General features: G+C 42.0%; 4 protein-coding genes, 1 long non-coding RNA gene and 1 other non-coding gene across 8 annotated transcripts; 3 read left to right on the forward strand and 3 right to left on the reverse strand.

Annotated features, from left to right (window-relative positions):
- Positions 1 to 10977: 10977 nt before the first annotated feature.
- Positions 10978 to 13604, reverse strand: LOC133736511 (G-type lectin S-receptor-like serine/threonine-protein kinase At2g19130). The gene has a single exon (XM_062164027.1). It carries the CDS (start codon positions 13582 to 13584, stop codon positions 11167 to 11169), a length of 2418 nt encoding a protein of 805 aa, XP_062020011.1. The 5' UTR covers positions 13585 to 13604; the 3' UTR covers positions 10978 to 11166.
- A 3301-nt stretch (positions 13605 to 16905) lies between these two features.
- On the reverse strand, positions 16906 to 18990 carry LOC133736519 (trafficking protein particle complex II-specific subunit 130 homolog). Its single transcript, XM_062164040.1, has 3 exons — positions 18529 to 18990; positions 17470 to 17651; positions 16906 to 17322 (listed from the first exon to the last, which is right to left on the reverse strand). Exons 1-3 carry the CDS (start codon positions 18619 to 18621, stop codon positions 17208 to 17210), a joined length of 390 nt encoding a protein of 129 aa, XP_062020024.1. The 5' UTR covers positions 18622 to 18990; the 3' UTR covers positions 16906 to 17207.
- Positions 18991 to 21409: 2419 nt separating this feature from the next.
- On the reverse strand, positions 21410 to 21501 carry LOC133727584 (small nucleolar RNA R32/R81/Z41). Its single transcript, XR_009855265.1, has one exon. It is a non-coding gene; the product is annotated as a small nucleolar RNA R32/R81/Z41 (small nucleolar RNA).
- Positions 21502 to 21716: 215 nt separating this feature from the next.
- On the forward strand, positions 21717 to 27639 carry LOC133724808 (switch 2). The gene is made up of 8 exons (XM_062151655.1): positions 21717 to 22074; positions 22387 to 22493; positions 22866 to 23793; positions 24551 to 24798; positions 25309 to 25435; positions 25506 to 25781; positions 25882 to 26134; positions 27079 to 27639. The coding sequence occupies exons 1-8, from the start codon at positions 21739 to 21741 to the stop codon at positions 27414 to 27416; spliced, it is 2613 nt and encodes an 870-aa protein (XP_062007639.1). The 5' UTR covers positions 21717 to 21738; the 3' UTR covers positions 27417 to 27639.
- Positions 27640 to 35564: 7925 nt separating this feature from the next.
- Positions 35565 to 36212, forward strand: LOC133727268 (E3 ubiquitin-protein ligase RDUF1-like). Its single transcript, XM_062154874.1, has one exon. The coding sequence runs from the start codon at positions 35565 to 35567 to the stop codon at positions 36210 to 36212; it is 648 nt and encodes a 215-aa protein (XP_062010858.1).
- A 14-nt stretch (positions 36213 to 36226) lies between these two features.
- LOC133736527 (uncharacterized) lies at positions 36227 to 38769 on the forward strand. Of its 3 annotated transcripts, none has more exons than XR_009859607.1 (3): positions 36227 to 36687; positions 36786 to 37924; positions 38343 to 38769. It is a non-coding gene; the product is annotated as an uncharacterized LOC133736527 (long non-coding RNA). The 3 variants fall into 3 exon arrangements; XR_009859605.1 differs by having other exon boundaries at positions 36236 to 36985; positions 37285 to 37924; positions 38343 to 38762; XR_009859604.1 differs by having other exon boundaries at positions 36238 to 36985; positions 37353 to 37924; positions 38343 to 38761.
- The last annotated feature ends 32303 nt before the right edge of the window (positions 38770 to 71072 follow it).

Raw genomic sequence — 71072 nt, forward strand, 5'->3', positions numbered from 1 at the left:
ACCTTTGCTTTGATTTCTTTGGTTTTGCTCTAGTTGACATATATGGTTGAATGAATATTAATTTCTGGAATTTTATGGTTGAATGAGAATTTTCAGATTATATTATTGTTCTTCGAGAGTTGCTTATGTGGGTTTGTTTAATTAAATTTGCATTATAGATAACTTTTGTGTTTTAATCTTATGTGGTTGCAAACACTTAGGGTTTTGATATGAATGGTGCTACAATTTAAGAACATGAATCAACTTTTTGGTTTTGTGTTCTTGAATCGAAAAGTAGTAAAGGTTTTGTACAAAAACCGAATTTAATTAAAGAGAATTGCAATTAGGTGGACTTTTCCATACTAAGTTGCACACTTGAGTTGATAGCCTTTCTAGGTGCTTATTGCGTTGAACATGTCATGATTGACTAGCTTTCTAGGGCTTGAATGCATGTTTGATAGGATTAGTCTTTGTGCTTTCACTTAGATTAATTAGCATTGAAAAGTAAAATATGGGAAATTGTTTGCTTTTAACGTTTCACATGATCAACTCCTTTCTCATGACTTAGATGAACAATGTTAGGGTTTGAATCAATTTTAATCATAATTTCGGTTTTGATCTTTGTTCTCTCATTCCATTTGTATTTTTATGTTTTTGCATTTTAATTGTTTTGTTAATTTAGTTTTATTTTCGAAAAAACCAAAAACAAAATCCCCCCTTTTCGTAAATAATGTTTATACTTGTGAATATCTTTGTGAATATTATACTTTGTTTTAATTTTAATTGTTTTAATTGTTTGACAATGACAGGTGTACCCTCAATCCCCGGAATAGAACGATCCCTATTTGCTTATACTACTAACGATATTTTCAGGGTTAAATTATGCGCTTGCTCAGAGCGTATCAGCTTGCTGTAAGTTTTATTTTCCCCATTTGTACGATAAAATATATCAACAGGTCAAGTCAAATTTTCTCTGAACTTGACAGCCATCACTAGCTTGCCAGGTTCTACTAGTTTATTTGTGTTTGATTTTTCATGGAAAGCAAATGGCCTGTGAGCACTGAATAAGATAATCATCCTTATTCTAGAAAACCAAAAGATATCAACTTCATTCTAGAAAACCAAATGGTCAGTATGTTCTCATCATATTGCCATATCAGTTGAAGGGACTGATATAAGAGCTAGCATGAAGCGACTATTATTACCAGAACTGTCAGAATCTCCAGAACCAACAACACTATCTAATGGCTGGAAAGTAAGATGCGCGATGGAGAGCTCGATCGACACTGGCTATAGAGAACCTGGTGATGTAGATACAGGCCGCTTGAATATATAAACAACAGAAAATTAAATGTACAAAATTAGTTTCTTGAGAACAAAATTAACCAAGTATATAGTATCAATGCAGATGAGGTTTGCTAGCTTGAAATGCCATTGTCTAAGTCTTAGTACGTGTTTCTCCATCCTTCCAGATACAACCTCTAATCAGCAGCAGCCCGTAGGACAAGACACCAGATTTTGGTGTGATTGCTAGCTTTGCCTGAATGTTAACCACTCTGGTGCAACTGTGCAAGGAAGAATGGGGATGCATTTAACTCAAGCATCCCCAAGAATATTTAATCCTAAATGTACAAATTAGTTTGGACAAAATACTGTTTACTTTCTATACTTATAGTGTCTTGACGTTTCAATTTCACCTAAAAACTTCTTAAACTCTCCAATTTCACCAAATTGGACATTGCCGTCAACTTTCCGTTATCTTGCTGATGTGACAGTTTTTCACAGTAAAATGACAATTTTACCCTCACCGACCAAAAAAAATTTCTCTATTTTTTATTTATTTATTTATTTTAACTCTTTTTTTTTTACTTTACTATTTTTTTTGTTTTTTTTTTAACTCTTTTTTCTCTTTTTTTTTTTTTTCCCCTACTCTCTTTTCTTTTAACCTCTTCTTCTTCCCCTCTCTCGTCTCCGCCCTCATCTTCACTGCAAACCCAAGCCAAGAGTGCAGACTATTGTGATCTTCGCGCCACCATCTCGCAAGCCAAAACCTTGCCTGCCCACCACCGTTGGCGTGCCCGCCGCTCCGAGCAAGTGCTGGCCATTCCACCATCCATCCATCATCCCCGTCTTCGATTCTCTCTTAGCTCATCATCTCAGCAAACCAACACCATAGAAATGTTATTGATGTCGAGAGAAAGCTTCTGATATAGCTCCAACACCACGAAGCGGCCGGAATCTGAAGGGAAGAGAACCCGACCATTCCGGCTTCCAAGCGTGGCAGGAAACTGGAGTTGCGATCAGAGAGGGGGAAGAGAAGGCCGAAAAGCAGAGAGGAGGAAGAGGAAGAAGAGGTAATAAAAAGAAAAGAGAAAGAAATATAAAGAGAGAGAGAGAGAGAACAAATATAAAAAAAAAGAGAAAAAAGAGTTTAAAAAAAAAAAGAGTAGGAAAAAAAAACAGAACAAATTAAAAAAAAAAAAAAAAAGAGAGAACAAATAATAAAAAAAAGAGAAAGAGAGTAAAAAAAAATAGAGAATTTTTTTTTTTGGTCATTGAGGGTAAAATAGTCATTTTACTGTGAAATTTTCAGCAAGATGAGGGAAGTTTTGACTGAAAGTTGACGGCAATGACCAATTGGGTGAAATTGGAGAGTTCAAGGAGTTTGTAGGTGAAATTAAAACGTCAGGAATTGAAACGTTGAGACCCTATAAGTATAGGGAGTAAACAGTATTTTGTCCAATTAGTTTCCTGAGAGGAAAATCAACCAAGAATAGAGAGGATCAATACAGATGAGGGGTGCAACTTTGAAATGCCATTGTCTAAGCCTTCTGTATGTGTTTCCCCTTCCTTCCAGATATAACCTCTAGCCAGCCGCAGCCATAGCATAAGACATCAGATTTTGGTGTGATTGCTAGCTTCACCTGAAAGTTAAACCACTCTGGTGCGTAACCGTGCAAGGTAACTTAGTATGTTCCTCCTTATTGTCGGAGAACTACTTCTGCCGTGCTCTTCAAGTTACCAACTGTGAGGATTATTAATTAGTGTTATATATTCATGTCAGAGCATGCCAAGTTGCTTCCCCTATGTCCTGTTTCTTTATTCTCTAAAACATTTATTTGTTTGAGGAAAAACGTAAATTAACAGGAATGTAGAGAGAGTAATATTGCAGAGAGAATGGAGATTCATGTGTGTTTATTCATCTCATACAAGAGGGTATTTATAGGAATACATTACAAGTGTGAAAGCTCAAAGATAATCTCAAGCTTGGTATCAACTTGATTTACAGCTGCAGCTCAATCATGGTAGCTGTGATGATGATAATTGCCATGCTTGTTGCCCTTTGGCATAAAGCTTGTCACACAAGTCTCTATACCTATATTATACACTCAAGTACCTTATCTATACACTCAAGTGCCTATTTATACATGATATAGACATTTATACTATGACTCATATATACTACAATATGATTCATGTATACTACAACACTCCCCCTTGGATATTTCATGTTTAATAGCATTGTCTAGGCCGTGCGCTTCGAAATTGCCTCGTTAAAAACCTTGCGAAGTAATAAAACCCTGTGGGAAAAAACAACCTTGGTCGAAGGAGAAAAAGAGCACAACGCGCGTTGAGTGTGGAGTATGTTTCTGGATACTCCCCCTGATTTAGATACTCCTCCTTGTGTCTCCCAAACGTGGTGCTTCTCTCGTTGCCTCATTAAAAACCTTGCCGAGTAATAAAAACCCTATGGGACAAAAATAACCTCGGTCGAAAGGGAAAAAAGAGCACAACACACTCTTCACGTTTCGAGACCATATATGTAGACATCTCCCCCTCTGTTTGATTTTTTAGGAGAGTCTGTTGTTGCTGATTTTATGCTTGATGTTGTCACTTTTGATGCAGCCTTGCTTCATTTGTTTCAAAACAAGCAGCATTATCTTAAATGCTTGTAGGCTCATCTGTGGTAGACTTCAAACCACAACTGTTCGAACATGCGTAACTATGGATCCAGTCCATATACATTCAAGAATTACTTCGTGAAGAGCAATAATCTCTGCATTGTTCGAAGATATAGCGACTAAGGTCTATTCTGTAGACCTTCAAGGTATCGCGGTCTTACCCATGGTGAACACTTTACCAGTCTGGGAAGGCTTTTGTATGGGTCAACAGATACCAAATATCAGCAAAACCTTCCAAAACACTTCTGTCGTTTTGGGGTAGGAATAGAAAACGCAGGCCAGCGTTTGGCGGCGTTTTTGGTGTGTGATGGGTTTGATTTCATCATCTCTTTGTAGGGATAGAATAAGCCCATATCGATCGTACATCTCAAGTTATCGAAAGATATCTTTTTATACCAATCTAATGGCATTGCGTTGGCGCAGAGCTATACCTTTAGCTAACAAGTTTATGGCAAAGTGAGATGTCCAGTCTTGTGCATTGAGCTAAGTACAATAATGCGCTTTATTGTACTTGAGTAAGGCACTTCAGCCTCTCTAGCACATCTTCGTCCGATCATCCATTCAGACGAAGAGGATCCTTTTCAGGATCAAGACTACGAATGATCATGGGGTGCTTGAAGGCTTGACCTTGTCAAAATGCCTAAGCATCTATCAACACGGTGCTCAAGTTCAAAAACCGAGGCTTAATCGTGTTTCCCCAAAAATCCTTCATCTCAAACTCGGATTTCAAGTGTTCAACGGTTTCCCTTAACTCTTTAAGGGCTTCTAATGAAGATCATGTCTAACATGAAAACCGTGATAGAATCCGAAACTTGTTATGGAAACGCACGGGCATATCCCTTCCCAATCAAGTAGTCACTTTAGTGAGCGTTTCAATTCTATTGCAAACGCGCTCCGTGGTCTAGAGCCACTTGATTTTGGTAAATAAAGTTTCACTATGAACTTTCATGTATATTCCGTATCTAGATCCCCATAGAGATACGTAGTGACCATATTTATAAGCTACATGTTCAGTTATTTGGAAACTACCAAACTGACAGGGTAGTGGATGTAATGTCATCCATTACGTGAGAATATGTCTCATCGTAGTCAATTCCAGGGCGTTTTGTGAGAAGCCTTGCGCCACAAGGCGAGATTGCCATCTCGTTTTCTCAACACGCTTTCTAACGAAGACCCATTAATCAATATGTTTTTATGTAAGGAGGTGTTGGCATCACTGGCTCAAAGACCTTCCTCTTCGTTTAATCTGGATCGCATCTTTCCATTTAGGTTAAATTTCTCTACGTTGGTATTCATGCTTCAACGGAGCGTGGTTCGATATCATCAATCTCAACAAACTCATGCGCATCAAAATGCGCATCTACATCATCAATTATGATGGAGTTTCTATTCCACGTCTCATGTACACTAGTGTAATTTTCATAAAGCTCTATATTCTCAGGAATAGGTTCTGACGTTGAGGCGTCCCCCAACGATAACCATAATCCAGAAGATACTCATGAGACGGATGTTGAGTGTCGATGATCTAAGGATGCCAAAATATCCTTCGAATCCACGGGCTTCCCACGCATCCTAGCTGGGGCCATGGCCTGTAACGCCAGAGTGCCACTTTCTATGGCGTTGGCGCCTTGCCTACCTCTGTGTAGGGTGGCGCTACGTCCTTTTGTAGGGACGTCCTTCCTTGCAGGCATTTTTGCAGCAAATGTGTTTGATCTCGTCACTTTAATAGGGATCAAGATGAGACATAGTGGGGACAGACCACGACAATTCCTGTCGTTCCTGCTGAACATTCGTGTTCTTATCTCCCCCTAACGACGGGAAGACTGTCTCATCAAAGTGACATCCGTAAATCAAACGGGAAAGAGATCGCCTTTCAAGGGCATTAAGTGGCGGACGATTGTTGGAGTCTCAATTCCAACTAAGTTGCTCACTTGTTTTTAAGGACCTACCATAGGCGCTGTGGCGGCGCAATTGGCACATAAATGGCTCACATTGGCACATAAATGACTCACTCGAATGTGCGTAAGTACAAAATATTTGTACCTAGTCACTAGCTGTAACGCAGGGATACATTGAGTGGCGGTAGGTCATAGAGGAATTAGCATAGTTATATGCGATATTGCATCACCCTAAGCAGATATAAAGAGATTGGTGCGCATCGCCAATGTCTGAACTACCATCGTAGTTATTTCCACGAGACCATTTAGGTGTGTATATGGGAATGTGATGTCCAACATCACTCCCTTTGCAATAACCATCGAAAATCTTCGATGTATACTCACTAGCATAGTCAAAATCCAAATGACTAAATAGGATGATCCGGGGAGTGAGCCCGTTGTCATATTATATGTGCTATGAGTATAGCATAAGCAGCTTTTATAGATGGACAATGGCACAACACGTGATTAGTGTGTTTGCGTGTCAACCAACATCATGAGATATTTAAACGTCCGCAAGTTGGTTGAATAGGTCCACAAATATCACCTTGAATTCTTTGCAAGAATGGCATATTTTCTTTAGTGTCCTTTGCATAGGATGGTCTCAATCCTATTTTTGCTAAAATAGCAAGCTTTGCAAAACGAATGATATCTTTTAGAAGTAACTCTTTGGACCAATCTTTGGTTCGTACTTCTTTTCGTTGTGAAGAATGGATGTCCGTGTGAAGTCTTTAATATACGGAGCATCATATCACAACCTGGATATCTCAAACGTTCTTGCCAAAGCCTATATGTGTCAGAATCCCATAAGTCATCTCTTATGACATGGTTTGATTCAATGGCTCGAATAGTGGTTGCATACAACCCACTAGAGTGACACATAAGTTTCTCTAATACTCGTTTATGTCCGTAGTTATTAGAGGTAATGCAAAGGAATTCTTGTCCATTCTCACAATGTGTTTCCACATGAAAACTATTGGCTCTTTATATAAAGTTCGGAATTTAACACATGTCCATGACATTGAATAATAATGCGACACTTTATTAATAAGGAAAATAGACAATGATTACATCAAAGTTTTCCAAAGTCTATTCCATAATAAAATCAAACTTTAGACAAATTGTAGTTACTCAATCCGTTTGGTAACTCCAATGAAATATGACCAGGAAAGTAGAGAGATGTTGGTGGAGCGAGGCTCGCTTAAGTACCCCGATCTCAATTACTTTCCTAGACATCATACTACATTGGATGCGCCACATGAGAAAGAGTTTTAATACAATTGTCATTTGACTAAGGCACATTTTCCATTCTTGGAAAATAGAAAGGACTATTCTAATCAAAGTCTGCGGCATCCTCGTGCTCTTTATCTGCAGCTTTGAAGTCCTCAGTGGTGAGAGTGATATCTTCACCATCTTCATCTTCATCAAGATTCATATCTTCATCTTCAGCAAGATTGGTTTCTTGCTCTCTCAATTGCCTATACTCCTTGTAGCTTGCAGCTAGTTGGGTACTTGCATGGCATTGCTTGAACCAATACTCGATTGAACCACACCGATGACACATGTCATTGTGGTTGCCTCCCTTGATTTGAGGTGCAGGTGGTGCACGTTGTGGATATTCCCTAGGCGGGTTGTTACTGCTACTACCACGGCGTATGGTGCGACCTCCACGGCCCACAGTGTTACGGCCCATGGTGTTGTTATATCCACCTCTCCCACGTGTGTAGTTACCACCACGTGTGCCCGCACTATAGTTGCGGCTGCCTTCTTTGTTGGGGCGGTTATATGAACTCGTTCGTCCTTCATGTCCCCTGTTATTAGGGTACACATGTCCCCTATTAGTAGGGTACCGCTCCTTGCGCCCTCTCTTGGGTGCATTATAATTCGCCTCACGAACGCTTTTGGTTCCAACGGGCCTTGAATTATAATTCTTTACAAGGATGTTGTCGTGCTTCTCAGCTACTGACAAAATATTGATGAGCTCATTGAACCTTGTAAGTCGTCCAGCATTAAATTCAGTGCGATGCTGCTTTGATAGTATAATTGCTTGGACGGGGAAGGTGGAGAGAGTTTTCTCAATTAGCTCTTCTTCTGTGAGAGGTTTTTCACAGAACTTCAGCATGGCCTTTAGGCGAAGAGCTTCTGAATTGTATTCAGCAACAGACTTGAAGTCTGAGAATCGTATATTGTTCCACTGAACCTTCAAGTCAGGGAGGAGGGAATCTTGGATATTACCAAAGCGCTCTTCTAGCGCTGCCCATAGGTCTCTTGCATCTTTGATTGACATGTATTCCAATCTGAGTGCTTTATCCATATGGCGTCGCATCAAGATAATAGCTTGTGCGTGCTTTGTGGGTGTTCGTTGGAACACAAGACCCTGGTTAGGTGCCTGGATTATGGGTAATATCCCTCTCGCAGTGAGATGGTTCTCAACGTCGGTTACCCAGCCATGGTATTCCGAGCTTGTTGAGTCAAGTATTGAAAAGTCGAGTCTAGGTTCATTCGACATTCTGAAAAATAAGAAGAGAAGATATATTAGTTTCGGAGTTTAAACTTCCACGAAAACTAAAATAATAAGATTTCCGAGCTATGCTACCAACAAATCAATTTCCAAGAATATTTGGATTAGACCAAAACAATGATGTTTGCGGACGCTCTTAGTCCGAATATTATGAACACTCTTAGTTCATTGATTACGAACGCTCTTAGTTCGTTTAGCGTGAATCCCCACGATTCCGCATTTAGTTCAAAAATCGATGCTTGCGGACGCTCTTAGTCCGAATATTATGAACACTCTTAGTTCATAGATTACGAACGCTCTTAGTTCGTTTAGCGTGAATTTCTATAATTCCGCCTTTTTGATTACAAGTCCCTGAAAAGAAGAGAAAAGTAATACAAACTCAAAAAACAGGAACTTTTAATAAGAAATACCTTGAAATAGTGTCGCCGAAAAATTTGTCCGGAAAAGGTTGTCGGAGGTGACTTAAAAGTCGCTGGAAAAAATCGAGAAAATTGTCCGAAAAGTCGCCGGAAAAGTGTCCTGAAAGTCGCCGGAAAAGTGTCCGGAAAGTCGCCGGAAAAGTGTCTCGAAAGTCGCCGGAAAAGTGCCCGACAGATGTGTCGACAGCTGCTCGGCAGCTGCTCGGCAGGTGTCTCGGCAGCTGCTGCGCAGATGCTAGGCAGGGGCTCGGCAGGTCTTCGGCAGCAGCTCGGCAGATTCTTTCGGCAGCTCTCGGCAGGTGCTGTCGACAGCTTCTGCGCAGCTGCTCGGCAGGTCTCGGCAGATGCGCTCGGCAGCTTCTCGGCAGATCTCGGCAGGACTCGACAGGGCTTCTCGGCAGCTTCTGCGCAGCTGCTCGGCAGGTCTCGGCAGGACTCGGCAGCGGTCCGGCAGCACTCCAAATTTTCCGGTGGCCGGTTCAGGTAGTTTCCGGCCGGTTCTTGAGATTCTGAGGCCGGTTCTGAGCTTCTTGAATCAGGGGCTTTGATATTTGCTAGGGTTTGGAGGTTTTTTGTAGGTTTGGAAAAATGACTTTGATTGGATTATGAACTTCCTCTACTCTTGTCAATTTCGATTCTAATTCTAGAGCAATTTCGTGCTGATAACGTGTTTGAGGAAAAACGTAAATTAACAGGAATGTAGAGAGAGTAATATTGCAGAGAGAATGGAGATTCATGTGTGTTTATTCATCTCATACAAGAGGGTATTTATAGGAATACATTACAAGTGTTAAAGCTCAAAGATAATCTCAAGCTTGGTATCAACTTGATTTACAGCTGCAGCTCAATCATGGTAGCTGTGATGATGATAATTGCCATGCTTGTTGCCCTTTGGCATAAAGCTTGTCACACAAGTCTCTATACCTATATTATACACTCAAGTACCTTATCTATACACTCAAGTTCCTATTTATACATGATATAGACATTTATACTATGACTCATATATACTACAATATGATTCATGTATACTACAACATTATTCTAATAATGTGTCGACTATAACATTTAACAACCAGAAACTAGGAGAGAAAAAAAAAATCATCATAATCTAGACAAAAAACATGCAAGCCTCTGCCGTTAGTACTGTACCGTCTGTACGTGCATAAATCTATATATACATATGTAGAAAAAATCTACGGAGATTGGCTTATAAGACCTGAATCAAGCATCAATAAGTTCACAGGGCAGAGGAAGAATGGGGATGCATTTAACTTCAATCATCATCTTCTCCTTGCAGAACTGACCGTAAGTTTATGATTATACAATACATTTAATTAACTTTAACACTGATCTGAAAAAAAAAAAAAAATTATACGCAAGCGCCCAATTGATCAACTTTTAATAGTCAATTTCCCTCCTCTGCCAAAGACAAAGCAACAGCCATAGACCAAGGAACATAGGCTATTACTGAGTCCTTCACATTCATCTATAATGGTAAGAATTTCATAGAGGGTTGATAATCTAACCCAAACCACAAAAATTAGAAATCAGGAAACTAGATTTCGGCCATGCACAGATAATGAGCTTTGAGGAAAGTATGGACCAAACACAGAGGTAGAAACATGACAAGATATCACTTGCAAGTCCAAGACTTCCAAATTAGAAGAATAATTGTGTACAAAAGGTAAGCATTTTTTTTCAACTTCGCAGAAACTGAATCAGCAAACTTCCTTCCCACTCAATTAATGACTGAATGGAATCAAGCTCTGATGCTATGGTGAAATAGAAACAAAATGCAATAAGATAATGTAAAGTACGTGAGTTTAAGAACAAGAATTCTTCTTGCTTAATACTAGAAGTATGGTCTTTCACTACTTTCATCTTAGTTCCTCTAGTTGTACACCAATTAAGGTCTCTAGGCGCTAGGTTACTGTTCAAAGAGAGATTAGTAGTGAGGATTTATTTTATTTGTTTTAGGCTCAATAATGGAGCGTATGTATTAACAATGAGGGTCACCTGTCTTTTGCTTGGCAGCTTGTGCCATTTATGATTTTGGTATAAGACAGCATCTGATGAACGTACATTTTGGTCATGGATAAGTAATAAAATCATCTATTCTTCAAAAAAATAAAAAATAAAAATAAATAATGTAATATGGTTCAAGAATTTCACAAAATGCAGGGTATGAAAATTTGTAACTGAATACAAATCTTGTCCAACTACTGACAATGCAAAGGGAATGCACTCCTAATGCAAACAACAAGAAGAGGTTACTGATTTTGTTCAGGAATTGTGTATCCTTTTTAGTTTTCCATTGACCAGTTGCTAAGCTTCAAAGCCACTCATCAGCTAAGGAATATGATTTCTGAACTTGAAGTAGGTTCTCGGTAATTGATTGCTTCCATTAAACTTCCGGAAAGGTGCTGGAGAAACTGTGGGATCGGGGGAATACCAACATCTAAAGCTCCTTCGAGAATTTGAACAACCTGCCTCATTGTTGGCCTATCCTTCTCCTCATCTTGAATACACCAACACGCAACTTTGCATGCTCTAATGAGCTCATCCTTGTCAGCATTACCTCCCAACCTGTAATCAACCAAGGTAAGAACATCTTGTCCATTAGTTACTGCATTTGCAACCTGGTTAGGAGTGTAGTTTTCTAATCCATCATCTAACCCGTCACTGTTTCTCCTTCCAGATATAACCTCAAACAGCAACTTTCCATAGCTGAAGGCATCAGCTTTTGGTGTGATGGCTTCACCTGTAAACCATTCTGGTGCTAGATATCCAACAGTTCCTCTCACACTTGTCAGAACTCGACTATGGTGTCTGCCAATGAGCTTTGCAAGACCAAAGTCTCCAACTTTTGGATTATATTCTTCATCCAACAAAATGTTCTCTGGCTTAATGTCACAGTGTATTATACAATCTCTACAGTCCTCATGGAGGTAAGCCAATCCTCTTGCAATGCCTATGGCAATATGATATCTTGCTTTCCAATCTAAGATTAGTGGATGGTTTTGAAATAGAACAGATTGTAGAGAGCCATTTGGCATGTAGTCATAAACTAAGAGTCTTCTTGTAGAATCTGCACAAAACCCACGGAGGCGAAGAAGATTAATGTGTTGGATCGCCCCAAGAGTTCTCACTTCAGCCTGGAATTGCTTTTCACCCTGCAACAGACTCTTTAGTTGTTTCACTGCTATGGGAGTTGAATTAGGCAATATCCCCTTGAAAACTGAACCGAAAGCTCCTTCTCCAAGTTTCTCTGAGAAGTTTTCTGTTGCTTTTCTTAAATCTCTGTAGTTGAACAGCACTAGAGAATGTTCAAAAGACTTCAATGCTCGAATAGACTGTCTCCGTCTGACAACTACCAACACAATGCTAAAGAGAGTAAAGATTCCTGCAAGTACTCCAATCACAATCCAAGTAGTCTTTCTCTTTGTATTCCCAGCTGTAGAATCTATTATTTCCTTCTCAGATGCTGCTACTCGTAGATACCAAACTTTTCCTATCATTCCATCAGATGATAGTTGCTTAACATTAAACAGATCACCCCCCCAAATCAGACACTGATTATCATAAGCAAAAGCAGTGCATGAGCAATTTCTCAAGCAAGCTAATCTACATTTGTCAATGTTATCAACTACCAAGGAGTCAGGACTCTTCGGGTAAGTAACATTCTCCATCACCAGGAATGCAGAATTCCCCTCACCACTGCAATGAAAAGAAGTTTTCCTCCCACAGCCATTTGAGTGATCTTCTAATTCCCAGTCTTTATGGAATTTGGGTTCGAATCCTTTTAGACAGCCACACCGAGGAAGATTACGTGGGTTGCATATACTAAAAGCACCACAGGAAGCATAAACATCACATCGCTCGATTGGATCCATCCATAGCAAATTCCATTGCAGGGAGCCGTTCTCCATGACAAAGAACTTCATTTGACCAGTGGTTTCTATCATGTACCTAATAAAGGTATGATTCCTAATGAAGGGATCAGGATAGGCAGAAGCACGAACTGCATAACTAAGGTAGCTTCCAGTCTCATTTAAAACAAATGAGAAAATTGAGGGAACATGCTTCTCTTCTATGTCTTGAAGATGGCTGAAAGTTTTCCCTGTCCAATTACCGCTGGTCCAGTAAGTTTCAGAACTATTCCATAATAACCGAAGACTTGTTTGTTCTAGCTCAAAAGAAAAGGGACCAGGTGCTGGATATTGTGGATTTCTCCAGGGGGTAATACTTAGGATTTGCTTGGTAAGCTTGTTATATCCAAGCCTTGCACCTGGCAGCCAAGTATTGGTTGGATGATTGAAACTCTGCCATAGTACTGCAGATGCATCTCTTATGACAAAGTTGCCATCATCAAGAAGCATGGCTATAGTAGAATTTCTAACCTGTGACGTTGAATTTGTTGACCATATCGCCACTGTTGAGGGGCTGTTTAAGGTCAAGTTTCCATTTTCAAGGAGTAGAAATGTTGAAGAAATAGGATCAGAAACAGGTTGGTTTCTGTTTGCCACCCAAACAACTGTTTGATTGGGTAGATTTTTGTACCAGATGCCTATGTAATGGTTTTGAGAGTTAACTGGTGTGAAAAAACCAAGTTCAAAAATGCCACCAGGAGAGGTGATCCTCTGGTCCCCATTGAGAGATTGGCCTGGTAACAGAATCTCAATAGCTTTGAGAGTACAAGTAGTGTAAGAAAACAAGAGTAGCAGAGACTGGGAAATCAAGTGGTTTCTGATACTAGTTTTCATGTGTTCATGTAATTGCAAGGACTTTGATGTGTTTATCAAGAGTGTAACTTGTTGTGTTATGGATCCAAATATATGTCATTACTATATAAGTATGTATCTAATTGTTTAATTAGTATGGGAAACTTCCATGTGCTTGCTGTGTGTATCTATTTTTCCCATTTATAGAATAAAATATAACAACAGGCCAAGTCAAAATTTCTCAGAACTTGAAAGTCATCACTAGCTTGCCAGGTCCTGTTAGTTTATTTATGTTTGATTTTTAATGGAAAGCAAATGGTGTGAGGATTGAAAAAGATAATCATCCTTATTTTCTAGGAGACCAACGATATCCACTTCATTCTAGAAAACCAAATGGTCAGCATGTTCTCATGATATCGCCATATCAGTTGAAGGGACTGATGTAAGAGCATGAATCTACCCACCAGAACCAACAACACTACCTAACGGCTGGAAGTGAAATGCGTGATGGAGACCTCGATTGACACTGGCTAGAGAACCTGGCGATGGGCATACAGAAAAATATATACAACACAAAAATATTTAATCCTAAATGTACAAATTAGTTTCCTGAGAGGAAAATCAACCAAGAATAGAAAGTATCAATACAGATGAGGGGTGCAACTTTGAAATGCCATTGTCTAAGCCTTCTGTATGTGTTTCCCCTTCCTTCCAGATATAACCTCTAGCCAGCCGCAGCCATAGCATAAGACATCAGATTTTGGTGTGATTACTAGCTTCACCTGAAAGTTAAACCACTCTGGTGCGTAACCGTGCAAGGTAACTTAGTATGTTCCTCCTTATTGTCGGAGAACTACTTCTGCCGTGCTCTTCAAGTTACCAAACTGTAAGGATTATTAATTAGTGTTATATATTCCAATATATGTCTTGTTACTCGTCAGAGTATGCCAAGTTGCTTCCCCTATGTCTTGTTTCTTTATTCTCTAAAACATTTATTCTAATAATGTGTTGACTACATCATTTAACAACCAGAAACTAGAAGAGAAAAAGAATCATCATAATCTAGTCAAAAAACATGCAAGCCTCTGCCTCTAGTACTGTCACTACTGTGCATAAATTTATATATACATATGTAGAAGAAATCTAAAGAATTTGGCTTGTAAGCATTGCAAAAGTATTGGAAATTTGTTAGCAAAATAAAACTAAGAAAAAGAAGCCTAAAAGTAAATACAAGACCTGAATATCCAACTCAAGCATCAATAACTGCACAGGGCAGATGAAGAATGGGGATGCATTTAACTTTAACCATCATCTTCTCCTTGCAGTACTGATCATAAGTTTATGATTATACAAAACATTTAATTAACTTATTTAACAACGATCTGAGGAATAAAATGAAAGCAAGCCCCGAATTGATCAACTTTTAATAGTCAACTTGTGGAAGAAATGCCCAGTTTGGAATTTATTCCCAGAGACAAGGCAACAGCCATAGATCAAGGAACATAAATTATGGAGTCCTTCACATTCATTTAGAAGATTTTCATTCTTTCGAATGAGAAGGGAAAATATGGTATGCATAGAGGGGTGAAATCTGTCCCAAAGCACAAAAAGTTAGAAATCAGGAAACTACATTGAGGCCATGCACAGAAAATGAAAAAATAACTGAGCTTTGAGGAAAGTATGGACCAAATACAGAGCTAGAAACATGACAAGATATCACTTGTGAAAGTCCAAGACTCCAAATTAGAAGAAAGAATTGTGTATCAAGGTAAGCATTTTTTCGACCTCGCAGAAACTGAATCAACAAACTTTCTTGAGCTTCTCTGCCTTATATGTACCACTTTGTTTCACAGTAATGCAATAATTAAGTTTTCATTTTCATTTTCCAAATTATCACAGTGCATACAAATATGTGAGATGTTCAGCAAGAAAAATCAGATTAATCACAAGAGAAATAGTTGAATACCATCATGCCCTATATAAAAGCTATACTGTATTATTAGTTGGGAGTACAGCTGATGTACGTTAGATGAGGTCGGTGCTGAATGGAAGACTTTGAAGAATTGACACAATAAGTACTTATTATCACAGGGTATTTTCAAAGTTAGATACTTGTCACAGGAGGTCTCTTATCTATAATCCACTATTTTTGGCATTTCATTAGGTTGAATAATGAACAGATTTAATATTCTCTTAGCCCCAACAAGATTGTGATCTTGGTACGACTTTATGCAAATGCCTTTGTCACGTTAACAATTGTCGCCAGTTTGACATTGGAATGCATTGTGAATTAGCAAGCCCTTTGTGTCCAGTGGGTGCTGTCTTTGTTGATTATACTTGGAGTTGGTCATCTTGTCAATATTTGTTGGATGCTGAAACTAGTTTCCATAGTTGAGTTTGGTGGGTTTGTTACATGGCTTCTATAAGCCTTTCTAAAAGAATAATGGATTATTGATTAATTATTTCAGGAGCTCAATCCGGCCAGGTACTAATAGAGCATCGAACCTGTGCATCATCTGGAGAAAGAGAAGATGATGGGTTAAGTGGTGGGATAGAGATGGATGATGATGTAGAAGAAGAATATCATGGTCATGGTGCACAAGAAATGGAAACAATAAGAAATAGCATTACTCAAAGTTTGATGAGTGCGCGTAATAACGTGGACATTGAATATGTTATGATATTTTTTGTGATTACTTGATGCGAACTAGAAACCAATTGTTATTAATGTTACTAATACATTTGTATAAGTTATTTTTAAAATTGTCCAATATTAATCATATGGTCACCATGATTTATAAAAATTAAAAGTTAACAAAAATTAATAAGGACATAATAAAGATTAAAAATAATAACAAGAGCATTTGAACAACATTGTATTACCAAACAATCAAGGCAAAATAATCTCTCATGTTCAATTTGGTCATTCCACAAACAAAAAGTACAAGCCAGTTTGAGGCTTAGTTTGGGATTGCTGTGCTGTGAGGGGAAGCACTTCCGAACTTGCTGTGAGAGGAAGCACTTCCGAACTTGCTGTGAGAGGAAGCACTTCCGAACTTGCTGTGAGAGGAAGCAGCTGAGGTGTTTGGTAAACTGTTTTTAAAAGTGCTGTGAGAACGAAAAGCAATTTCTAGGTGTTTGGTAAGTTGCAAGACAAAAGTGCTTTGGCTGAATATAATTACCAAAATGGTCATACATGCTAAGATATGCTACTAAAATACATAATTTTATTTTTTTTGATTATTTAACCATACCAATTAAAAAAATTTCTCATGTATTATTCTTGTACCCTTGCTTGGACCGAATAAAAGATTTACTTTAAACCCTTCAATATGCATATTATGTTTTACTATTACACAAAAATAAGTCTAGAATATTTGGATTAATTTCCCGACCATAGTTCAACGGGAACCATTACACAAAATATATTAAAGTCACTTGAAATTTGCAACTAAATGCTAAGTAGATGCATTCATTAGACTTTGTGCAATTGCATTTCTTAACACCTCCATTTCTTGTCTTCCCGGACCATCTCCATCATGTTCATTATCCTCCATTTCTTCACTAGTCTCTTCACTTGAGTAATTTCCACTTTCATCAAAATCAATATCTCGTTGAACATATCAAGTTCTTTGGGTAGCTTTTTGGTACAATTGATTTAGATTTTAGATAGAAAACTCATGTGGTTTATCCAATGTATTTCTGATGCACTCCATTATCTTGGATTCCAAGTCTTCCCAAAAGGTTTCTTCAGCACTATATAGGTCGAATTTGCAGCACCTGAGGAAGCCACATGTTTTTTTCTTATAAGATACTTATATATAAGGTGCAATTAAATTTTAGCAAGCTATCATACACAGTGATCATTCATATGTGCAAATTTCTCAATATTACTAAATCCACTAATTATACAAACAGTTAGCTCACCTCTCTCTCTTCTTGGAGCTAAAATCAACTTCAAGTTTGGCATAAACTTTATTTGACAATTTGGTGGCTTGATCATTGTTTGGATGTGCCTTGGATACAAAAACAATAAACCATTCCCGTTCATCATTTTGGACAATTAGTTTTAGCCGTGGTTTGAGAATGGTCTTGAACTCATCAAGATCCTACAAAATTAAAAAAGAAACAAAAGTTATTGAACTAGTAGACTAGCAACAACACATTTAAACAGAAAAAACGGAGACAATTTCCAGCCACAAATGAAATACAAGTATATCAGATCTACAGGAGATAATAGCCATAAAACAGAGCATTAGTTCTAGCTCAAGCTGACTGCAGTACATTTTGAGCAAAAATACTCAGTTAAATAGATATAACAGAGATCAATTGTTTCTCATATGCACTAACTAGCAAATTCAAACATGGGACAAGTCCTTTTCCATCTGGTCCAGATAGGAACATGAACATCATCCAATCACACACAGATAATACGCACACAAGGCAATTCCTTAGCTTCAAGGACATAAGATTAGCACAAACACACTTAGCTATTCGTTTCTGTTAGTTGAATTCAACACCACACTAACAGCACGGCTACATTATTAGCAGCTATTTGTTTCATGCATATGTAACATTACAAGCATTGTTGACAATGTATGACCAGAAATAACTTGATCTAGCTTGTCACTAAACAAAGAACGATCACCGCATTTGTTCTTCAGCTAAATTAAGCATCACATGCATGATAGTACACTCTAAACATTTTTATATGTTCCGAAACTCCAAGCACAAAAATTGTGCATACTTGCAGTAGAACTACCAATTCTTTTCGAAATACAATAAAGCAAACTTTAATCATGCTCAGAGAATCTACAGTTTTGCTTCTACAATCAAATTGCCCGAAATGAGGGCTCATAATTACTCAAATCTCAATTTCGAACCTAAAAGTGAGAGAGGTTACTAACAATCACGAAGATCAGAAGCTCCATGGTTCGCGAAAATTCAAATGAAGCTCAAATAGGAATATGAAATGGTGAGATTTACCAGAAATATCGAGATGATCGAGTGAATTCTTGATGGTCTGGAACTGAGCGAGATAGTTGGCCATGTTGGAGCTCGATCTATACCAACAACCATGTGCAAATTTTCATGATCACCATACAGAGAATGAGATGGAGATCTATATCTATGTATGTATTAGGGTTTAGAGAGAGAAGAGAGAGCTTGAGTGTGAGAGTGGTTGGTTGCTCTCACTCTGCTTACGCGATCCAGTAATGTATTGTCAAGCTCAGATACCTTACTCCTTTTTGTGCAGTTATGGAGGAATAAGAGAAATTGGGTTCCGTTTGATTCTATCTGCAGAGAAGAAGCATGACCCAGAAGACTCAAAGTCTGCGCAGAGGATGGAGGCGAGGCCGGCGAAAATCCACGAATTGAAAGAAGAGGAAGGAGGAGATGTGGAAATTATCAGACGGCAAAGAGAGATGTCTGCCTTGCGATGGAGAAAAGATAGGTTTTACCGGGTTCGATGTAATTTTCAGAAAAGGAGGAGGACAGAATTGGCAGTTAGAATGATTTCATTAAACTGTTTACTGTTGGAGCTCCGTGTTTTCCCAAAGCAATTCTTAAAAGCTACAAATTGTGGCTTCCCAATTTTGGCTTTACAGAGAAGCCATTTCAACCAAAAGCAGCTTTCAAAGATTTTACCAAACACCATGCTCTTGGCCCAAAAGCAGAAGCAGCCCCAAAAGCACCCTGGGAAGCAATGCCAAACTAAGCCTCAGTTTACCAAACACTTTGCCACTGCTTTTGCCACTGACAGCACTTATAAAAAGCCAGTTTACCAAACACTCAGCTGTTTTGCTTTTCAGCCACTTATTCTCATAAATAAGCATAAGCCAGCTTTTCTGTAAAGCATAGCCATACCAAACATAGCTGTAGAATGGTCGTACAACAGTTCAGTTCCTAATGAAGCAGATGGTTCAATTTATATTTCAAGTGCGTCTTCATGTATTTTATGTTACACTCATATGCAATGGCGGATCCAGGAATGAAAGTTCGGGTGGGCTAGAACTACTTAACCAAACCAAAAAAAAAAAACGCTAAACAGCAGGGCCTCTAGTTTCCGTCATATGTAATATTAAGAAGCAAAAAAAAAAAAAAACAAAAAGAAAAAAAGAAAAAAAAAAAGTAACCAAATTATATTGAATAACCCCATACATGAGGAAGTAGAACCTAGTGGTGCAATTTACACAAACATTACTCCCATCATATTGCGTGAGAAAAATGAGGATGAGACATTGATTGCTATTAGCCTATTAGTAGTTACCTGCTTGTTGTGCATGCACATTGGAGACATCATGAGACCACAAATCTGAACAGGAAGTAGGTCTCCTGGGACTCAATGACTTCCACTATACTTTCTGTAAGGCGCTGGAGGAGCTGTGGGATTGGGGATACACTAACATCTAAAACTCCCTCAAGAATTTGAACAACCTGCCTCATTGTTGGCCTATCCTTCTCATCACCTGAATACACCAACACACTACTTTGCATGCTCTAATGAGTCCATCTATGCAGCAAGGCCTTCCAATCTGTAACTAATAAGGCAACAACATCTTCTCCTTTAGTTACTGCATTTGCAAGTCGAATCAGAAAGTAATTTTCTAAATCCTTGTCTTAGCCTTCTGTGTTTCTCCTTCCAGATATAACTTCAATAAACAACATATCATAGCTATAGACATCAGATTTTGGTATGATGGTTTCTCTAGAAAACCATTCTGGTGCAAGATTTTGGTATTGTTCCTCTCAATGAGGCTCTCATGGTAGTAACAACTTGGCTATCGTTTCCGTGAATGAGTTTAGCAAGACCAAAACTCCTAGTTTTGGGCTGTATTCTGCATCCAACAACATTGACATATTGGATTGCACCAATAGTTGCCGCTTCAGCACTGAATTGCTTCTCTACCTGGTTCAGAGTTTTTAAGTTCTCTTAAAGCTATGAATATCCCCTTGAAAACAGAACCAAGACCTCCTTCCCCAAGTTTTTGTGAGGAGTTGTTTGTTGTTCTTTTTAAATCTTTGTACTTGAACAACACCAAAGAATCCTCAACTGTCTTCGATGCTTCTGCTGACCAAGTACCAGGACAATGCTTATGATAGAGAAGACCCTGCAAGTACTCCCAACAACAATCCGATGAGTCTTTTTCTCTACATTGTTAGGCATAGACTCTATCATTTGGTCCTTCTCAGATATTGAAACTCGGAGATGTCAATCTTTTTGTTGACTTTCCTTGCAGTGGTGGTTCTTAAGATTGTGAAAGCAGACAGTGATTGTCATAAGCAAAAGCAGTGCATGAGTTAAATCAGATAAGCAAAGAGTCACATCGGTCAACGTTATCAACACCCAAAGACTCGGGATTAATCGGATAAGTAACACCAGGCAGGCATCAGCACTGCAAAGGGAAGAATTTGCCGTCTGAATGGTCCCCTAATCTCCAAATCTTTCAGGGTTTTTGGTTGAAATCAAATCCAAGGCAACCACAAAGAGTCACATTTTGTTGGTTGCAGACACTAAAAGGAAGCATAAACCAAATTGATGCATTAACGATTCATCGTTCAACAGAAACCGATTCCAAAATTGGGAAGCATTTCAACACTTTGTCTCTATCAAGTTATATCTTCGTATCAAGTAAAACAGATCTGGAGCAACATTTAAAATGTTTAGCTTCAGAAATTAATACAAAAACCAACAAACTGTGCCATTAAGAGTCAGCTATGTATTCTGGGTTCTTCATCAGCCTAACAGATAATCCAATTATTAGTAAGTTTTCAAATCCTTGATTAACTAACTAGTAGAAACAGATTGAATTGCTAGAAAGAAAACACAAAAGAAGGATTGATTTGAAAAAGAAAGAAGAAGGTTACATGAATCAGAAAGAACGTAGCGAAGAGTATTTGAATTACGATCACATGAATCATCCATCACTCTTTACAATACTTTCATCATCTTCATAACAAACAAATAAACAAAACTAACTCAATAGTAGACTAGGAACCAACTGTGAGAGACTGCAAAAAAAAGAGAGGCAGATACAAACCTTTATATAGCCAACCGGTCGAAACCCTAGAGGTCACTTTAGTCATTTCGCCCCCCAATTCTTCTTCTTTCTTTCTTTTTCTTTTTTCCTTCCTTCCTTCCTTCCTTTATAAAGAAACAGAGGATTTCAAAATGGGAGTCGATTTGTTGTGGCAATGTCTCTCCGCGCCTTCAAAGAGAGCCTTAAACCCTGCCAAACCCAAAACTCCTCGTCGTCGATTCTGTCCCAAATCCCAGAACCCACAATCCCTAGAAAGCCCCCCAAATCGTCTCTGGCTCAGCAGCTCTTGAGGCTCCAAGATCCTCTGTCTCTTCAACCACCTCCACCACCGCCACCACAGAAGACCCAGGTGGAGGATCCCGATGAGGAGGACGAAGACGACCCAGAACCACAGGGATGCTCTGGGACTACTAGTAAAGTTAGTAGCTTTCAGTTTGATCACACAGGACCCTATGAACCCCTGGTCTTATCCCATTTTCCTCTCATTCAGGTATTAATTACACTTGGTTTTCCTCTTGTCCATGTTCAATCTACGATGATTTTCGGATATTTGTCTGGTGTGTGAATTTGGGAGAAACAACATTTCTTTGTGAAATGGAAACCACCAGCTTCCTCTCATTGTTTGCAAGTTTTCAAGCAAGTGAAATGGAAACGAAATATAAATGTGAACGAAATTATTACTCAATGGCTGACCAATTAATATACCTAATTTCTTAGTTTGTAACTGTGAATTTCTTTGAATAAATGAGTTTTGAATGTCTTTAGAAACTTTTAATAGGTGTCACTTCTTTTCGTTTTGCAGGTTCCTGCATCCATTAACTGCAGATTGCTTCCACATCAGAGAGAGGGAGTAAAGTTTCTGTACAATATATACAAGAACAACCATGGAGGGGTTCTTGGAGATGACATGTAAGTTTATCATGCTCAAATTAGATTTCATATCGCGGTAGAAGATTGATTGTCTTCATATTACTTGTACTTGTGTCCTCCAGAAATTTTTTGTATTCTTTTAATTTTGTATTTTAAATATCAAACACTTTTCATTTAATTTGAGCATTTTCCTTCCTTTCAATGCTGGGATAGATTTTAGTCAAGAACAATCAATAGTTTTGAAGGCATGGCTTAATCAGATTTTACTATGCAATATCCAAAACCATCAATGAAGCACCTGTTCTCTCAGAACTGAATATATATATGGTGCACCTTGACAATACATACTTGTAGATAAACTGGGAATGAAAGTTCTTGAGCCGTAAAAATTTTCTCTTATGCATTCAATAGGGGGCTAGGCAAAACCATTCAGACAATTGCATTCTTGGCTGCTGTGTTTGGGAAAGATGGTGATCGCATTGATTCCACAATTCCGAAGAGAAGTGAAATAACAGAACGAAACCCTGTTCTCATAGTTGGCCCCAGTTCAGTTATCCACAACTGGGAGAGTGAATTCTCTAAGTGGTCTAACTTTAGTGTTGCTGTTTACCATGGTGCAAATCGGGATTTGATTTATGATAAATTGGAAGCTCATGGAGTTGAGATACTTATCACGAGCTTTGACACATACAGAATTTGTGGCAGCCAGTTATCAGATGTTAATTGGGAGATTGTTGTTGTTGATGAGGCACACCGGCTTAAGAATGAAAAATCAAAGCTCTACATAGCATGTCTAGAATTTAAAACCTTAAAACGAATTGGTCTCACTGGAACTATGATGCAGAACAAAATCATGGAATTGTTTAACCTGTTTGACTGGGTTGCACCTGGATCCTTGGGAACACGGGAGCATTTTCGGGAGTTTTATGATGAACCTCTCAAACATGGCCAAAGATCAACTGCTCCGGAAAGATTTGTCCGCATTGCTGATGAGCGAAAACAGCATCTAGTAGCTGTTCTTAATAAATATATGTTGAGAAGGACAAAAGAGGAAACCATTGGTCATCTTATGATGGGGAAGGAAGACAATGTCATATTTTGTTCAATGAGCGAATTGCAAAAGCGGGTGTATAGGCGAATGTTACAGCTACCAGACATCCAATGCCTGATAAATAAGGACCTTCCCTGTAGTTGTGGATCTCCTCTTACCCAAGTTGAGTGCTGCAAAAGGATTGTACCAGATGGAAAAATCTGGCCATACCTTCACAGGGATAACCCTGATGGTTGTGATTCATGCCCCTTTTGTATTGTCCTTCCTTGCCTTGTCAAGCTCCAACAGGTAAATGAGATCTCCATTGTTTAACCTTCTATTTTTCACTCTTTTATCAGGAACACGTAGTTCATTGTTATGTAGAGGTGTTTTAGTCCTTGTAATTTGCACCATTAAAGCTATGGTTTCCTGAAGGTAGAGGTACAATTAGTTAGGGCTTGAGTTAAGTTGTAAAGGCAAGACTCTAGATACTTTTGGTCTGTGCTGATCAAATTTTTTAAATGTGAAAGAAAAAAAGGAAGTGTTAGAAAATAAAATATCTGGGAATAAATGAATCACCTGAAAAAATCTGGTGTTTGTAGCCCGGGTATATGTTTTTTTTTGGGTCTTGTTGTGTTTTCCTAAACTCTTGATTTTGTAAACTGTCTGCACTATTAGCATTTTTTTTTCCTTTTGTTTTTTTTTTTTTATATAACTGTTCAAAATGATGTAAGAACAATAAAATCCCTTGTACTTTGCTTTCCTAGTTATGACATGAGGCATACTCTTGTTAAATTCCTCTCTCCTTCATACATACATGAGCTCAGTGGTGATTTTTTGCATATGTTTGCTGAGCTCAGCATCGAGCCATGTAATATAATCATAAGAACCTTTACAGTAAGTGCTTACGTGGAATATGTTAGGATGACTGTTTGAGTGAGGCAATGAATTTTTACATTTTATAGAGCATGCATTACATTTGTGGATTGATCGATCCCTAATTATTCATATACATTCTCTGTCACAATGTTTTATAAATTTATGTATTGTATTTGTGCATGTTTAGATAAGTAACCACTTGGAGCTTATTAAGCCTAATCCGAAGGATGACCCAGAAAAGCAAAAGAAAGATGCAGAGTTTGCCTCTGCTGTGTTTGGCCCAGATATTGATTTGGTGGGAGGCAACACTCAAAATGAGAGTTTTATGGGCTTAAGTGATGTTAAACAGTGTGGGAAAATGCGAGCACTTGAAAAGTTTATGTTCTCATGGATTGCACAGGGTGATAAAGTCCTTCTGTTCAGTTACTCTGTCAGGTGAATTTTCTTAAATTTCCTCAATAATAATAGTGTTCTGTAAGGATTACCACATGAAGCAATTCTTAAAAACTCTCGCTTCAACAGCTTTTCATTTGTGGAGGTCTACAAAGCACAAAATAATTGTTGTATTTGCTATAACTTCAACAGTTTCTTATTTCTTCTTTGACTGTTAAGTTAGGCAGCTTTCAACTGATTACAAATGATACATGAATGCATTTTGTGAATTATAGTCTTTGGGACTGCTTGATAATCTGTTGACTCTGCCATACGGGTGAGTTAGAACTTTGTTGAGTTTTGTTTTTGAGAGAAAGAGAGGGGAAGGCAATCTGAGCTGCATTTTTTATCGTATATCAGTTTGAAAATAGAGAAAAAAAAAAAAAAAAAAAAAAACTTTTACTGAGTGTATTCTGTGTCCATCAATTGTCCAGTGCATGCTTTTCTTCTTTAGGTCTGCCTTTTGGATCATTTTAGTTGCTGAACTGAATTAACTAGAATCTCTTCTTCCAGGATGCTGGACATATTGGAAAAATTTCTTATACGCAAAGGTTATTGCTTCTCAAGACTTGATGGTTCCACACCAACCAACTTGCGCCAGTCTCTTGTTGACAACTTTAATTCAAGTCCAAGCAAACAGGTATAATTTTAATCAAATGTCAGAAAAATCTGTATTTAAGTTTCTGTTTGACAGTTTTCTATTGTTTTAGGTGTTCCTTATATCAACTCGAGCCGGTGGGCTTGGACTGAATCTTGTCAGTGCAAATCGTGTTGTAATATTTGATCCAAGCTGGAATCCTGCCCAAGACTTACAGGCCCAAGACAGGTCATTTCGGTTCGGGCAGAAACGGCATGTTGTGGTTTTCCGCCTTCTTTCTGCTGGTTCCCTTGATGAACTTGTTTATTCACGTCAGGTGTACAAACAGCAGCTATCAAACATTGCTGTTTCTGGAAAAATGGAGAGACGATATTTTGAAGGTGTCCAGGTACAGAAATCAATCTGTGTTACATTTCTGCTGGAACTTTTTTATTTGTATTCAACTACTAAATACTTGCATTAATTCACTTAACTCTCGTATTTTTCAGGATTGCAAAGACTTTCAAGGGGAACTTTTTGGAATTTGCAATTTATTTCGTGATCTTTCAGATAAGCTCTTTACCAGCGAGATATTTGAGTTGCATGAAAAGCAGGGACAAAGAGAAGGGGATTGTCATGGTAGGGAACAAGAATCAACCAAAATTACTTGCGTAAAAGAAGTGGGTGTGACATCTTCATCCATGTCTGAGACCACGGATTCTGAGAAGGCTTTAGCAAGTCAACCTGTGCTTAAAGATGTGGGTAAGTATGATCATGTCTTCTACTACTCTCTATATGCATTTGTCAGTTTGCCATACATCCTGTGATTCTTTTATTCCTGTTTTGAGGATTTTGACATTTGCATGTCCAATTTATCTGTGTCCTTTGTAATCATTGTGGACCACAAATTACTGTTATTTTGGAGAAAAGAGGGAATTTGTGGTCAGTATGGACTATGATAGCTTTTGGCCGTCACTTGATCCAAAATTATGAAAATAAAGGCATTTAAGTTTAAATAGATTTGTGCTTTGAAGTAGATTATTTGGAAAAAAAAAATATAAAAAAAAAAAAGTAAAATAAGCTGACTGCTCTTTCTGCTTGAGTGCATTTTCAAAATATAGAATGAGAATGTAGCCAAGTCAAGTAATTTGTAGATCTGGATTGAGTTGGAAACAAACTAGTGTATTATGAGCTTTGCTGGAAAGGTTCTACTAGGCAGGGCCCAGATCAGGGGGAGGGGGAGGAAGTGAAGAACGCAACGAAGCTGTGCCAGAGAAAGGGGAACAGGAAAAGAGGAAGGAAAGAAAGAAAAATTAAATAAAATTGAACTCCTAATACACTTTCCGTCATTGAAACAAAGAAAAAGGAAAGTCAGTCAAACAAATAAAGAAGGAAAGAAAAGAAACAGCTTATTATTGCTTTCTCTCTTCGCTGGGTTCCTTAAACAAAGAGGGGAGAAATAGTTAGTGATAAAGGCTATATGGAGTTGCAAACAAAGTGTGGATCTGTCTGTCCACAATTTGGGGTGTGGGGTTGCCAACTTTAGACATGCTGGATTTTGTGCTTCAGACCATTTCATATTGCTAGGTTCTTGAGATGAGAACTTGTTGCACTTACTATCTTTTTGTTCTTTATTTTATCTTTCTACCATCTGATTTATATTTATTATTGTTCTGAATGCAACTGAAATGTTTTGTTTTCTATAGGTATTGTCTATGCACATCGTAATGAAGACATTGTGAATAATAGACCTGGAATGCAAGGGACGATGGAAAGAGTCATTCCTTGTAATGATAGCCTAAAACAGCCCCCCACTGGTGTTGCTAGGAGAAAGCGACGAGAGGGTACTGGTGGAAAGGAGAATGTATCTGTATCCATGGATCGCAAAAGGATTCAATTTAGTCTCCTTGCTAAGTTCATGGGTATGGGAGAGATTGAATTTAGCAAGTGGGTAGTATCTGCTCCTCCTCTAGAGAGGGAAAAGGTTATCCAGGACTACAAGGAGAGAAACAAGAAGAAACTCAACAGCGTTGATTTGTTATAAGGTTGTGGCAAAGTCATAAATGTGACATCCTCCGATCGGGATCATTTATGGTGAGACTAGAATGATATTAGATTGTCTTTGAGGTGCCTAGGACGTTCAAAAGTTGTAATCTAATTTTTGAAGCATTATTTTCAAAAGTGTGCATTTGTGCAAAAATTAACAGCTGAACTCCTTGTACAGTTCTGTATCTCCAAGATGTGGTGTTAATAGATATTATGAAAAATCATAGTAGTAGCTTACCATAAAAAAAACTTGGACAAACGTTTTGCAAAGCCATTCAGGGTTTACAAATTTAATATCGACGAATGCGAGTGGATTGAGATGGAAACCCTTGGCAATGTGGCTCTTTTCATTGGTGAGAATAACCCAATATCTGTGGTGGCTTCTAGTTTCCAGGATGTAAGCAGGATTGCATATACTACAACCATGATTTTGATTTTATCAGCATTGATGATTAGCAACATGATTTTGGTGTTTACGACATGGAAAAGAAGAGCATTTCCAAGCCTTATTCCAAACAAGCTAAGGCCCTGTTGGAGATGACGAATCATCGTCCAATCTGGACTGTGCCTTCTTTTATGCTGTGACAACTTCCTCTGTTCAAGGTTTTTGAGCTATTTTATTTAGTTGTTATTTCATGTTATTTATGCTGTGACATACCACCTCTTGGTATGTCAATTCAAGGTTTTCTACGCTGTTTCGTTTCCTCAATTATCCTACTGTCTATATTTGGTATTTCTTTTTGTCTCATGCTTAATCAAAAATCTAGAATCCAAATGAGGTATATCAAGATAAATAAAGTCGTTTCCTCAATTATCCTACTGTCTATATTTGGTATTTCTTTTTGTCTCATGCTTAATCAAAAATCTAGAATCCAAATGAGGTATATCAAGATAAATAAAGGAGGAAAGTGGAAATCATGAATTACTTGGTTTAGCATACCCATATATAATGTAGTTGCGAAATTCAATATTATGCTAATTGTGTCTATGATTTGTGAAAGCATTTGTATGTGATTTATAATACAAAACATGAACTTGAACCACAGTTGCAGTTGATTGTGAAATTACTGTATAAACTTGCCCCTTGGAGAAAATGAAATCGTCTGCAGAACAATACTCAAGATATTTGTGCACTTTCAAGGAATCTACTTGTACTTCAGTCTCAATCGAAAACTAAAATACCTTTTCGGCCTTATTCAGAAGGCTGTCTGATAGGAGCATTTTAATGCGACGTTTTAACTGCTATTTCCCTACATTTCCTGCTTTATTTCCTTAAAGAACACTGTTTAGGAAAGTTTCCATTCTTCAATTGGGAAAGTTCCTAATTGTAGAAAGTTTCCGTTTTGTAGTTTCTATTTCTCATTTTAGAAAGTTTCCCATTTTAGTTTAGGAAAGTTTCTATTTTCATGTCCTTGGAATAAATGAGTTGAAATAAGCTCATAAATGGAAAGAGGAGCTAGCCAACGTTGGAGGGAGACAAGATGAGAGACAAGGGCTGCATAAATGAGCAGAAATGAAGAAAATAAGCTTTCCTGTTTCATCCAGGAAATCCTGTCCAGGAAAGGAAGTGACTCCTAGGCCGTTCAAGATGTGTGATCGAAATGATGAAGTGATATGGCGTGAGAGAAGCTTCTTAAGGACCTTAGAAGATGACATGGCAAAGAGGTGATGCAAGGAGGCCTAAGAACTCTCTAGATTAAACTGGATTTTCGGCAAAATGGATCAAGGCCCATGGAATTAGGGTTTGTGACGCATAAGAGAAGAATGATATGTGTTTGCCGTGATATGCTAAGAGAGAAACAAGGAGATGGCGTGAAAATAAAGAGGAGAATAAAAGATTACGCCAAGAGATTTTCTAGGGAGAGTTTTAAGGAAGGAAATATTCTTGGAGGAGTTAAATGTGTTGATTGCGGTGAAAAGGGAGAGAGAATGTGTGATGCCAACGTGAAAATCAGAAAATATCGAGGAGATTGACGTTGGAGATTTTCAAGGGAGAAGTTTAAGGAAAGAAGAAGTGTGGACAACAAGAAAAAGACTCAAAATGCGTCTAGGTTCATCCCTATATTCCCTAAAGGAATTTTGGCCGAAATAAAAGAGAAAAATCAGAATATCTTCAAGGAATTTCGGCAACTAAATATTAGGGAGGTATTTTAGAGAGTTTTGACTGGTTGGACCACATCACAGGGCTTACTTGGCGAGTTATCATTGGTGGAAGCTATGTGGAATTTTATTATAATTTCGTGGAAAACAATAGAAGAATCAAGAAGCTAGGGCAACACTCTTGTCGTCCCCTATATATACCACCCTATTCTTGACGTCAGAGAGGTTCCACACTTTACAATTCAGAAAATTACTCTCTCATAAACGTCTAGCCTCTCCTCCTCTCTCCATCCTCTAGTGCTCCCCACGGATTTCAAGCAAGGCCGAAGAAGAGAAGAAGAAGCTGTGAGCAATTCATCCATCATCCACCATTGAAGACTTGCTTCCAAGCTTCAAGGATCCAAACGTCAAGCATCCATCTCCATCTTCCATCCACGGTGTAATTCAACCTCTTTCTTTGTAACCTTGTTTGATTTCCGTTGGATTGTTTCTAGTTGACATTGATGTTTGAACAAAGTTGTTAATTCCGAAATTTATATGATTGAATGAGATTTTCGATTCCTATATTGTGATTCTTAAGTTGCTTTTGTGAGATTGTTTAATTAAATTTGCTCGATTGATGTCCTTTATGTGTTTATCTTATGTGGTTCGAAACACTTAGGGTTTACATATAATTGTTGCTAGATTTAAGAACCTGATTCACCTAATTGTTTTGTGAACTTGAATCAAGAGTAGTAAACGTTTTGGACAAAAACCAAATTTAATTAAAAAGGATTGCAATTAGATGAACTTTTTCATACTAAGTTGTACACTTGAGTTGATATCCTTTCTTGTGTTCTTCATGCGTTAAACATGTGTTGATGATCTAGCTTTCTAGAATTTAATTGCATGTTTGATAGGATTAATCTTTGTGCTTTCACTTAGGTTAATTAGTGATGGAAAGTAAAAATGGGAAAACGTTTGCTTCAAATGTTTCATATGATCAATTCTTTCTCATGACTTAGATGAACAATATTTGGGTTGGATCGAATTTGATTATGACTTTGGTTTTTATCTTTGTTTCTTACGTTCCATTCTTGTATAAGTGTTTATATTTCTTTTGTTTTAATTCTTTTAATTTTCGGAAACCAAATCTTAAAAAAAAACCCCCTTAATTTCGTAAATTTGTATATACTTGTAAATATCTTTGTAAATTTTATACTTTGTTTTAATTTTAATTCTTTATTTGTTTGACAATGACAGGTGTACCCTCAATCCCCGGAATAGAACGATCCCTATTTACTATATACTAACAATGACATTTTCAGGGTTAAATTGGGCGTATCACCGGCTTGACCCTAGCCCTTTTGGCCCTAGCGGTCCGGCCCTAATGAGCGGGTAAGGGTTAACATATTTAAATCCCGGTCCAGTCCGATTCTAAGCCCTAAAATTTAAGGTAGGTCCGGCCCATGGTGACCCCTAGCTGGAAGCCACCAAATAAATAAACACCAAAAGGGGCCCAATGACGTGGTGCGTTCTCCTCCACACAAACTGTTAAAAAAAGTTTGATTGTGAATGCTCAGCTAACTGTAATTCCTCTACCGTCATTGTGAAATAAGCCAGGCAATTACGTCATTTCGCCATTTGAAAGAGACTTCCTTGGGAACCCATTGATCTCAAAAGTATCTTGTTTGGGTAGCTTCTTTTGGAAGTCATTGTCAGTCCTTTCACAAATTCCTCATCAACTCATCAAAAGCATAAAGAAAGAAGAAGTGAGAGCAGAACGATCTCGGAGCTCCGCCTCATCAACCAGCCTATTCAGCAGCCTCCTTATGGTACCTTTTAGGAGACCGATCACTTTAGCAGTTCTAGTCGAAGATTGAGAATCAGCTGTGGTGGATTATATATTTTATTGTGCATTTGATATTAGTGGAGGATCCAGGATTCAATCCTTAGGTGGGCTTGAACTTCTTAACAAGAAAAAAAAAATTATTATGGAGAATCTTGACGGTGCGAGAGAATTTTATTAATTGAAAAAAAAAATGATGCACCTAGCAAGGGGGGACGTAGTGAGCCTTACCTATAAAAAACTGAAGAACAAACTCAACAATAAAATAAACGTGAAATACAATACAAGAGCATAAGCTAAATAAATCTAACTCTACGAGCCCTAAAGCTTCAATTTTATTTGAGTCTAGAATTGAAGCTTTTTTGGAAGAAAAAGACTAGAAGACATTGACGCAATGAGGTCTAAGAAAATGTGAGACCGAAGCCAAACTCTTCGGGAGTTCGGGTGGCCTTGATAAATCGACAATACACTTGCAAAATATATATATATATATATATATATATATATATATATATATATATATAGGTTTTTTTTTTTTGGCCTAAAACTTCTCGGGTGGGCTTGCATTGAGCCCAACAACTCTTAACACTTGGATCCGCCCGTCTGATATCGTCGAATGGGCACTGAGGTTATATCACTTTTCGATCAAAGGGTGGATTTGGTAAATAATGAATCGATAAATTTGATTTTTATTAGTTTATGAAATGAGAGTTTCTATTGGGACCTCCAAATCTACTCACTTGACCTCACTCTATTATGAATTATTAAATGACATATATAACCTACTATAAAATGACTATTAAGGACAATAATTATACCAAAAAAATATTATGATTAAATTCTGGTTACTACCTTATACTTTCAAAGGTTCATCAGTTCAGTCCCTGCACTTCTAATTTAATCAGAAAAGTCATTCCACTCTCCAATTTCATCAAATCGATCCAATCCATCACTATTTCGTCAATTTTCGTTGTTAATAAGCTGACGTGGGACCTTCTTACAGGGAAAATTTCCAAACTACCCATCGCTAGGCTGCCCGCCGACCTGTCAGTGTTGTGAATGCAGATGGGTAGTTTGGAAATTTTCCCCGAAAATTGACGAAGTGGTGACAGATTGGATCGATTTGATGAAATTGGAGAGTGCAAGGACTTTTTTGATTAAATTAGAAGTGCAGGGACTGAACTGATGAACCCTTGAAAGTATAAAGTAGTAAGCAGAAATTAGTCCAAAATATTATATTTATTTTATGTAGACTTTCCAATTCAATAATATTAGATAGTATTCCTTATTATTTTCCTTATCTATTTTCATTTTTCAATTTCACTAAATACTCATTAAAGCATTCATATATATTTAATAAGAATTAAAAATATGATTAAGATCATGTGACATAAAAATGTATGATATATATGTTGAACGCATATCGGTGAGGGAAAACAAAATAAATCCTCTTATGATTTATAACCTAAATCTAAGTCAATCCATTATATTTGCAACAACAAAAAAAACTAAAAATATTTAAATAATTAATCATGTGGTACAAAAAATAATGAAAAAATAAAATAAAAAACGAATGATTTTTTTTTTTGAGAATAAAAACAAATGATTTCTTCATTTTTTTTTTGCACAGCTAAAATAGAAAGAAAAAAATAAATAAATAAACATAATAGTTCATGGCATTTTCTTATTAATTAGACATTAATTTTTGAAACTCAAGTTTGATTAAGAAATGTATATTTAGTTAAGATTTATAGAGTGATTAAATCATTGAAATGACTAAATATTTTATTTTAAAGATAATAATTTGTTTGCAAATTATATGAGTGAGGTTATTTGAGGAAGTTTAGTGAGGTTTAGTAAGTAAATTTAGTATTTGAAAATTTGATAAGAGGTGTAAAAAGCATAGAGGTCAAGTGAGTAAATTTGGAGGTTCTAATAGAAAAACTCTTATGAAAGTTGTGGTATTGAATGATAGTTTTTTCCCTTAACATACCGTGTGATTCCTAAATTGAAGATTAAAGAAAGTTTAACAAATTATAGAAGGATTCGACTGTATTACATCAACACATGGATCTGTAAATACTCTCTCTCGAGAAACCCTAAAACCCTAAAGTCGGTTTCTTCATCGATTGCGCATTCAAGCTCGTCCGGCGGCGCTGCGACCGGTTCTGGCCTCCGGCCTCACCGACATCTTGGGTATGCTGCCGGACGGGTCTTTGGTCTGATCAGTTCGACGGTGATTCATGGGTGGTTGTGCTCGAGTTCCTGACGGCGTTTTGGCTTCTGTTTCTGTTTCTGGCTGCATCTCTTTCCGGCGGGGTGGTCGTACTGGGCAAGATCGGCTGCTGGGTTCTCAATTGACGATGGTTGGGCAAGCGCTGCACCAGCGTGATTCAGACTCGGATCCGTAAGGCGAGAGCTGCGGCTGTGTGGGCAGCGAGGTGGTTTGGGTCGATGCTGCTGGAGGTTGCAGCGGCGTAGATCTTGGCGTCAAGAGTCGTGGCAGAGAAGGTCGGGAGGAGGTGTTGGACTTGTGGCGGACGACATGGGGTCAGCAGGTGATGGGCCGGGACCGAGCCCGCTTGATGGGCTCTGGCAGTGGACCTCTCTTGGGCGCTGTCTGTGCTGCACAGGGCTTTAGGGTTTTTTAAAGTTTTTTTAATTCCAATAACTCCCTAGTTTGTTCTGGGAAAGTAGTGGGTTTTGGCCTGATTTAGGTCTGCTTTATTAGTGGGTGTTAGCCTATATTGCTATGGTTTCTTCTTACACCAAGTTAATGAATCTTCTGGAATACAACAATTGAGTGCATTGACGAATGGAGATTTGAAATAGTTTTCTTAGTGTACGCTGAGATTGGTAGTTGTGTAGGCTCGTAAAATTCAAATGAGCATCATTGTACTAGTGGATGGTACCCGTATTCCCTTACCTGTTTGACCACTGATTTAGGGTACAAGCATATAGGGTTTATTTGTATGTGCCGTTCTGGCTAATCCCAATGAAATCTCTCTTACTCTGTCAAAAAAGAAGAAGAAGGATTCGACTGTTAAAACTAGTATAAACCCATATGGTAGCTAAAATGTAATTAATTGTTGGATTGTGTTGATGCTTTGTTAATACATGATTTACTGTAAATACATGGAAAATCTAGTAAAAGGCATATGGTCAGTTAGCCCGGCCCTACCCTAAATTTTAGGGTTTAAGGTCAGGCCAGGCCGGGCCTAGTCAAAGTCTATAAAATTTAGGGCTAGGCCAGGCCAAGGCTTATATATGTTACCCCTTACCGGCCCATTAAGGCTGGGCTACAAGGGCTGAGTCAGGCCAAGCCCTCGAATAGAGCCAAAAAGGGCTGGAAAAAGCCTTACTTTTTTAACAAAAAAAAAAAAAAAAAACATTTTTGTTTTGTTTTTTTTTGTGTCAAAATGTGGCTCAATGGTTGTATAGGTGGGTGATCGAAGACTCATTTCTCATTTTCTTGTGTTGATCAATTTAATTATATATATATATAGTTTTTTTTTTTTTTTTTTCAGATCCTATTCACTCATGATATCTCAAAGCCGGTATAGCTTGAACGCAAGGTTTGTGAAAAGTACGAGCACCTAAAGGGCATATGCTCTCAGTACGGTCTGATCACCCATGCTGGTGAAAAGTGTGATGAGATTCAAGCCGATACCTCGACATCTAGGGTTTTGAGTTTGCAGTTACGTCTTCCCTCAAGGCTGGCAACTCTTTCTCCTTCTCTGTTCAAACTCGTCATGCCTTCTTCACACCCTCATCTTCTATTCCAAAGAAAAAGAAGCCCATCATTCTCAGAGAGAGACTGACCGAGTCTTCTGCCACGCTTGAAACTGCTGGCGAGGAGCAGGGGCAGTCAGAGTGTGTTGTACGTAGTGGTTTCTGAGGAGGCTCACCAAGAGCCGGCGGTGATGATGTCTGAGGGTAGGGCATCAGACTCTCCACTGGTTATAGGAGAGGGAGAGGTGGTGACTGCGTGCGATGGCAGTTGTTCTTGCGGTGCTGGCTATGACACCTCCCACTAATAAACGTGATAAAATTTCCTTATCCTAATTTAATTTGGTTTCCGAATCCTTTGTGGGTGAATGAAAACTTGAACCCCAATTGGATTAGGGTTCTTCCTGAAATATATATATATATATATATACACACACACATATAAGCCTAGCCTCCTCTCGACCCTCTCCATATTCGATTCTGCAAATCATGCCTGCGGTGGAAAAAGAGTACGATACCCATTTGGAGCGCAGAGGCAAATCCCCCGCCGCCATGGGGGAAGACAATGTTTCGATCACCATGAGGTTTGTCAAGGTACGCGGAAGACGCTCTTCTCCGGCTGATCCAGTAATTTATGAAGACGGGGGCGACATAGTAGCTGATGAGTCGATTTGGGTAGATTTCTGTACCATCAAGCAGAAACGATACGAGTCTTATTATAAACAGCAGATCGCGGCGTATCTTTCGACCATGGGTGTCCCGGAATTTTACCATCCACGTGTTTTCGAAATTCTGTTCGAAGAGTTAGAGGCGGCCGTGTCCCCTGAGCCTCCTATTGCGATGGCCATATTCGAAGTCGATTTGCGGATAGATACTCGTACGGCTCGATCAGCAATCGAGGGCTTGGAAAATGTGAGACTTGATAGAGCTGTTATGGAACGCACGCCGTCGTGCGCAATTTGTTGGGTGGATTTTGTAGAACAAGATGTTGATCAACTGATGCTTACTCGGATGCCCTGCTCCCACTATTTCCACGGGGATTGTATTCGTCCGTGGCTGCACATCAATCGTCTATGTCCCATGTGCCGATACCCCATGCCGTTAGAGGAGGAGGAGCCGTCAAATCAATCCCCCTAATTAGGCTAGTTGCTCATTTTCTTGATTTTACTACTTCTTACTTGGTCTTTAAAATTACGAATTAGCTATATCTGCTACTGAAATAAATATCATCTTTTATTTATCTTGTTTACTTTGTATTGGCTTTGTTGGGAGCTATGTATGTATGTGAAGGGAGCCATCACCTTTATATGAACAATATTGGGTTTCTCCACTGTATTTGCTTTGCTTGTTTAAATTTAAATTTGTACTTTATTATGCTATAAAATTTGGTTTAATCTTCAGGGTTCCTGCTTCCTTATTGTTTGGTCCTCCTTCTAACCCATATCGGTTGGTTTTAGTTATGATCCCTTGCTTTTTAAATTTCAACTTCTGCTTTCTGTTTGCACTTAGTTATTTGTTTGTATTGGTTTTGACATGGTTTTCTTCCCTTCTGTTATCGAGTGGAGTCCTGCTTTGTTGCTATGTACTTTAGGATGTCCATTGATATACAATTGTGCGTTGGTTCTCCTGACTCGATTGCTTGTTGTTTGGTTTCCTCGCACAAACTGGTTGAATTTAGTTATGATCTTTTGCTTGTTGAATTTCAACCAGATTGCATGGCTTCTTTGCAATGCGCAAGCAAAAGAAGGAGACAATCTGGATTACTCACTACAGCCACATATATCATCCAACATGGCATCACCTAAAGCAACTGCAACCATGTTGTGTGTTCCCTATAAATGTGGCCGAATTCGACTTTCTCCCTCCAGTGGATGCTGCCAACTATTAAACATGGCTCACAACGGATGAAGGTAAAGCAACTATTTGATCACATCTGCGAACATTATTATACCATCTAGTAGTCTTTGGCATGATAGGTCAGGACAATACGATCAATGCAAATTTTGTGTATACCCCTGTATATTACATGTATTGTTCTCTAAAGAAGAGAACATCAATCACTCTACGTACAATTATATGTTTCTGCTGTTTCTTTATAATAAAATAAATCACTTGGGGCCGGGCCCAAGTGGTGAGGTTGAATTTAGCACAGAATCCATATTTTGCTTCTTACTTATATTTTTGCGGTTGTGATCATCACTTTGTATAGGGTATGGAAATATGAGTTTAAGGCCCAGTTTGGGATTGATTCCTAAACTGCTTTTGGGTCTATTGTAGGCTGTTTGGTAAAATCCTAGATATCAGCTTTTGGTCACTCTAGCTTCTTCCAACAGCGGAAATTGAGAAGCTACATTTCGTAGCTTTTGAAAACGGCTTCTGGGGGAAGAATGAAAAACACGGAGAAATTAATGAATTGCCTCGCCTCTATTACTGATCGCCTTCTCCTCCTCCTTTTGCTGTCGCTGAAAAAATTTGAGCAGCATCATTCATCCTTATCAGAAAATTGAGAGAGGACTTCCACTTCTGATCACCTTTTGAAGAGCATTCAGCCTCATTTCGGGCACAAATACAGTACAGGCATTTGGTTTGTGAAAGCTTACAAATTTGAAATTTCCCTTGAATCCGAGTTTACCCAGAAAAACAAGCCCAGACCCAGTGTGAGAAATGCACGATTTCTGCTTCACGATCCTCTACAGGTTGTTGCTGGTGGGTGGAGGAATATTTGGGCATTTCAGAAAGTGGAACACAACTCCTCTGTTTGAAGGTCTAGGCATTGGATTGGTTCTCAGTGTTGCTAGCAATCTCAGTCTCCAAGCCTTTCATAAGACTTGCTCTAATTCTTGAAACAGGTAGACTTTATTCTTTACATGGTTTGATTGAAACTCAGATGCGATAGTGACGAATTGACTGAATTTATAAGAAAGAATGATAAATCTTGATCTGGGTCTTTGTTGCTTTGAGAGAATTATTATAGTTTGAAATTTCATGCATCATCTGTTAGCTTAGCAGTGCTATTATTAATTGAGAACTTAGTTACTGAGAAGTTTCACAATATTGGTTGAGTTTAGTTTCCAGATTCCTGGCTCTCTTTTGTGTGATTTTTGCTTCACAAATACTCTGGTTTGTTGTTTTCTTTAAGCCCTATATGCATAGTACATCTTTCAGGGATTTGAAGTTTGAACCCCTTACACCCCTTTTCTTTAAGTAGTTTTTTTACATATATAGAATTATAGATCATACTCAATTCCTATTATTGTCTAATTATAGGATGCTTGCAATTTTTCTGGCGTTGAGGGCATCAGAGAGTTTTGTTACTCTAGAAGTTACAAGGTGATGCATTTATGTGATCATGACATGAAAGTGAAGCTCTCCATGATTTGAGTTGTGAGGATCCTATCTCCAAGATCCAATTTGTTAACCAGCAACAACTTTGAGGCGGTGTTTTAGTGCAAAACTCAAAGAAAAGGCAATGGAACTCATTCTTTGAATCTGTTACGTTAGGCAACCTTCATTTTTGAAGGTCTTCCTCAGCTAGATAGATTTTCTTGAATAATTTATCTTTTCATGATGTAACCTTGGGGGGATTCTAATCAAGCAAGTTTTATTTTTATTTTTTCTTATGAGACTACGGTTTTCCCATTTGTATCATACAAGCTTCTTAATGAGATTCCTCTCCATTAGAAGTACTTTTAGTATTCCTCTCAATTAGAATTAGATTCAATTTACCAAACACCTTCAAACTACTTTTCATTCTCACAGCACTTTTGAAAAACAGTTTACCAAACACTCGCTGCTTCTCACAGCAAAACTAAAAGCACTTCTGGCCACAGCACAGCAATCCCAAACTGAGTCTAAATGTGTTAATAAGACACGCCTCTCCTAATTCCTTGATCCTATCTATTGTTACAAATAAGTCTATTCCGTTCTTATGTTCACTGTACTGTTCATCTTTGGAGATCACTTTACACATTCAGATTCGAAATGTGATGCCTTACAATCCTAAGCAGCCAGCCGGGTGCTGCAGTTTCATGGTTTTGCCTATGTATAGTTTGAAAATTTAGTCTGGAAATTAAATTTTCTGTAGTAAATGGAAAAGTAAAGGGTTATATCTGTCGAAAAAGGTTATTAACATATGAAAGGTTGCATCGCTTGGCTTTTCTAAATAGTTGCAACTTTTCCTAATAGGTATATACACTCTTATAGATACAAATACATCTACTACATTCATTAATTGATTCCGTCAGTATCATACTTAGTTTTCCCTAGTTTGATATTGTGTTTCATACTTGGAGATTAAGAAGACTCTTAGAGAAAAGTTCAAACATTTTCTGATTCAGTGTTTCTTGCTAATTGGAGTGATACTTTAGCAAGAAGAATGATCGTTGTATCCTGGGAGACATTTGCCAATTCAAACCTTGAAGCACATGTGAAGGGTTTTCTTATAAATATAGCAATTTGACCCTAAATTTTCCTTTTTCTGGTAAAATAAAACCTCACACCAATTTGAGGCAATTGTGTATGTGTTGAAGAAGGAAGAGGGTGGGAGATATTTATCACTCTGTCGTGGTTATAAGGCCTTGATTTTACGTGAGTGTTATTGATGTGACTGGGAAGGTATCTCAGGTTATAAATGATAATGATGAGGAGTGAAAGATCGTTATGTATGGAGACTGAGTGAAATAGGGTATATAACTACTATGATGAAAGTGGCAGGACTGGTGGAGCGAGCATCATCCAATCTTATTCAGCGAGTTGGCTTCAATAAACCATCAATGTAGGTAGTATGTCTATACATGTCATTACAGAGAACTTGTGTTGATTTATGTTGATAGCTTAATTTCATTGTTGCTTTGCTTTTTATCTTCCTGACTACTGGTTTGAACTTCTTATAGCGTTGTTAACCTGTTAAAGGCGGATGCTCATTCTCTTCTTTTTTTAGTTACAAGAAAATTGTCGCCGGTTTCTTCTTCGATAATAGAGTTGCCTATATTCAGAATGCCATTATTTTATAAAGGATTAAATTCAGTTTAGTCCCTCTTTTTTTTTTTTTTAATCAAACTCATCCCTGATCTCCCAAATTGCATCAACTTCGTCCAAAATTTGAATTTGACTCCGAAGATGACGTCATCCGCTGAGCTGGAGCCAACAAGGAGGTCCCACATATCTGATTTTGAACCCACAAGAAGGGTAAAATGGACATTTCAAATTTAATTTAATTTCTAATTTTTTTTCTCTTATTTTCGCTATTTTCTCTATTTTCTTCTCTCTCTCACTCATTACCAGCCACCATCAATACCGGCCGACCACCATGAATCTCTGCTCACAAGCTCCCACTACCCACCATGAATCTCAAAACCGCCCCCTCCCCGGCCAACTGCACATCATATCCATTTTCTTCTCCCAAAATCAAAATTGCAAACTAAATCCAATCCAAATAAAATCGTAAGATGAGCCCAACTTCAAATCACTAATATCTAAAAGCAAAATCCAGAAATTCAAACAAACCGAAATGGCCGGCCCCCAAATCTTCTCTCTACACCCAAAACCTCATCTTTCTGGGCACATCCAAATCACAGGCCTCCAAAAACAACAGAGTTTCCAACAGATAACAAAACCAACAGAGCACGTCTCTGTGATTGTTTACCTGAGGATGGACCAGAGATCTGCGGCGGCGATCAGAAGGGAAGCGATCGGAGGTCAGGGGTACCCCACCTGCAGGCATAACCGCTGCTGCTAGGGCTCGCTAGCCCGTCAGCCTCCAGATCTGATTCGGTCCTCGCCCATAGAATACCACCACCTCCATCACACCCCAAACCCTAGCTCGATTCCTTCACTTTGCAATCTGGTTGGGCTTCGGGTCGAAGTTTTCGTCGCCGGAGCTCGACTCGGAGGTCATGGAGAAACCAACTGTGGGTGATATTTGATGGAATTGGGTGAATGTGAGAAATTAGGGCTTTAATCAGGTTTGGGGAGATAGAAAGAAGGTTGTGCCTACACCACCAATTCCGATCGAGGAGGAGGAGGACGACGAGGAGCGAGACGGCTTAGTGTAGAGCTTCAGATCGAAGGGAGGTGGAGGTGGAGGTGGTAGAAGGGGTTTCGTGGTCGTCGATCTAGAGAGGAAGATTCTGATCGAGGAGGAGGACGAGGACGAGGAGCGAGACGGCGTGGTGTGGAGCTTCAGATCGAAGGGAGGTGGAGGTGGAGGTGGTAGAAGGGGTTTCGTGGTCGTCGATCTAGAGAGGAAGAAGAGAGAGAGAGAGAGATCGAGAGAGAGAGAAGAAAATAGAGAAAATAAGAGAAAAAAAAATAGAAATTAAATTAAATTTGAAATGTCCATTTTACCCTTCCTGTGGGTTCAAAATCAGATATGTGGGACCTCCTTGTCGGCTCCAGCTCAGCGGATGACGTCATCTTCGGAGTCAAATTCAATTTCGGACGAAGTTGATGCAATTTGGGAGATCAGGGATGAGTTTGATTAAAAAAAAAGAAGAGGGACCAAACTGATGTTTGGCCTAAAGTTTGAGGGTCTAAACTGAATTTAATCCTTTTATAAAAATAAAAAACTGCACTCATTCTGCATTAAGGGCCTGCTGGGTGCATATATATCGTTAGCATATAAATATTATCTCAGAAGCTAACTTCATGACTAGGTTGCATATGTTTTTTTTACCTTATTATTCTTTAGCATTTGCTATAGATATGATATATGATTCTTTCAGTCTTGTGAGTGTTGTCTTAGCATCTGTTTTCTTTGTAAAATTGTTGTCAAATCTGAATGCTGTGTAGACAAACTTTATGCAATGGAAAGGTTTCTATGCTTCTACTGGTAAGTGCTAAGCAGTGTCTCAGGGTGGTACTGAATTATGAAGATACAAGTCGTGCTTGAGAGTCGTCATCCTGAAAGAGTTGCCTATTCACAGAATCGGAAGCCTGATTTTGGTGATTACTTTTAATTCCAAAGTCTTAGTGTGGTTTCTCTAAACATTCTACTGAAGGAAACCCTCGAAAGGGAGTAACAGAAGCTGTCAATAGCAAACAGTAAAATCTGTCATACCCACAAATGTAAGGGAGGCCTTTATTTTAACCATGTTGAGAAAACTATAAGGGTCGTAACACTGGACAATCCAAAGTGGTATTTCCCTAATTTTAGTAATTAATGTCAACCTTCTTATTCTATGCCTCTGGAAAAATGAAGCAAACCAACAGAACTTCGGCTTTCATCATATTACTTTTGCGGTGGACTAGTTCTTTTGTAGGGGGATTGAAGCTACAAAGAATTTTCTTAGACTCATACACTCTGTGTCGTCTAAGTAAGGGTTTATTCAATCAAATAACCCATGTTGTTAATCAACATATATACCCTTTGTTGGTCTAATTCCTTTCATTTTCAATTTGTATAATTTTGTCCAAAGCCCCTTCTTCCGTTGTGGTTATCACATCCTTGCGTGCATAAAGGGCTTTGTGATCTCAACAAAAATGAAGAAAAAGAGAAGGCTATGTTGTTCTGATACCAATGGAAGTATCTCTAATCTAATCTACATAGATAAGTTTCATATTATTCTTTCTTTGTTTGAGAGAAACTGAAATTGAGAGGAAATCGCTGTGTATTCTCATTGATAACAGGGGCCTCTTTATATAGAGGGTTACAATGCATAGAGTCTGAATCATACAAGGAAAGATAATCTCTAGATTCTTCTAATTAAACCATATTACCACTAGGTCAAGTAACCTAGAGTTTGGGTCAAACAAAAATTAGGGTTTTACTTGAACACTCCCCCTTGTGTTGCCCAAACGCGGTACTTCTCTCGTTGCCTCATTAAAAACCTTGTCGAGTAACAAAAACCCAGTGGGACAAAAATAACCTCGGTCGAAGGGGAAAAATAGCACAACACACCCTTCACGTTTCGAGACCATACATGTAGACATCTCCCCCTGATGTTTGCATCTCCCCTGATGACTACGGTCATGGGAGTTCGGATAACTTCCGCAAACGATGCTACCAACATGTTTCTTGAAAGTGGAATTTAGGCAATGACTTAGTGAGCAAGTCTGCCGCACTATCCTCAAATTGAACCTAGTTCACTTTAATCTTGAGGAGAGTCTGTTGTTGCTGATTATGCTTGGTGTTGTCGCTTTTGATGTAGCCTTGCTTCATTTGTTCAAAACAAGCAACATTATCCTAAATGCTTGTAGGCTCATCTGTGGTCGACTTCAAACCACAACTGTTAGAACATGCGTAACTATGGATCCAATCCATATACATTCATGAACCACTTCGTGAAGAGTAATAATCTCTGCATTGTTCGAAGATATAGCTACTAGGGTCTATTCTGTAGACCTCCAAGATATCATGGTCTTTAACCATGGTGAACACTTAACCAGTTTGGGAATGACATTTGTGTGGGTCAGAGAGATACCCAATATCAGCAAAACCTTCCAAAACACATGTCGTTTTGGGATGGGGATAGAGGACGCAGGCCAGTGTTGGCGGCGTTCCTGGTGTGTGATGGGTCTGAATCCATCATCTCTCTGTACGGATAAAACAAGCCTATATCAGTCGTACAACTCTAGTATCGAAAAATATCTTTTACACCAATCCAATGGCGTCGCGTTGGCGCAGAGCTATACCTTAGCTAACAAGTTCACTGCAAATGAGATATCCAGTCTTGTGCATTGAGTTAAGTACAATAATGCGCTTATTGTACTCAAGTAAGGCACTCTTGCCTCTAGCATATCTTCGTCATCATCCTTTGAACGAAGAAAATCCTTTTCAGGATCAAGACTATGGACAATCATGGGGGTGCTTGAAGGCTTGACCTTGTCAAAAATGCCTAAGCATCTATCAACACGATGCTCAAGTTCCAAACCGAGACATAATCGTGTTTTCCCAAAATCCTTCATCTCAAACTCGGATTTCAAGTGTTCAGCGGTTTCCCTTAACTCTTTAAGAGCTTCCAATGGAGATCATGTCGAACATGAACCGCGATAGAATCCGAAACTTGTTATGAAAACGCGCGGGCATATCCCTTCCCAATCAAGTAGTCATTTTATTGAGCGTTTCAACCTTATTGTAAACGCGCTCCGTGGTCTAGAGCCACTTGACTTGGGTAAATGAAGTTCACCATGAACTTTCATGTATATTCCGTATCTAGATCCCCATAGAGATACGTAGTGACCACATTTGTAAGCTGCATGTTCAGTTATTCGGAAACTACCAAACTGACAGGGTAGTGGAGTGCAATGACATCCATTACGAGAGAATATGTCTCATCGATCGTAGTCGATTTCATGGCGTTTTGTGAGAAGCCTTGCGCCATAAGGCGAGATTGTCATCTCTTTTTCTCACCACGCTTTCTAACGAAGACCCATTAGTCAATAGGTTTTATGTTAGGATGTGTTGGCATCACTGGCTCAAAAACCTTCCTCTTCGTTTAGAGAATTCAACTTAACCTGGATCGCATCTTTCCATTTAGGCCAAATCTCTCTACTTGGCATTCATTCATCAACGAAGCGTGGTTCGATATCATCTGACTCAACAAACTCATGCGCAACGAAATGCGCAACTACATCATCAATTATAATGGAGTTTCTATCCCACGTCTCATGTACACTAGTGTAATTTTCATAGAGCTCTATATTCTCAAGAATAGGTTCTGATGTTGAGGCGTCCCCCAACGATAATCATAACCCGGAAGATACTCATGAGACGGATTTTGAGTCTTGATGATCAAAAGATTGGAATGTGCCAAAGTATCCTTCGAACCCACGGGCCTCCCAAGCATCCTAGCTGAGGCGATGGCCTATAACGCCAAAGTGCCACTCTCTTTGGCGTTGGCGCCATGCCTACCTCCGTGTAGCGTGGCGCTACGTCCTCTCGCAGGGACGTACTTCCTTGCAGGCATATTTGCAGCAAATGTGTGATCTCGTCACTTTAGTAGGGATCGAGATGGGACATAGTGGGGACAGGCCACGACAATTCATGTCGTTCCTGCTGAACATTTGTGTTCTTATCTCCCCCTAACGACGGGAATACTATCTCATCAAAGTGACATCCGCAAATCTAGTGGTAAGGAGATCGCCTTGCAAGGGCATTAAGTGGCGGACGATTCTTGGAGTCTCAAATCCAACGTAGTTGCCCATTCATCTGTAAAGACCCATCATAGTACGCTGTGGCGCCACAATTGGCACATAAATGGCTCACTCAAATGTGCGTAAGTACGATATTTGTACCTAGTCACTAGCTGTAACGCATAGGTAGATTGAGTGGCAGTGGGTCGTAGACGAATTTGCATAGCTGCATGCGATATTGCATCACCCCAAGCGGATATAAGGAGGTTGGTGCGCATTACCAATGTCCGGACTACCATCATAGTCGTTTCCGCAAGACCATTTGGGTGTGTTCATGGGAATATGATCTCCAACATCAGTCCCATTGCAATAACCATCGAAAGTCTTCAATGTAAACTCTCTAGCATAGTCAAATTCAATTGACTGAATAGGATGATTCGGGGAGTGAGCTCGTTGTCATATGATATGTGCTAAGAGTGTAGCATAAGCAGCATTATAAGTGGACAATGGCACAACACGTGACCAGCGTGTTTGCGTGTCAACCAACATCATGAGATATTTAAACGTCCGCAAGTTGGTTGAACTAGTCCATAGAATCCCTACGGATTCTATGTAAGAACAGAATGAGTATTTTCATATCATTTGCATAGGACGGTCTCAGTCCTAATTTCCTTAAGGAACGGGCTTTGTAAATCGAGCACCAATGAAGATTGTGGTTGGACCTGAGCGTCTGAAACACTATTTGAAGCAAGTTGGTGATTGCAACATCACCTGGGGCACCATCACCATGATGGACGCCATCCATGGCGTCATGGATAGAGACTGTGCCAGCCTTAGGCTGGTGGTGGATGGAGGCGGTGCCCTAGGCAGCAGCGTCGATCGCACTTAGTCCAGGAATCAACTTTTGATTCATGCTTCGTTTCACTCGAAAGAAAGGATGTCCATGTGAAGTGTTTAGTAGACGGATCATCATATCATGACTAGGATGACCTATCATGTCGTGACAAAGCCAATATGTGTCTAAATCCAAGAGATCTTCTCTCATAACTTCAATGGATTTAATAGCTCGAATAGTGACATATAGTCCACTAGAGAGACACATAAACTTCTCTAAAATGCGTTTTTGTTCGCAATCATTAGAGGTATTGCAAATGAACTCATTTTCGTTCTCTACATGCGTTTTCGCATGAAATCCGTTGGCTACTCATAGGTGCGATTTGCCTTAGGAGCGTAGAGAGTTTTTACGACATTAATCAAGGTGCCTTTTTGGCAAGGGGAACTTGGGCTATTCCATGTCCTTGAATTAATACTGATGGCCCAGCCATCGTAGTCACAAAGTCATATACTCATAATGGAGTCATAATGAAAAGAACTCGAAATTTTATTCATAAACCAACGAAGTTACATCATTGTCTCTTTGACCAAAGAAAATCTAATCCAATAAACTAGCTAATGCAAAACAATGGCAGTCGTCTAACTTCTTTCAGTAATTCCAATGCAAATGTGACCAGGTGAGTAGAGAGATGTCGGTGGAGCAATGCTCACTTAAGTACCACTTATCTCAAAACCTTCCTAAATCACATTTACATTGAGTACGCCTACTTTGAAGAAAGACTAATACCATTGGCATCTACTACAAAAATATATGGTAATTGCCTATTACATCTCTTGGAAAATAAAAAGACTTAATCAAAATCGCCAGTCTCTGGATCTTGGCCTTTGAAGTCTTCAACCCTTAGAGTGAGATCATCATCTTGATCTTCTTGCTCCATGTAATTTGCTTCCCTTGCTTTACGATATGTCTTGTACGCGTTAGCAACATTCTGGGGTGCATTACATGCTTTAGCCCAATGTCCGGACGCTCCACACCGAAGACAAGCATCATCATGGTCAGGCTCCCTTGATTGAGGCGCGCTTAGAGCGCATTGGGGACGGCTATAATCCATGGTGGCGCCACCACCATAGCCGGAGGCTCTGCCTCTTTCTCTCTTCACACGTTGACCTCTACGGTTCCGTGCACTCCTATCTTGGCGGTTTCCTTCCTCTTTGGGGCAAGAATATGGACTAGAAAGTCCAGAATAATCCTTTTCCTTAGGGTTTCGCTCCTGGCACCCTCCCTTAGGGGCACAACTATAATTAGACTCTGGAATTGGCTTTTCTCCCACGGGTCTAGAGTTATAGTTCTTCACAAGTATGTTGTCGTGCTTTTCAGCTACGTTCATGGCACCAATAAACTCATGAAATCTTGTGATGCGTCCAGCATTGACATCAATCCTATAGTTCTTAGCTATCATCAATGCAGAGACGGGGAAGGTAGAGAGAGTCTTCTCGATCAACATCGTATCAGTGATTTTCTGCCCACAGAATTCCATCAAAGACTTGATACGAAGTGCTTCCGAATTGTAGTCAAGTATAGACTTGAAATCACAAAAGCGGAGGCTATGCCATCTCACTTGTAAATCAGGAAGCAGGGAGTCACGAACGTTGCCAAAACACTGCTCGAGTTCTACCCATAGTTTTCTGGGGTCTTCCTCATTGAGGTACTCATTTTGGAGCGCCTCATTCATGTGCCTTGTCATGAGAATTATGGCTTTAGCTTCATTGACCTCTCTTGTAGCTCTATTCACTTCAAAAGAGGTAGCTTGTTGAGGAGTAAGCACGTTCTGACTTGGCTCTTGGATCGTACTCAGGATCCCATCAGCCTTAAGATGCTGGCGCACATCACGGACCCACTTGTGGCATCCTGCGCCTGTTGTCTCTAGTGGAGCGAAGCTCAACTTGTTCAGGTTACTCATCCTGAAAAATAACAAAAGATTAGGGTTAGTTTCGGAGCGAAAAAGGCTACCACGAAAACAATAAAAATTTCTGAGAGTAGTTGCTTCCAATAAATTAGGAATTTCCGAGCGTAGTCGCTTCCAAGAAATTCGATTCCAAGAGGGGTTGGATTAGATCGAAACAATGACGTTTGTGGTCGATCGTTTTATCTCAATAAACTCTAAGTTTGGAGGACTCTACAAGCTCCAAGCTTGGAGTGAGCACGAACCCCCACAGTTCGGCTTAATTTGGTCTCCCCTATGATGAAGAAAGGGGGGTCGAAGAAGGGAAGTTGCAAGTCCCCGAGAAAAAGAAGAGAAAAGAAATAAAAACTTCAAAAACGGGAACTTTTAGTAAAAATTACCTCAAAATAGGTCGCCGGAAATTTGGCCGGAAAATCGCCGGAAAAAGGTTGACCGGAGTTGATTGATCTGCTGACGTGGCAGTCTGATGCTGACATGGCGGGTTGACTGGGTGTTGACCGGGCGCTGACTGGAGGCTGACTGAGCGCTTGCGTGTTAGTGGGCTGAGATGTTGGGCTTCAAGCCTTCTGGGCCGAGCTGTCTTCTCCTGCTGTTGGGCCGAGCTAGTCTCCTATTGCTTCTGGGCCGGACTGCTTCTGATTCTTCTAGACTGGGCTTCAGGGCTTGAGGCAGGGGCTGGAGATGCAGGCGGTAGTTCAAGGTGCAGTAGCTTCAGGCGGCCGGTCTGGGTGTCTTTTGGCCGGTTCCGGGAATATTTTTTCCAGTTCCGGGAACTTGGGTACAAGGCTCTGCTGGGGGTGAAGTATGGCTGCAGGAGGCATTGAGGAAGCCTTTGAACCGGGCAGAGAGGTTTGCGTCACTTCCGGTGGCCGGTTTGGAGTTTTTCCGGCCGGTTCTGGACTCCTGGGGTTGAGAGCTTCAAGGTGGGCGATAGTGGTATCTGAGATTTGAAGGCTACAAAATTAGGGTTTCAGGGTTAGGGATTCGTGCTGATAACGTGTTTTAGAGAAACTGAAATTGAGAGGAAATCGCTGTGTATTCTCATTGATAATAGGGGTTTCTTTATATAGAGGATTACAATGCATAGAGTCTGAATCATACAAGGAAAGATAATCTCTAGATTCTTCTAATTAAACCCTATTACCACTAGGTCAAGTAACCTAGAGTTTGGGCCAAACACAAATTAGGGTTTTACTTGAACATTCTTCAAATTTGTCTTTTTATTCTGATTTTTTGGTTTGCCTAGGTGATCGAAAAAATAATTGACGTGGCCAAGCTGCTCGAAACCTAGACACACCTTGACCTGAGCCCAATGTAGACACAAGCTGCCCAATCCAAACACAGGCACCTTGACCCCAGCCTAACCTAAACACACTAACGCAAAGGCACCTATGTAAAGCTCATTTCTTTCTGACCTTCATTTTCAAGCCCAGTCTCTCCTGATTTCTTTCTCGATCAGATGATGAATGATAATGATAAGGAATGGAGAATGAGTGACGATGGGGTATTTACTGAGCTTTATTTAGACCATTGTTTTCAGATTAAGTACTTCACAGAATTGGATCAAAATTTACGGGCAAGAGTAATTAAGCGTAAATCCTAAAATGAAGTTTGTTATTCTATTCATACAAAGAAAATGACTTTACAATAAGTGAAAAGTAAAGAGTACAAGTATGACTTGCGCATTGTGTATCGGCACGTAGGGGTCGGTTTTGTTGATTGACTTGCGCATCGTTTCATCGAGTCTCGGTCTAGTTAGAATACGGGGTCGTTTGTGTCGTGAGGTTGTGTAAGTCACTTGGTGTAGTGGTTTGAGTTGGATTCGTTTTTATTATAGATAAATATCATACATGTGACAAAATTTCATTTTTTTTTCTCACCCCGTTATATGTCGTAAGTATCGCGTGACTGTGAAAAAATTACATTTCAAAATATAATTCTAACAAAGTCTTCTTTTTTTTTTGTTGAAATAGGAGTTAGGAAGAGCAGAGTGCTCTCTCACTCCGAAGTTATTAAAATAAAGATAATGTACAAACTAATAGGGTGCTACAATAGCCCAACTCATGAAGAACAAAACGAGTGGCTTTAAATTTAAACAATACAACCAGCACAAAGAGAAAGAACAAATCAATGAAAACGAAAGTTAGAGAGACCAAACTTATCTCGTCGACATTGGTCAAGAATGAAGTTAGTAGGCTCGTCCCACCAAGTCAATGCAGACAAAGAAAACCGGTAAGAGCATTTGCCTTCCAAGCGGAGAAGGTTTATTTCATCTAAACTTACAAAGAGGCATAATGTAGTTAGAATTCATTGTTATATGAAAACTATATATACTAAAATTTCTTCTGATAATTAAAATAATAAATCAAAATCAAAACTTACCAATAGGCTTAACATCCAGATGCCTTCCAAGGAGAAGGTTTATTTCATCCAAACTTGCCAAGTGATATTTGTATTATTAGAGCCAAATAAAACAGCAATCACCTGGGTGACGAGCATTATAGTGTCGATATGCTCCAATAGCGCAATATGTGAAGATGCTTGGTAGGAGGTGAAGTCAGGTGAAAAAACATGGAGGTTCTAATAGAATTATTCATTATATTTTGATAAATCTAGGAGGACAAGCTTATATATAAATTATGAATAATCAAGTGAATAATAATAAAGAGACCGTACATGTGATAACCCAGTTTTTTCTATGAAATCTGTTATTATTTAGTTCCTCATCTAAGTTCATCAAACACAATGATTCTATTGATTATGCTTCCGATGCTTATCATAACAGATGAGTATCGTATTTGATCGTTAATTTCTCCAAATGCTCTGCGAATAAAGATGGGAGGGGTCTATGTCCGGACTCTTTTTTATCTTGTATTATTAAATTATTTGTTTATATTGTATACTACTATACTGTATATATTTAGAAGTATAAAAAATAGAGAGCTGTTTAAGTAAATCTCTACTTTGTGTTTAGCCCAAACTCTAGGTTACTTGACCTAGTGGTAATAGGGTTTTAATTAGAGATAATCTTGGAGAATCTTAGAGATATTCATTGATTGTATGATTACCTTTCCTTGTACAATTCAGATTCTATACCTTGTAATCCTCTATATAAAGAGGCCCCTATTATCAATGAGAACACACAGCAATTCTCTCTCAAATATCAATTCTCTACAACACGTTATCAGCACGAATCTCTAACCCTGAAACCTTAAATTCGTAGCCTTCATATCCCAGCAACCTCCGCCGCCCACCTTGAAGCTCTCAACTCCAGGAGTCCAGAACTATGAGTTAAAGAGAAAGTAATCTAAAGAGTTAGATGTGTGAGACCTTTACTCTTTCACACTCTTATCCTAAAAGGTTCCTAGTCATAGGATTATCACTTGGACATTGATAATCCGGAAAGACTAGCACATACTATGTATGCTCAATATGGAGGATGATATGTCTCTTGTCATTTGTGTAGAGACACTAATACAAGTATGTGGGTGCTCTTAACTTAAAGAGTACACTGAACGCGATCATTAGAGTTCTTGTATGGAGTCTTACTTACATGTCAAACTTGAACTCTAAATTGCAATAATACAAATTAGTCCTTTGACCTGAGACACCATAGTTGTCTTATGAGTGAATGGTTTATCTCTTGATGATGCAATAACATTGTGTTCCTTAATGGATATAATAGATGCATTCATTGGTATAATCAATTTGGTCATGGAGACATGTGAGTGTACAATAAGGAATCTCTATCCTTAAGTAAATAAGGTGTATGTTCAAAGATGTGATTCAATGAGTCTTTGGCCAAAGCATTGAATGAGATTAAAAAGGAGTTTTTAATCACATTCTAAGAATCACATAAGAATGAAAATCACATTAGGGGATTGACATATCAATTCCATACCCCGATGATGTGATTTAGAACATAGTGTTAGAGAAGGACCGTATTGTATTGTAATTCCAATTGAATAGGTTCTTTGTCATTCTACATTAACTAGGGTAGTCATGATATGTTGCAAGACGTCACTCATGACTTGTGAAGTCCCCGAGGATTAATAAACATTTATAATCCTAATAACAAGGGAGAATCAAAAATGGAGTTTTTGATTCGTAAACAAAATAGAATGGTTTCTATAAACTTCACTGCCTTGTTAATTAGAACCTAAGAGATCGCACACCATATAAGTGGATCCTTGAGATTGTATATGAAGAAGATTAAACAAGAGTTGGTTATGACCAAATAATTAATTAGATTTATTATTTGGACATAATTAGGTTTTTCGGGTAAAACCGAACCTATTGGGCCTAAACGATTGTCGGGCTTTTCGTGTGGACTTGGGCTTCACTAAATGAGATTTAAATGAAAGCCCAAGACACATTTTTAGTGCCCAATAACAAGTATGGACCAGCCAAAATATTGGCTTTATGAAAGTCAATATTTTCTTTTAGTAATTGGAGTTATTTCCTATTATATAAAAGTGAAAGCATGGACAAAGAGAATAAGTGTGTCTCCACATTATTATTTTCAGATTTGAGAGAGAGAGAGAGAAAGAGTTCTCTCTTGGTCCATTTTTCAGAAATTAAAGGAAAGAAGAACACTTGCATAATTTCTTCTTTTCTTTCATCTTTCTTCATCTCTTGATTCACTTGGTGAAGATCCTTAGAGGCCATATATTTTTGTGGCTTTACTTGTTACATCAAGGAGGAGATTACAAGCACAAGGAGTACAAGAAGGAGTTCTTAATTCAAGGTGCTTCAAGGTGGAGGAAACACACACAAGGAGAGATCAAGGAGAGGAACTTTGGTGGTTCACTTGGATCGGATTAAAATCACGCTCCAAGGGTGAGTAGAACATAAACTCCCTCTTTGTTCTTCCTTACTATGCATGCTATGTTTATATACATATCACAATAAGCCAAGATCATGGGTTAAAGGAATGGATTTTATGTTTAGTTAGTAGTTTAATGGTTAAACTAATTCCGCACTAATTAAAAAGTTTTGAAATCCATTCATTCCTTCAAGAACCGGCGGCGCCACCCCCAGAATTGGCCGGAAAAACACCGAACCGGGCCTACGGAAGTGACAGAAGTTCCCCTACCCAGTTCAAAGCTTTTTCCTCCACCTCAGACCGCCACACTGCACCATCAGAAGAGTTTTGATCCCAATTTCCCTGAACCGGAAAAATTATTCCCAGAATTGGCCAAAACATACCAAGACCGGCCACCTGAACCTGCTGCACCTTTGAACTGCCGCCTGCATCTCCAACCCCTGCCTCAAGCCCTATGTAGCCCAGCCCAGAAGAATCAGAAGCAGTCCGGCCCAGAAGCAGAAGGAGACTAGCTCGGCCCAACAGCAGAAGAAGCCAAGCCCTCGACCCAAAAGACCAAGGAGCTTAGAAGCCTACCGTCACATCAGCACTGCCACGTCAGCGCCTGCGTCAACGTCCAATCAGCACCAGTGTCCGCGTCAATGTCGGTTGACCATTTCCGGTCAACTTTCCGGCAGTTTTCCTACGACTTTTTCAGGTCAAATTTTCCGACGACCTATTTAGAAGTATTTTTTCTAAAAGTTCCCCTTTTTTTTAGAGTTTTTAATTTAATTTCTCTTCTTTTTATTGGGGACTTGCAACCTCCCTTCTTCTACCCCTCTTGCTACATCATAGGGGAAACCAAATTAAGCCGAACTGTGAGGGTTCGTGCTCACTCCAAGCTTGGAGGTTGTAGAGTCCTCCAAACTTAGAGTTTGTTGAGATAAAATGATGGACCACAAACATCATTGTTTCGATCTAATCCAACCCCTCTTGGAATCAAATTTCTTGGAAGCGACTACGCTCAGAAATTTTTATTGTTTTTCGTGGTAGCCTTTTTCGCTCCGAAACTAACTCTAATCTTTTGTTGTTTTTCAGGATGAATAACTTGAACAAGTTGAGCTTCGCTCCACTAGAGACAACAGATGCAAAATTTTAAGTTCTTTTCATTGTGACTCCATTTTGATTCTGAGCATATGACTTTGTGACTACGATGGTTGGGCCATCAGTATTAATTCAAGGACATGGAATAGCCCAAGTTCCCCTTGCCAAATGGCACCTTGATTACTGTCACATAAACTCTCTACGCTCCTAGGACAAATTGCACCTATGAATAGCCAACGGATTCCATGCAAAAACGCATGTAGAGAACGGAAATGAGTTCCTTTGCAATACCTCTAACGATTGCGAACAAATGCGCATCTTAGAGAAGTTTATGTGTCTCTCTAGTGGACTCTATGTCACTATTCGAGTTATTAAATCCAAAGAAGTTATGAGAGAAGATCTCTTGGAGTTAGACACATATTGGCTTTGTCACGACTGGATAGGTCATCCTAGTCCTGATATGATGATCCGTCTACTAAAGACTTCACATGGACATCCTTTCTTTCAAGTGAAACGAAGCATGAATCAAAAGTTGATTCCTGGACTAAGTGCGACCGACGCTGCTGCCTAGGGCACCGCCGCCGTCCACCACCAGCCTAGGGCTAGCATAGTCCTTATCCATGACGCCATGGATAGCGTACATCATGGTGATGACGCCCCAGGTGATGTTGCAATCACCAACTTTGCTTCAAATAGCGTTTCAGACGCTCAGGCCCAACCAAAATCCTCATTGGTTGCTTTTAAAGCCTCTCGCTCGTTTTACAAAGCCTGTTCCTTTGGGAAATTAGGATTGAGACCGTCCTATGCAAAGGCTATAAAAATACTCATTTTGTTCTTACATAGAATCCGTGGGGATTATGTGGACTAGTTCAACCAACTTGCGGACGTTTAAATATCTCATGATATTGGTTGACACACAAACATGCTGGTCACGTGTTGTGCCATTGTCCACTTGTAAATGCTGCTTATGATACACTCCTAGCACATATCATACAACAACGGGCTCACTCCCCGGATCATCCTATTCCGTCAATTGGACTTGACGATGCTAGAGAGTTTACATCGAAAACTTTTGATGGTATTGCATTGGGACTGATGTTTGACATTATATTCTGATGAACACACCCAAATGGTCTCATGAAAACGACTACGATGGTAGTCTGGACATTGGTAATGCGCACCAATCTCCTTATATCTGCTTGGGGTGATCGATGCAATATCGCATGCAGCTATGCTAATTCGTCTACGACCCACTGCCACTCAATCTACCTCTACGTTAGAACTAGTGACTGGGTACAAATATCGTACTTGCGCATATTTGAGTGTGCCATTTATGTGCCAATTGCGCCGCCACAGCGCTCTATGATGGGTCCTTACAGATGAATGGGCAACTCAATTGGATTTAAGACTCCAACAATCGTCCGCCACTTAATGCCCTTGCAAGGCGATCTCCTTACTGCTAGATTTACGGATGTCACTTTGATGAGACAGTCTTCCCGTCGTTAGGGGGAGATAAGAACACAGATGTTCAGTAAGAACGACAGGAATTGTCGTGGTTTGTCCCCACTATGTCTCATCTCGATCCCTACTAAAGTGACGAGATCACACATCTGCTATGCTATTAAGCCTGCAAGGAAGTACATCCCTATGAGAGGTCGTAGCGCCACCCTACACAGAGGTAGGCATGACGCCAACGTCAAAGAGAGTGGCACTCTGGCGTTATAGGCCATGGCTCTAGCTAGGAGGAGTGGGAGGCCCATGGGTTCGAAGGATACTTTGGCACATTCCAATCCTTTGATCATCTAGACTCAAAATCGGTCTCATGAGAATCTTCCGGATTATGGTTATTGTTGGGGGACGCCTCGACGTCAGAACCTATTCTGAGAATATAGAGCTCTTTGAAAATAACACTAGTGTACATGAGACGTGGGATAGAAACTCCATCATAATTGATGATGTAGTTGCGCATGAGTTTGTTGAGTCCAATGATATCGAACCACGCTCCGTTGATGAATGAATGCCAACGTAGAGAAATTTGGCCTAAATGGAAAGATGCGATCCAGGTTAAGTTGGATTCTCTAATGAAGAGGAAGGTTTTTGAGCCAGTGATGCCAACACCTCCTACCATAAAACCTATTGACTAATGGGTCTTCGTTAGAAAGCGTGATGAGAAAAAAGATATGGTAATCTCGCCTTATGGCGCAAGGCTTCTCATAAAACGCCCTCGAATCGACTACGATGAGATATATTCTCTAGTAATGGATATCATTGTACTCCACTACCCTGTCAGTTTGGTAGTTTCCAAATAACTGATCATGCAGCTTACGAATGTGGTCACTACGTATCTCTATGGGGATCTAGATACGGAATATACATGAAGGTTCATGGTGAACTTCATTTACCCAAGTCAAGTGGCTCTAGACCACGGAGCGCGTTTGCAATAAGATTGAAACGCTCACTAAAGTGACTACTTGATTGGGAAGGGATATGCCCGCGCGTTTCCATAACAAGTTTCGGATTCTATCCCGATTCATGTTGGACATGATTTTCATTAGAAGCCCTTAAAGAGTTAAGGGAAACCGCTGAACACTTGAAATCCGAGTTTGAGATGAAGGATTTTGGGAGAACACGATTATGTCTCGGTTTGAAACTTGAGCATCGTGTTGATAGATGCTTAGGCATTTTGACAAGGTCAAGCCTTCAAGCACCCCCATGATCGTCCGTAGTCTTGATCTTAAAAAGGATCCTCTTCGTCCAAAGGATGATGACGAAGACGTGCTAAAGGCAGAAGTGTCTTACTTAAGTACAATAGGCGCATTATTGTACTTAGATCAATGCACAAGACCGGACATCTCATTTGCAGTGAACTTGTTAGCTAAGGTATAGCTTTGCGCCAACGCGACGCCATTAGATTGGTGTAAAAGATATCTTTCGGTACTTGAGATGTACGATTGATATGGGCTTGTTCTATCCCTACAGAGAGATGATTGATTCGGACCCATCACCCACTAGGAACGCCGCAAACACTGGCCTACTTCCTTTATCCCCATCCCAAAACAACATGTGTTTTGGAAGGTTTTGCTGATTTTGGGTATTTCTCTGACCCACACAAAGGTGATTCCCAAACTGGTTAAGTGTTCACCATGGGTAAAGGCCATGATATCTTGGAGGTCTATATAAATAGACCTTAGTCGCTATATCTTCGAACAATGCAGAGATTATTGCTCTTCACGAAGTGGTTCGTGAATGTATATGGATTGGATCCATAATTATGCATGTTCGAACAATTGTGGTTTGAAGTCTACCACAGATGAGCCTACGAGCATTTAGGATAATGCTGCTTGTTTTGAACAAATGTAGCAAGGCTACATCAAAAGCGACATCACCAAGGATAATCAGCAACAACAAACTCTCCTCAAGATCAAAGTGAACTGGGTTCAATTTGAGGACAGTGTGGCAGGCTTGCTCACTAAGTCATTGTCTAAATTCCACTTTCGAGGAACATGTTGGTAGCGTCATTTGCGGAAGTTATCCAAACTCCCATGACCGTAGTCATCAGGGGTGTTTGGCTCCAATTTTGCTGCAGCTGGTCAACAGTCTTTTTTCTTGCGCGGGCGTGCCAGCACCGTTCGGGTGCGGTCGTCGGGGGTGTCCCTTGACCTGACTTCTGTCGAGCGATTATAGACGAGGAGAGCACCAACCTCGTCGTGGGATTCTTTGTGCCTCGTGGTGAGGACTTTGCTGAAGTTTCTTCTTGTTCACAAGTCGATACTCAATATTGCAGATTGAGCAGAGCGAAATCACCGGGAAGTATTGAGATCTTGCTAAAGCGTGACTTTAGCTTGGCTGAGTTGCTAGGGCGTTACCCTTGCTTGGCTGGTTCTGTAACTGTTGTGGTCGCGGCACTACCGTCGGCTCCCGAGGAGACTAGGACCAAAGCACGTTGACAGAGGGTTTGGTGGCACTGAAAGTCGGCTTCTGAGAAGACTAGGACTAGGAGTGTGATCACCGGTAAGAGAAAGAGAAGGAGAGGAGTTGCTCTTAGAGAGGTTTGCTCTAGAGAGAACTTAGATCATCTTAGAGATGTTGTTGTTGAATGTGAATGTGTCTCTTAGAATGAGAGGAGAAGGTGTTTATATAGGGAAGAAAAAGAAGAGTGAAATGATGAGTGGAAGAAAAATAATGAAAGTAGATCTAAGTTCACTTGTAAAATATGGAAAAGATAGAGAAAAGATGAAATGAAAGCAAAGCATGAAGGTGCAGCAACATGGAAGTGGTGATGATCTATTAAAGAGATTGTAGAAGCAAAATATATCCAAGGAAAAAGAGAAAAGCATCTAGCTTTCTTCATGTTAATGTCTAAAAGTTCGGCGGTAGTTGAACCTTTGTTAACGCTGATCCGGTGGGCGGATCGATACTTGTGACGTTCTCAAAGCCTCCGCTACCTGTCAAGTAAAATACAATGGGCGTCAGAGGGAGACCGCGTTGGGCGGTCTTCAACTCTCCGATGCCTAAGTTAGTCAATGTATTTATGTTGACAAAGTAACAGTAGGTAAGTATTGAATGCGTCCTTAATGAGGAGAGAGGAGAGAACCTTTTATAGGTGAGGAAGAGGTTGATCTTCTCTTTGTTTTCGATGTGGGACTGATGTGCTTCAGTCCCCAGCTCTGGGAGCTTCTGATGCTATCTTGGCGCGGCGCGTGGCGGCGCGTTAGCGGTGATCTGGGGGTGATCCACCGCCGAGGTTGTAGCCCACCTGGCGGTGTGTTTGCATGTCATTCCTTTGGTTGGAATTAGTACCTTTGGCGGTCGAATGAGCGTGGCCCATTATAGCTAATTATGCTTGCAAATGTACATGTATGTACAAGTCCCCCAATTCCCCAGTCAAGGAGGGCAATCTTGGTTGGGGAGTTGTTTGGCGGTTCGAAGCGTTTTCTTCCGCTAGGCTTGCAAGAGCATAATTAGCGTCAGTGCGTTGTCAACCATGGATTTTACTGAGCAAACGCTTTATACCCTTTTGGGTGGGCCTCTGCTAGGCCCCCCAGGGAGTCCCCCACTCCCCGGCTAAGATAGACCTCCGGATGGTCTGTAAATTGTTTGTTGAGGGGGAGCTGCGCGGAGCAGAGGGTGTTGGGTAGCGAGCCCAATCTTTAGCACCCAAGTGACGGGGGTCAACGTGCCTGATCAGGGCCGTCGTAGACTGTTGACACAAGTCCCCGTGTCCCGTAGGGACCGTCTGACGGTAACGCCGCGTGGCGGTCGTTGTCAGAGTGAGGCGTGGCCTCGGGATCCGCCGCTGGCGGAAGTCCCCCCGCTGATTGGAGCAGGAAGCAGCGTCCAATAGACGTGCCTGGCGGTATTTTATTGAGCGATACTGCGCTGAACAAAGTACGCGGCCTGCAAGATGATAAGGGGCTCCGCTAGAGGTGTGTAGCGGAAGATGCCCCGCTTGCAAGATGCCAAAGGAGAAGTTCCGCTGGCGGGGTTTCGCTCAGCGGAGACTTCGTCACTTGGAAAATGCAAGGGAGAAGTTCCGCTGGCGGGGTTTCGCTCAGCGGAGACTTCGTCACTTGGAAAATGACAAGGGAGAAGTTCCGCTGGCGGGGTTTTGCTCAGCGGACAATTCGTCACCTGAAAAATGACAAGGGAGAAGTTCCGCTGGCGGGGTTTCGCTCAGCGGAGACTTCGCCACTTGGAAGATGACAAGGGAGAAGTTCCGCTGGCGGGGTTCCGCTCAGCGGAGACTTCGCCCCTTGGAAGGTGACAAGGGAGAAGTTCTGCTGGCGGGGTTCCGCTCAGCGGAGACTTCGGAATCGCAAGTGGTTACTTCCACCAGACGCTTCGTCTGGTGGTGGTTAACACGTGTCCAGCCCGTAGAGGGTTAGCGTGCGGAGGTCTGTTTCCTAAGCCTAGCCGTCTTCTCGCCATTAATGATGGTAATCATGGATTCCGTAACCGAGACGACGCCTCGGTTAATCCGGAGAGTAAGTGGAAGATCGCGACACGTGTACGGCCGGTGCGTGATGTCGTTTTTAGCGGACGGCTGAGAACGCGCTGATGTTGACATAAAAGGGGGGGAAACTCAGCGAGATTTGACACTTTGGCAAAAGCTTCAAACGTAGTCGTCGTCTTCCTGCCTTGCTCGTGTGATACCGAAGGGAGAGGCTGCCAGAGTTTGGAGGTATCGTTTCCGGAAAAACGAAGATTTTCCCCCCTGAAGGCTCTCGCTCACCACTACTCCGGAGCTTTCGTCACTAAGGTTGGTTTCTTGATTTCTGTCCCTGTTTTATTGAATCTGCTATTTTCTGGGTTTTGGTGTTGTGGATTTTGGGAGTTTTTCTGTGCTTTTACGTGTTCTGAGGTGTGAGGTGAGATTTGGGGGGGGGGGTGGTTTATTGTGGTTGGCAGAGAGTTGGTGTCTAGGGATGTGCTAGATGGTCGAATCTGGGTGGAGTGTGCTTGTTCTTGTTTTGGCATTTTCTGGGTAAATTGCCCTTGATGTTCTTGGCTGTGACTGATGTAAGAATAGGCTAGATCTGTGTTTGTGCTAACTGGTGTGGGTTTTAGGGTTTGGGATGGCTAACGTCATAGAGATTTCGAGCAGTGAGGATTCCGGGTCTGACGTGTCATTCAGCGCGGCGGATAGGGCTTTTATTGACTCGTTGCGTCCGTCTGCCCATGCAGGAACCTCACTGCCAGAACCGCTAGAGGTTGAGCCGCTACAGACCATATTCTGGGAAGTAGCCATGGGTCGTGGTCCACGTCCAGAGAGCTCTAGGGCGGGCGAGGCCGCTGCTGCAAAAGCTAGGTGCGACGAGCGTTTGGCGAGCAATAGCGCCGCCAGCGGCTCCGCTGAGGTAGAAGAAACGGCGGGGGAGCACGTTGAGTCAGCGTGGTTCTTCCCGGATGGCACTGCTGTTGATGAGGCAGGAGGGCGGATGAATGCCGCCGCCGTTACCCGAATGAAGAAGGCCTTTCGGCTGCCAGGATCGGTGAAGCTGCGTCCGCCGACGGTAGATGAGAAGGCGTCGATTCTCCCAGAGGGCGTGGCGGCTGTACACGAGGCGATATTCCGCCAAGGAGTGACACTCCCGCTGGTGCCGAATCTTCAAATCCTGGTGTGCGAGTTTGGCCTTGCTTTTGGTCAGATTTGCCCCAACATGTGGCGGTTGATGTTGGTGATGAACTCGCTGTGGCGGTTGTCCGGGTGCGAGGGGCCTACTGTGGCGGAGGTGCTGCACTTCTACGAGCTAACCTACGTGAGGCGCCAGGGCTGTAGAGGGCAAGTGAATCTGAGCCGCCGCCAGGGAGCGCCCAAGTTGATTGAGAATCTAAGGGATTCCATGTCCTATTGGCGGGGAAGCTTCTGCGTCGCCACAGAAGGGTGGGAGTACCAGGCTGTGGGGAACGAGGGAGGGCCGGCGTTTAGGATTAAGTCGGAGTTCCAACCTATTCGAGGTCGGTAACGAAGTTCCGCTGACTGCACCTGGCGGGTGCCCGTATTGTATGTATTTTGACTAATTGGTTTGTGCTTGTGCAGCGGGATTGCGGTACAACTTAACGCGCGAGGAGGAGTGTCGCGTGGCGTGGATTAGAGGTTGTTGGCGGAACCGCAACTTGCTGGACTTCCGACTTCTGACTGGTTGGGAGTTGCTAGTTGCTCAGAAATTAACTCGGGCCGTTGGTAAGAAATTGCCGTCAGGTTGCCCTAGTTTTTTTTTTTTTTTTTTTTTTTTTTTTGCAAAGTAGCCAACTGACTGATTGAGTTTTTTTTTTTTTTAGAAACGCCGCCAGGTAACAAATCGAGCCGGGACGCTTTCGAAAAAGCCATGGACCGCGCGGAGATTGATAATTTCCTGGAGACGATGTACGCCGAGGGGATGGTGGCCCAGCAGACCGTAGTGGACCCCGAGACACTGGCGCTAAGCCAGTCAGAGGTTCCCGTCTTGTTGCAGATGCCGCTTCACTCGCACCTTGGCGATGATGGGCTGCCAGCTGTCCAAGGGGCCGCCACAGCGGCTGCGACGAGGGAGAGGGTACCCGCCAACCGGCGTGGTGCTCAGAAAGAAAAGCCGGTGCAGCCGGCAGGGAATGTGACCGCCCCAAGGGAGGACCCGCAGCCGAGGGTGACGAGGGCTGCTGGCGGAAATACCAGGGTGCTCGAGAGGAAGCGCCGGCAGATAAACTCCCCCAACGAGGAAGAGGATGAAGATGTGGAGACGATTGGGGCTCGGCATCAGAAGAAGGCCCGCCAAGCTCCGCTGAAAGCTGCGGTAGTGGAGGGAGAGGTGCCCACCGCCAGCGACCTGGACTCATTTGCCGCCTACGCGGAGTTTATGACAGGTGGCGAGCGGGAATTTCTCTTCCACCTGTGCGAAAGGCTAGGGTTTGGCGGCCTAGCGGGGATCTCACGCCCGACAGCGATTGACCAATCGCCCTACAGCTCGGCGTTCGGTCAGGTATCAGCCGGGCTGTACGACATGTTTGAGGCGGCGAAGAAGCAGCCTCTGGTCGAAGGGGAGCTGAGGGAGGAGATTCAAAGTCTCCAGAAGTAACTGGGGGAGTCGAGGGAGAAGCTGGCGGAGACAGAGGGGCGGCTTGTCAAGGCTGAAAGTGACTTCGCTCAACGTGGCGATCGAGCGGGACTTGGAGAGAAATGACCGCGTGATTAAGCTGGAGGAGAAGAACTCCCTGCTGGAGGAGCGGATAGCTGCCAAGGATAAGAAACTTATTATCGTGCAGCGGGAGTCGGTCGCCAGGGCGACGGAGCTGAAGCGGCTGGAAGGCCAGGTTGCCCGTCTGACGGCTGAAGGGGATGCTGCCGCGGCCGCCGCTGTGGAATCGTTCAAGCGGTCTGCGGAATATGCGAAGGCAATGACCGAGTCTGCGAAGGCCGGGGCTTTAGCAAACATAGAAATGCTGAAGCGGAAGGGCGCCATCGACTTCGCCAAAGCGTCAAAGCCTGATGCGCCGCCGGCCAAGAGTGCCCCGCCGGACAAAGAGGTCGTGCCTGGCCCAGCGGGAGGTGCCCGCTCAGGCAGTGGGGAAAGCAGTGCACATCCGATGGAAGGGTCCCAGCAGACCCCCACTCCCACACCGTCGGAGGTGTCGCGTGCCGGATTTCTGGCGGCGCACACCCGGGCGGATGGCACAATAGAGACCCCTGCTGGAGGAGCGGATAGCTGCCAAGGATAAGAAACTTATTATCGTGCAGCGGGAGTCGGTCGCCAGGGCGACGGAGCTGAAGCGGCTGGAAGGCCAGGTTGCCCGTCTGACGGCTGAAGGGGATGCTGCCGCGGCCGCCGCTGTGGAATCGTTCAAGCGGTCTGCGGAATATGCGAAGGCAATGACCGAGTCTGCGAAGGCCGGGGCTTTAGCAAACATAGAAATGCTGAAGCGGAAGGGCGCCATCGACTTCGCCAAAGCGTCAAAGCCTGATGCGCCGCCGGCCAAGAGTGCCCCGCCGGACAAAGAGGTCGTGCCTGGCCCAGCGGGAGGTGCCCGCTCAGGCAGTGGGGAAAGCAGTGCACATCCGATGGAAGGGTCCCAGCAGACCCCCACTCCCACACCGTCGGAGGTGTCGCGTGCCGGATTTCTGGCGGCGCACACCCGGGCGGATGGCACAATAGAGACCCCTAGCCCGACAGCTCGAGGGTCCGATCAAACGAGTCGAGCGATCGTGCCGCCGCCTGCTGCGACAGAAGGTGCCGAGGGCCACCCCTGAAGCCAGCCGGGACCGCCAGAGATTCCCCCCTGAACTTTGTTTTTTGTTTTTTTTTTTTTTTATATATATATGGCCGTTGAGGTACAATAGCTTGTAACAGAAATTTTGAAATGGAATGAAGTTTCGACGTTTGTTATGATGTGTTTGTACCGCTAGTACCTTGACTTGTATATTTTTTGTGTCAATGAAACATTAAAGGAATTAAGATTGGTCCAAGTGCACCACGTAGCGGACGAAGTCCGCTGACGATTGCTGGCGTTGCCAGTTGCCCTCAGTGCTAGACTTGGTAACAATGGTTTGAATAATTCCTCGTTTCATTGATAGCTGACTGATCAGCGTGTACAAAAGTGGGGTAGTACCCGTTGGGTAGCTTCCCTTAGCTAAATATTGAGCAAGAATTTAGCTAAGTCAAGATGCTCTTGGGTAGCGGTATGACTATTTGTAGTAATACCGAAGGTGTTCGGTATTCCAAGGGTGGGTCGTCGTGACGCCATCCTTGTCCATTAAGTAGAAGGTGCCTGGGCTAACGACTTCCACAATTTTGTATGGACCTTCCCAAGTTGGGCGGAGTTTTGTTGGCGGTGGAATTACTTCCTTCATTACCCAGTCCCCTAGTTGGAGGTTCCGGGCCTTGACTCTGGCGTTGTAGAAACGCGATACCCGTTGTTTGTTTTGCAAGTTGTGCAAATGGGCTTTGTATCTTTTTTCTTCTAGGAGGTCTCTGTCCAGGTTGATGCCGTCGCTGTTGGTCTCCGGGCAGTAGCCTTCGACCCTAGCGGTGGGCTGAGTTACTTCAACAGGCAGGACAGCCTCTGTTCCGAACATCATACAAAAGGGTGTCTCGCCGGTGGCGGAAGTTGAAGTAGTCCGGATGGCCCATAGAACCTCTGGTAACTTCTCCGCCCACAAACCCTTGGCGTCGTCGAGTTTCTTTTTGAGCAGCTTCTTGATTATCTTGTTGGCCGCTTCGACCTGGCCGTTGGTTTGGGGATGAGCGACTGACGCAAAATTCATCTTGGTGCCAAGGTTGGCGGTGAAAGATATGAGTTCCTTATTGTTGAACTGTGTGCCGTTGTCTGTAATGATTGTATGTGGGACACCATAGCGGCAATAGATGTTCTTCCAGAGGAAGCGAATTACCTTGGCGGTAGTTATTGCCGTGAGTGGTTCCGCCTCTATCCACTTGCTGTTGTAGTCGATGGCGACGATGATGTACTTGAACTGTCCCTTGGCGGTTTGGAACTTTCCCATCAAATCGAGGCCCCACGTGGAGTGAATCCATGGGCCGACGATAATTGACAGCGGCTCTGCCGGTGCATGTGGGAGATCTGCAAATTGTTGGCATTTGTGGCAAGATCGCGATATCCGCCTGGCGTCATCGCCAAGTGTGGGCCAAAAGTAGCCCTGCCGCATTGTGCGGTTGGCCAAGGATCTGGCGCCTGAGTGGTTTCCGCATTCTCCGCCATGGATTTCCGCTAGGACGGCCTTTCCCTCCTCTGGGGTTAGGCAGCGGAGGTTGGGATGAGTGAATCCTTGGCGGTAAAGTTTACCATTCTGGATATTGTAGCGGGTTGCTCTCCGCTTGAGCTGCCGCGCCTGAACCTTGTCCTCCGGCACCGTGCCGTTGCGCTTGTATGCAATGATCTCATCCATCCAGCTGGGGTTGATCTCAATGCTGAAGATCTCCGCCAGGGTCTTTGTGATACTTGGTTTGTCAAGGCATTCCACCCTTGTGTCCGCTGGACTTTGATGTGGTTGGGCGGTTGCCAGTCTCGCCAGTGAATCAGCCTTGGCGTTCTTTTCCCTGGGGATTTGTGTGATGGTGTGAAATTTGAACTTTTTGAGCAACGTTTTGACGTACCCCAAATATGCCGATAACTGCTGGTCCTTGGCCTGGAAGCTGTCGTTGACCTGGTTAACGACTAACTGAGAGTCGCTGAATATGTTGACGCTGTCAGCCCCTGAGTCAATGGCGAGGAGCAAGCCTGCAATGAGGGCCTCGTACTCCGCCATATTGTTTGAAGCTTTGAAGTTGAATTTCAACGCATACTCCGCGTTCAGTCCCCCAGGTCCTGTTAAGATGACTCCGGCGCCGCTGGCCTTGGCGCTTGCGGAGCCGTCCACATGCAGGTTCCAGTCTGAGTGTAGCGGAGCTGCCTCCTCCGCGGTAACCATTTCTGTTCCAGGCTCCGCCCCGGTGCCGGGTTCTGGCTGACGCTCGGTGAGCTCGGCGATAAAGTCCGCCACCGCCTGACCTTTCATGGCGGTCCTTGGCTTGTATTCTATGTCAAACTCGCTGAGCTCAATGGCCCACTTGCTGAGGCGCCCTGAGTGTTCAGGGTTCTGCATAACCTGCCTCAGCGGTTGATTGGTTAACACATGGATCGTGTGAGCCTGAAAGTATTGGCGGAGGCGTCTGGCGGCAACTATGAGTGCGAGGGCGAGCTGCTCCACGGGAGGATACCGTGTCTCTGCCCCGTTCATGCCCCTACCGGCGTAGAACACTGGGAGCTCGTCCTGAGCCTCCCGCCTGACAATGGCGCAGCTGATTGCCGATGTTGAGACCGCTAGGTATATGAATAGCGTCTCCCCTTGCACAGGGACAGAAAGGAGAGGGACTGCCGCCAAGTATTCCTTCAGGCCTTGGAACGCCGCCTGACATTCTGGGTTCCAGTTGATGACCTTCTTGTGAGTTGTTTTGAGGAGCTTGAAGAATGGGGCACACTTGTCGGTGAGTCTGGAGATGAATCGAGAAAGGGCGGTTATCTTGCCCTGGAGGCACTGGATGTGTACCTTATATTCAGGGTCTGCCAGGTCAAGGATGGTCTGGACCTTGTCTGGGTTAGCCTCGATGCCTCGCTCGCTGACGATGTAGCCCAGGAATTTGCTTGCGGTGACCGCAAAGAAACACTTCTCTCGGTTGAGGCGCATGCCGTAGGCCAAGAGAATGGTTACTATGACCTTGAGGTTTGCCACATGTCCGCTGGCCCTTACGCTCTTGACTAGCATGTCGTCCACGTAGACCTCGATGATTTTTCCCAGATGCTCAGCGAACATGGCGTTCATCAACCGCTGGTAAGTTGCACCGGCGTTCTTCAGACCGAAAGGCATGACATTGTAGCAGTAGAGGCCTTTGTCGGTGGTGAAGGTGGTGCATTCCTGGTCGCTGGGGTGCATCTTGATCTGATTGTATCCGGAGAAAGCGTCCATCATGCTGAGGAGCTCATGTCCGGCAGTTGCATCGACTAGCTGATCGATACGAGGTAGCGGGAAACTATCCTTTGGGCATACCTTGTTGAGATTTTTGAAGTCGACACACATCCGCCACTTGCCGCTGGCCTTTTTGACCATTACCAGGTTTGAGATCCACTGGGGATAGATGACTTGGCGGATGAACCCAATGTCCTGGAGTTTGGCAACCTCCTCTCTGATTGCCCGGTATTTTTCCTCATCAAAGGCCCTTCGCTTCTGCTTGATGGGATAAAAGGAGGGTTTGATGGTCAATTTATGAGTGATAATTTCAGGAGAGATACCTGGCATGTCCGCGTATGACCATGCAAAGACGGCGGCATTATCGCGTAGGAACTGAGTGAGTTCTGCCTCCACCTCTGGGTTTAGATGGGCGCCTATGCGGACTGTCCGCTCAGGGTGCTCGTCCGAGAGGCAGACAACCTTTAGCGACGTGTCAGGGTCGACCGGCTCCTTCCGCACATACTTCTCCTCCTCATCCCTAGGATCCTCAAAGATGTTTGGTGGCGGTGCCTCACTACCCACTGTCAGAATTTCATGGCGACGCGTCGACCGCGCTATAGTCGTTGAGTAACATTCTCGTGCCAGCTGTTGGCTTCCCCTGACACAGCCCGTGCCATTAGGTGTGGGGAACTTCATGAGAAGCATGTACCCGGCAATGATGCACTTGAGCTTGTTAAGCGCTGGTCGACCAATGATGGCGTTGTACGAACTGAAGCAGTCGACAATAATGAATTCCGTATGCACCTCCGCCATACATGGACTAGTGCCAATAACCAGTCTCATGTAATCAGACCCCAGCGGTTGTGTGACGTCGCCGGAGAAGCTGAGCAGTGGTTCGTGATCCTGGAGTAATTTCCTGTTCCGTTTGAGGTTGTTGTAGCAGCCGTTGAAAATGACATTGACAGCGGAGCCGCTGTCCACCAAGATTCTCCCCACTGAGAATTTGCCAAGAATGGCGTCGACCAAGAATGGGTCGTCATGGGGTAAATTGACTCCGCGCTCCTCCTCCTCCGAAAAGGTAATAGGTTCCCAACCTGATTTTGGGAGCTTGGCGGATCTTTCGTAGCGGATGTTGCAGACTTCCTTTGGGTGATTTGCGCGTGCATGGCGCTTCCTTGCCCTGTGAGATATGCTGGTGATTGGAGCACCGCCATCGATGGTGTTGATGCGGCCCAAGGTCTCAACGTTGGCAATTACCGGTGGTGGTTGACGCACCTTGAACTGCTCCAACTTGCCGTCACGGTACAAGGTCTCGATGGCCGTTTTGAGAGCATTGCAGCTATTGGTATTGTGGCCGCTGTCCTCGTGGTATTTGCACCACTTGCCGGTGTTCCTGGGTTTGCCTGTTTTTGGGTATTTTGGAGGGGGTGGCGGTGGGATCTGATCCTTGCACTGATTGTAGATGTCTTCATATGAGGCAGTCAGGACCGTGAAAACTGCATACCGCTGCGAGGACTCCGCCTGCTTGTTGCGGTTATCCCCATGGGTTGGGCGGTTGCCCTTATGGTAATGCTGGTCCTTCTGCCGCTTGCTCTGGTGGTGGCCCTGTTGCCACTCCCTTTTCTTGTCAGTTGATGGTGCTGAGGGGGTCTTGCTGGCGGTTTCCTGATGACTGGAAGATGGCTGTGTTGATTTTGGTGTTAGTGGTGGCGGTGGGGTCTCTCCGTATGTGACGAATTCCGCCTGGGCGTGAATGACCGCCTCACTCATGACGTGGTCATACGTCGCACTGGGATGATTGTAGTTGAGGTGATAGAGGAACGGTCCCTTGAGCAGTCCCTTCCTGAAGGCCGCTGACGCCATTGTTTTGTCTAGGTCACGGCACTGAGATGCTGCCGCCCGCCACCTTATGACAAAGGCCTTCAGTGATTCGTCCTCCCCCTGCTTGACGCTGAACAGTTGACTTGTGTTGTGGTGTCCGGCGGACAATAGGATGAACCGGGAGAGGAAGGCATGTGATAGTGCATGGAATGAGTTGACAGACCCCGGCGGACACTCAAAGAACCAGTTCATTGCCTCACCGTCTAACGTCTCACTGAACAAGTGACACAAGGTGGCGTCATCGAATCCTTTGTTGTTGGTGACCTTCTTGAAGGTGTCCATGTGGACAAAGGGATCGGACAATCCGCCGTGATGCGCCATCTTTGGGGTTTTTGCTGACGCTGGTCTGATAGCTTGCAGAATCTCAGCGGTGAATGGCCCAGGTCTGGAAGCGAAGAGTGGATTCTGGGTTGGCGCTGGTGCGCCCGACTCCGCCCGGATCAGCTTTTGCTCCAGTTGGTGCATCCTTTCCAATATCTGGGCGGTTGCATCGCTGGCGGTGTCAGCCCGGGTACTCCGCTGGACCTGCCTGCGCCTTGGCGCAGGCGGATGGCCCTCAGTTCTTGCCCTAGCCTCCGAACGGTTGGTACGCGGCACCGATTCCGCTTCCTGCTCAATCATTAGTTGGGGGATGGGCGGTGGTCCCATTCCCGACAACTCAGGCGGGTTCAGCGGTACCTGCATCTGTATGACTGGTCCTGGTGCCAATGTGCCAGTGCCGGGTCGACTACGCCTGGTGCTGCGTGACTGCTCGCTCAGTGCTGGGCGGGCGGTAGGCTCCAGGGTCCTCTTTAGCTCTTCAAAACGTGCCAAGAGCGTAGCCACCTGTCCCTGGGCCTCGGCCTTCTCCTTACGCTCCTCCTCTCGCTCTCTGTTTGCCCTATGAAGATCCGCCAGTGCTATCTCGTACATAGCGACGAGATCCTGGCCCGGCGGGCGGCTGCTGCTTGGGTTTGCCTCGCCGCCGGGGTTGACCGGTGTTGTAAATAGTGCGCGGTTAACGCCTATCGTTGGATCGGAGGGTTGGGGAATGGTGGACTGGTCCGCCCGCTCCTCAGCGTTCCCTCCGCTACCGTTAGTCATGGTGGATGTAGTGGGATGACCTTTTGTTCAAGGATTCCCACAGACGGCGCCAATGTTAATGTCTAAAAGTTCGGCGGTAGCTGAACCTTTGTTAACGCTGATCCGGAGGGCGGATCGATACTTGTGACGTTCTCAAAGCCTCCGCTACCTGTCAAGTAAAATACAATGGGCGTCAGAGGGAGACCGCGTTGGGCGGTCTTTAACTCTCCGATGCCTAAGTTAGTCAATGTATTTATGTTGACAAAGTAACAGTAGGTAAGTATTGAATGCGTCCTTAATGAGGAGAGAGAAGAGAACCTTTTATAGGTGAGGAAGAGGTTGATCTTCTCTTTGTTTTCGATGTGGGACTGATGTGCTTCAGTCCCCAGCTCTGGGAGCTTCTGATGCTATCTTGGCGCGGCGCGTGGCGGCGCGTTAGCGGTGATCTGGGGGTGATCCGCCGCCGAGGTTGTAGCCCGCCTGGCGGTGTGTTTGCATGTCATTCCTTTGGTTGGAATTAGTACCTTTGGCGGTCGAATGAGCGTGGCCCATTATAGCTAATTATGCTTGCAAATGTACATGTATGTACACTTCATGTGGGTAGGAAACATGAACATGTGAATATTGAGCTGGTTTTAGGTCAGTTTCTGCCCCTTTATTCCTTCAATTATTTCTCCAACAAGACTTCATTATATGCCTTCGACTTCTTCATATGAAATGTTCCACTATGAGTGTAGATCATCCTGACAAATTTTCAGATTTTTATTCCATGTGGTTGGGCCGAAAATGCTGCTGGACCTCTTACAGGTCCAGTTTTCCAGTTTTGCTTCTGTACAAAATTGGGCTGATTGTTTGAAGGCCTTCCACTCAAAAAAATCTCTTGCACTCTTCATAAGAAATGATCCTTGGGCTGTCTAGAATGGATCTGGAAAGTTTCAGCACATTTCGATTTCATTTGGTTAGTCTGCCACCCCTCCTTCCTTGTCTACCTCGGTTTTTCCTAGCCGAAGTAGGAAAATATGCTAAAGTTGACTTGTCATACTTCCATAGTAGGCTTTATTTAGCCTCTAAATATATATTTCGAGCTTGTCGACAATATATAGCTTGAGCCACTGATATTGGCTCAATTTCTCCAAGACACGCCTTGTCAGGCCAAAATGCTTATTTTTGGGTCCAAACAAGGGGGCGATGTCTACATGTAAATCTCGAAACGTGAAGGGTGTGTTGTGCTCTTTTTCCCTTTCGACCGAGGTTATTTTTGTCCCACTGGGTTTTTGTTACTCGGCAAGATTTTTAGCGAGGCAACGAGAGAAGCACTGCGTTTGGGCAACACAAGGGGGAGTGTTTAAGTAAATCTCTAC

This window comes from Rosa rugosa, chromosome 1 (assembly GCF_958449725.1).
Source record: "Rosa rugosa chromosome 1, drRosRugo1.1, whole genome shotgun sequence".
NCBI lineage: Eukaryota > Viridiplantae > Streptophyta > Magnoliopsida > Rosales > Rosaceae > Rosa > Rosa rugosa.

Bases quoted from the DNA above. Each gene is read 5' to 3' on its own strand.
- LOC133727268 (XM_062154874.1), top strand. From the start codon at position 35,565: ATGCCTGCGGTGGAAAAAGAGTACGATACCCATTTGGAGCGCAGAGGC.
- LOC133736519 (XM_062164040.1), bottom strand. From the start codon at position 18,621: ATGGTTGTTGGTATAGATCGAGCTCCAACATGGCCAACTATCTCGCTC. The intron at 17,652-18,528 runs GTAAATCTCACC...TTAATTTTGTAG, and splicing joins CGATCATCTCGATATTTCTG to GATCTTGATGAGTTCAAGAC. The intron at 17,323-17,469 runs GTGAGCTAACTG...TGGCTTCCTCAG, and splicing joins AGCTCCAAGAAGAGAGAGAG to GTGCTGCAAATTCGACCTAT.
- LOC133724808 (XM_062151655.1), top strand. From the start codon at position 21,739: ATGTCTCTCCGCGCCTTCAAAGAGAGCCTTAAACCCTGCCAAACCCAA. The intron at 22,494-22,865 runs GTAAGTTTATCA...TGCATTCAATAG, and splicing joins GGGGTTCTTGGAGATGACAT to GGGGCTAGGCAAAACCATTC. The intron at 25,436-25,505 runs GTATAATTTTAA...CTATTGTTTTAG, and splicing joins ATTCAAGTCCAAGCAAACAG to GTGTTCCTTATATCAACTCG.
- LOC133736511 (XM_062164027.1), bottom strand. From the start codon at position 13,584: ATGAAAACTAGTATCAGAAACCACTTGATTTCCCAGTCTCTGCTACTC.